This window comes from Colias philodice, chromosome 19, assembly GCF_061535455.1.
Source record: "Colias philodice isolate Cphi_HAF_F1 chromosome 19, ilColPhil1 Martin Lab GWU primary, whole genome shotgun sequence".
Classification (NCBI taxonomy): Eukaryota; Metazoa; Arthropoda; class Insecta; order Lepidoptera; family Pieridae; genus Colias; species Colias philodice.
The window spans coordinates 1,229,655-1,290,602 of NC_143104.1; the positions used below are offsets into that span (position 1 = coordinate 1,229,655).

General features: G+C 33.6%; 2 protein-coding genes across 2 annotated transcripts; both read right to left on the bottom strand.

Annotated features, from left to right (window-relative positions):
* Window positions 1-15,209: 15,209 nt before the first annotated feature.
* On the bottom strand, window positions 15,210-38,583 carry rb (adaptor related protein complex 3 subunit ruby). The gene is made up of 22 exons (XM_089707505.1): window positions 38,355-38,583; window positions 37,571-37,678; window positions 36,814-36,952; window positions 36,070-36,230; window positions 35,522-35,665; window positions 34,884-34,989; window positions 27,780-27,978; window positions 27,220-27,329; window positions 26,423-26,690; window positions 25,277-25,385; window positions 24,669-24,780; window positions 24,162-24,408; window positions 23,849-23,997; window positions 22,430-22,524; window positions 21,928-21,993; window positions 21,652-21,772; window positions 20,926-21,088; window positions 19,955-20,157; window positions 19,139-19,277; window positions 18,280-18,389; window positions 16,099-16,202; window positions 15,210-15,600 (listed from the first exon to the last, which is right to left on the bottom strand). Exons 1-22 carry the CDS (start codon window positions 38,459-38,461, stop codon window positions 15,453-15,455), a joined length of 3,108 nt encoding a protein of 1,035 aa, XP_089563631.1. The 5' UTR covers window positions 38,462-38,583; the 3' UTR covers window positions 15,210-15,452.
* Window positions 38,584-40,007: 1,424 nt separating this feature from the next.
* LOC149479729 (lewis-type alpha-(1,3)-fucosyltransferase-like) lies at window positions 40,008-52,794 on the bottom strand. Its single transcript, XM_089707472.1, has 3 exons — window positions 51,718-52,794; window positions 41,214-41,306; window positions 40,008-40,540 (listed from the first exon to the last, which is right to left on the bottom strand). The coding sequence occupies exons 1-3, from the start codon at window positions 52,638-52,640 to the stop codon at window positions 40,366-40,368; spliced, it is 1,191 nt and encodes a 396-aa protein (XP_089563598.1). The 5' UTR covers window positions 52,641-52,794; the 3' UTR covers window positions 40,008-40,365.
* Between the last annotated feature and the right edge of the window lie 8,154 nt (window positions 52,795-60,948).

The following is a 60,948-nucleotide window of genomic DNA, read 5'->3' on the forward strand; positions in this document are numbered from 1 at the left end:
TTGTATAGTTTCATAGAATTAAGGATAAAGAGTACTCGAAGAGAGTCATAGCTATCAGGTATAATTTTAAGGATAAGACCCTTAAATATGTCTATAATTAGTGGTAACAATTGTCGGCTATCATTAGTAAAATAAATAAATAAATATAGGTACATATTTAAAATTACAACTACAGCAGCTCTATACTATACATAGCTCTACCGAGTTTTCAGTTAGATCCTTCAGATTGTCAAGAAGTTTCTTCAATACTATTCAATTACTTATTAATAGAAAGTCATACCCACATCCATAATCTCAACTATAGGTTAACTACTTACTATTAAGTATTTTATGCTATAGGTAAGTACAGGAATTAGAGATATAAATAAATCGAACGGTGGATCAAGAGAATAAACTAGTGAAATCTTATTGTCAAGCGGTTGTAAATTATTTCGTTGTTAATTTCGTATGTAAGGTAATAATAAAAGACCTACATACTGCTTCTAAACGTAGTGAATTTAATCACAATGCTTATAATAAATAATGCTAATACTTACATCATTGCGTTACTCCATGTATAATCTCAGTAGACCCTTCTACAGTTCCATATAAAAACTGTATCTTATCAATAGATACTGCACTTCAAGAGGATAAATGCACGAAAAAAACAATTCATTCTTTCACTATTTTATAGATAGTATAAATAATTTGGTCCCATTAAAAATTAACATTTGGAGACATTACATTCAAAAGCATTCAATAGATAGTTTACTAAAAATAAATCACAAAAGAAAATGTAACAAGGTAAAGTGATTAAAATGTATGAAATATTAATATTTTCTTTTATAAAGAATAATTTTTATCCTATTATGTGAAATATGACTCGTGGGTGGCCTATAATTCCTTTTACATATTCTTAATTAAATTAGAAAAAAACGGCATATTACACTGCGCCATCTATTATCTAAATAAATAAAAAAAAATGTGTGCGTGTACTAGTGTACACACGTAAGAAGTGAAACTTCTTTATGACCTTATTTAAAAAAAATTACTATATGCAACTTTACATAATTACGTCGAATCACGCGTGGTGGGGATAAGAAAAAGATGGCGCGCAACGGAAAAATGTCACGCGTAACGAAAAAATGTTAAACTAAATTTTTTTCCAACCCCGATAAAGAAGTTTCACTTTTATGGGGAAAGCTACGCATTACATCATATTTTATACCTAGGAAGAATATTAATGTGTTTTAAATACCTACTTACTGAAATATGGTAAGTACACGATATAATAGTTAGTTATTTGAATTTGTCTCCGTTTGTATAATAAAAATAACTATTAACTAACTAGGTACTTAACTACCTAACTATTGAAATTTTGAAAACTTACAATAATAATTACGTCAACCCGGGTGGAACCGGGGCGTAAAATAACATTTTCAAAACACCGATTGCCTAAATAAGTTTTTCTTTGTTTCCATGAAGAGGTTTCCGACAGCCCATCACCAAAAAAAATGTACCTTTAAAAATTTTACCGCGCTCAAAAAATAGAACCGTGATAATGTGCTACAGAGTACAGATATACCTACCTATACCTTAGGTGCTCTTTCAATTATAATGAAAGTACTAACACGTATGTTGAATGTAGTATTTGAATGGATAGGTATAATACGAATACGATATAGGTATGTCATAATATTTTATTGTGAAAACGTTAATGTAGGTATTTAAGGGATGGTAACGTTGTTTGCATGGTAACTGCCATCGCGTGATAAGGTTCATTGCAAAAACAAAGGTGTGGATGGAAAATAAATACCTACACAATATAGGCACAGTAAACAACGAACACGAACAGTAGCGCAACAATACGCTGGAAACGGCTCACTCACAAAAATATACGCATCGACTAAACTTCTTTATAGTTAGGTACTACTTATACGCGGATAAAAGCTCAGTAGATAGATTTGTCTATTGTGATAGGTACAAGTCGATGCATATTATAACCTAACCCACAAATTGATCAATAAATGATTTTTATTTTATTATTATTTTATTATTTTATTATGTTTGTGTGAGTGACCAGTTTCGAACGTTTTGTAGGAAGTTTCGCTACTGTTCGTATTTGTTTACTGTGATAATGTGCACTAAATTTAGCATAATATTCCCTTTTTGTAATCTAAGAATATTCCTATCTCAAGCACCGAAATCTTTTCAGATTCTAACGGATCCACCTGTCTATCAGTGTAGAATGTAGATTTAGATAACAGATAAGTAAGATGCAATTGATTTGTTTCAGCCTTGCAATTTTTTGGCATTTTTTGCTTATCTTGAATTTAGATCTGACAGGAACCTGATAATGAAAATAATATGTTCATATTGTAGGTATGACTAGTAATCTTACCTTAGGTTCCGTACACAGAACAGTAAGGTTCCGTACGTTCCGTAGTATAAATTATTATACTCTTTGGTGTCATATTTCCAATCAAACAAAATTTGCAACTAATTTAGATGTAAGTGCATTTAAATATTGGTTTAATCAGCATAATCAGTTGAAATAGTTGTATTTTAATAGGTATAATAATATTATGAGGAGTTCATTTTTAAATTGAAAAATAATTATGTGCATATTTGACAAGTAGCAACATTTTTTGTTAAGTCATTTTTTGTTATGTCAACAATATGACATAAGTGACGTCATCCAAACGCTCTGCAAAACCAAGCTGCGCTTGCTTTAATAAAAATTGGAGGTAAATTGTAAAATTATTTACATAAAACTGCAACAATAATGGCTGAAAAGCCACCAGAAGAAGGGTATATATCTGTAGTTGATGAGGATCCGGAATTTTTCGCATTATTGAAGTGGGATTCGAATCAATCACATAAACAACATGAGGTTCGGAGTTTGGAAAGAGCAAAAAGTCCTGAGAAAACTATGCCAAAAGCGAGAGATGAAGAAGATCCGTTTGATTTGAATGATCCCGCTTTTCTTGAGGCATATCGCGTTCCGAAAGATATAGCGCGAAGTCTTTGTGAGGAATTAAAGCCAGTAATGCCCGATTCTATTAAATCTATTGAGTTTTCCGTGGAGAGCAAGGTATATAAAATTCTTGTTTGGATACAATTTTATATTATACCTACTTCATACTTATTGCACATACAATCTTTTCAAATTTTTATTGTTATTTTCAAAGATTATATATGATTTGGTTTGTACAAGTTTCCAGTTAAACTTTATTTACATTCTTATTTTAATGCTTTTAAAATTGGGAAAGGTTCAATTAAAATAATCTTGTAAAGTTAGAAATAAACAAACTACCATTAAAAAATGAATAATTATTACTTAGTTCACCAACAAAATAAAAAATAAATCAATATTACCCAAGTCAATATAAAATGCTTTTAAAAATTGATTCTTATATCATTTAATCATCCTTTATAGGTGCTAGCAACCCTTTCCTTCTACGCTACAGGAAAATATCAAAAGTCCATTGCGGGTAAAACAGACCCAACCGTGACACAGTATTTTGTAGCCAGCGCAGTAACACAAGTTACCGAGGCTATGAACCATCCAACTATTGTGAAGAAATACATACATTTTCCACATCTACGGAATGAAAGAGAAGTTATTAAGAGCAGGTAGAATATGTTACTATTTTTAATTTAAAATGTTCTGTTTATTTTTATGCATATCAAACCTACCTACTATTATACTCTGTCCATTATATTATTTGCTTTTTGACAGCTTCATGCCTATGAAGGATTGTATTGTCTATGTTAAAATGTCATACAAATAATTATTGTACTTCATGGACATGCCCCGCCCACTTAGTGATGTCTACGCAGAATTATTCAATGATGGGTCGGTAGATTATAATAATCGATAGAAATACTCTGTAAAATATATCCGATGCAGAAAAACTCTTCTATTATGTTATATAATTTAAACGTAAAGACAACCAAATTGTAAGATAGAAACCAATAAATAATAAAATATTAGTTTAGTTTAGTTTTAACATACAATGCATAGATATGTGGTCTTATTATTACATATCTTATTAGTATGTTTACGTTGTAATTATTATTTACGTACCTGATTCGATTTATGATAATATTTTTAATTTATAATTGAAATGGTATCACAATCGATAATCTTTTGAACATCACTTCTGGTATCACCCGTCGAGCTGTCAAAAAGCAATTCTTATAGTGGACAGACTATAATAAATTAATAATTTTTTATAATGTAATTATAGGTATTCAATATTCATTTAAAATGAAATAAAGCCAAAAAAATTAAGTGTTAGCAATATTTGAACTCACATTTTCTGCCTTACATTATGCATACGCAACTGTTTTGACCACATTTATGCAACAAAGTCTTGATAGATGCTTCACAATTCACATAATAAATTTATACTTTCAAGCTGACTTATTTTAACTAGATAATGTATTATTCCAGGTTCTATATGAAGTACAGGATACCAAATGTAGTGGGGTGTGTGGACTGCATGCATGTGCCCATCGCTCGCCCTGAGGAGGACCACAAACGGCACTTCAATAAGTCTTATCATTCTAAAAAAGTACAAATTGTGAGTGGACAAAGTAGTATTCTATACATTATTATATGTAGTATTCTATACATTATTATATGTGTAGTATGATAATTTTTTAAGAATAATAATAGTTTAAAAAAAAACTAAAAAACACGCTTTTAGTTCGGTTTTCTATAAAAAGCGTGTTTTTTATTTTTTTTAAACTATTATTTATTTTATCAAATTAGTGTATTGTCATCGGTCCTCAATAAATCTACAAAGTTTGAACGAAATCTGGCCGTTTAAAGTGGGTCAAAATCGCGCCCAAAGAAGTCGGTTACAAACATACAGGTGAAGCTAATATAAAGCGTGTAAAAAAAAGACGTGTGGCACTAGGGGACTGCCGCGGTAAAGCTATTGCATGCTATGCCTTCAAGCCACACCTCCGTGCCCGTCAGAGTGGGGTGCGTGAGGTTTTTTCGTTACGGAATTTCTGGATTCGGTCCCCGCGCTCAAGGCCCGCGATAGAAGCTATGCAATAGCTTAAAAAATAAACAAAAGTCGAGATTCGCGTATTTTTTTATGCCACAGTATGCCATAAATTTAACATTTATGGTGATATGGTAAATTTTTGTTAAGTGTATAATGTTATATTTCAATTGTTTCTCAGTGTTTCAATTTCAATTTTTTATCCACTCGTGGATCTTATAAACCAGTATGAAAATGTTTCAGTAGTTTGAGAACACACTTTTAGCACTGTACACTAAAAGTGATTATAGAAAGATAAGAAAATTATCTTATTCCTTACAGATATGCGACAGTGACCAGAATATAATAAGTGTAGATGCATCACCGGGTGGCTCATTGTCACACGACGCCATTTTGAATAAACACGCAGTTAGGAATGATCTGGAGAGCCTTAATCTTTCAAGGGCTGTGTGCTGGCTTATTGGTGAGATATTTAATATCTGACTGTATGTATTCATATAAAAAATGTCATTTGAGTTTGAAGAACTAGCTGTGCTATGCAATAAAAAAATTTTTTCTAGAGTATCTGGAACTTAAGCTACATCATTGCCAAATATCATCAAAATTTGTTCATCAAAAGTTGATTGGACATGAAAGTGTAGCATACATACAGACTAACAAATTTTTCTTCTACATAATATTACTAGTACCTTCACTGAAATTCAGTAAAATTTAGAGAATTCACTGAAATTCAGAGAGCCTATTACAGTATTAAGGAATATATGGAAGATGAAAACCCTATGAGGGTTGTCGCGTAAAAACCACAGGATAGTTCTTTGGCATTTATAATGCTAATATAAGCTGTTACATATTTTGTAAAATTTAATTGTAATACTGACATGATTTAAAAGAGCAACTATGGAGTTTCTAGCCTGGTAAATGTTAAAAATAATAATATGTAATGACGATTCAAAAGTGCTTCTAAGTCTAATTGAATAAATAAATGTTTCAGTTTGAGTTTTGAGTTCGGAATATATTTATTTCTCATCACTTTCTATTTATCACAGGTGGTCCACATTACACTGTAAAACGGTACCTAATGACGCCGCTACCGAAAATAACAAAAAAGACGCCAATATCACCAGAAAAGTACTACACGAACTTACACACGCAAACACACACAGTCGTCACAGATACAATCAAACAGTTGAAGTCACGCTGGAAATGTTTACAAGCTACTTGCAACAAGCAGTTTGATCCAGAAACAGTATCTATGATCGTCGTAGCGTGTTGCATCTTGCACAACATTTGCAACAAGAGAGGTTTAGCTGCACCACAAATGGGGCAAGCTGAAGAGAGATTAGAAGTCATGAAACAGAAGGTCGCAAATACACCGATATCGAAGAAAAGAGTAGAGGATCCAAACGGAATAGGAGCTAGGAACTTGTTAATAGAGAGACTATGGAATGAACGAACCGTAGCTGATTGTGCTCCTCCGAAAAAGAGAATGGCCAGGAAAGAGAGGGAAACTCAGCCGGTACAGATGCCGCAGCAAATTCAAGAGGATCCGAGTAAAAGGGCCAGGATTATGATGAATAATCCGTACGGTTTGGGGGTGGGGATGGCGCCCGGGTGGGGACATTATCCACAACACTGAGTTGTGATAATATACTGATTGTATAAAAGTGCAGATGTAGTAGAAGAGAGGAAGTAGGTATCGCGGGTTCGAATCTATACTAATACAGGGTGGCTCTGAAATACGTTGACAACTTATTTTACGATTTATTTTATTTTTCTTTTACACAGTATAACGGTGACTACTAAATAATAGAAATACAGTATTATTTTAATGTAAATATCTATTTATTTTCATAATGCGGGTGAAACCGCGGGGAACAGCTAGTCGGCTATAATATGACATTGCTGTGACTCTGCTCAGCAGAGCATCAATCAATAGTACAGTTGGCCGACTGGCAACTTCAATAATTTTGCCTACTTAATTGTGATTTACTATTTGAAAAACAAGAAACAACAAATTGCCCACTGAAAATAAAAGGCAACTGGCCTGGTTACATTGTCAGTCTTCTTCATTGAATCTTTGTGATTTTTTTTCTTGTGTAAATAAATGGTACAACTAGAATGCTTATTTTAGTGACATAATTGGTTTTATGGTGTAAGATTAATTCTTGTAAAGAATTAACAAAAGTATAAGTGATTTACGATTTTCTACAATTTTTGTTTCCATTATGTAAATCCCATGACAATAATTTAGATGTATTTCTTTGAGATAAAAGAGTGTATTTCTCAAGAAAATCGCCATAATTTGATCCTATCTATTATTGGATTATTACGACTTACGAGGGGTATGCCAAAAAAAACTAGATACTCGAAAACCATAATATTTATTATTTGTTACTAATATCTATCTTTTCAAAGTGTTCACCCCGAGCACGTATACACTTTTCCATGTGTTTAAACCACTTGGAAAACACCTCTGACCACTCTTTTCCAGATACCTCGGAAATTTCGAAATTATAGGCAGCCAGTGCATCTTCCTTGCTCTCAAATCTATTTCCTTTCAAATTTTCTTTAATTTTGGGAAACAAGTAAAAATCACAAGGTGCCAAGTCAGGAGAGTATGGGGGGTGAGGCAGGATAGACACATTTTTTGAATTAAAAAAATCAAGTGTTCTGGCGGACGTGTGCGCCGAGGCGTTGTCATGGTGCCAAAGAAGGTGCCGGATTCCTGACTTCGGTCGCTTGTCACACCAAGCTGACAATACTGAGGGGGCACAAATTGACACATACCACTCAGAATTAACTGTTTTTTGATCCTCTAGCACTACAGTAGCGATATGACCGGTCTTACAAAAAAACGAGGCAATCATTTGTTTCTGCGTGCTGCGTGCACGACGACATTTCGTTGGTGTTGGTTCATTATCGAAGCACCTTTTTTTTTTTTTTTTTGTGTGGTGTCTCTCAATGTTAGCCAGAAGGCAACTTTTGGCATATTTAGTATCTCTGTGTACATTTAACAGTATTATAAGTGGTGCGGAAGTTAGCTTAAGTAGTAAGTCTCTTACTTACTACCTAACAAAATGTGCATGTGAGTTTCTTGTACCAGTAGTTGTGTATGTTGTCAGTGCCAGGGGCTTTCCAGTTGTGAGTGCGATTGATAACTTGAAGGAAAGTGTCTATGGGAAGGTTATCAAACTCCATTGATGTGATGTGAGTTGTATCTGCAGTTTTTGTTAACCATGTGGCGTTAGTGTTATGTTCTACCGGATTCTCAAAATTTACAGCTTTCAGAACAATCTTTTCAGTACAATTTTAGCATTCTTGATTTTAACGCCAGTCCTGCTGATCTTTTCGTGGTCTCCAATCTTTCTTTTTTCACCTCTTTTCCGGAGACTCCACAGCGTCAGACAACAACTTCACGATATCTATTTATATTCACATTAACGCGAGTTCTGCCGATATTTTTCTTGTCTCCTTTCTTTCTTTTTTCAACTCTTTTTTTCGGAGACTCCACAGCATCAGTGCATCAGCATAAGCTATTCCAATATGCTACGGACAAGGCTGTTAAATAAAGATATTTTTGATGTAGCGTTTTGTAGACCTTTCATGTTGCGAATCAAAAAGCCCAACATTTTGGCCGCACGTGTAACGATATGGTGTATATGTGGTACGAAAGTTAATTTTCTATCGAAAATGATACCTAAGTCTCTTATTTGCTCCTGCTCTTGAACTATCTCAGATTTTATAAGATAATTGTGGCGTATCAGATTTATCTTGCGTGCAAATCTTACTAAGGTCGTCTGTCCATCTTGTGGGAGGTCGTCCCACGCTTCGTCGTCCCGTTCGTGGCCTCCATTCCAGAACCTTTTTGCCCCAACGGCCATCGGATCAACGGGCCCCGCCCATTGCCAATTCAACGTGCTAATCCGGCGAGCTATGTCGGTGACTCCGGTTCTCCTACGGATCTCCTCATTTCTGATTCGATCTCGTAGGGAAACTTACTTTTAAAAAGTTGATGCATTTGCTTGACATCCAATCTCTCATTTAAGTAACATACTTGTTTCGAACCATAATGAGTTATTTTTACTGGAAAACTTTTTATATGATCTTCTATTTGTTTACAAATTTCCCCTGAAATTGCATGCTTACATGGATGTTTTCCTCTTTGATCCCTAGGCAACTTTTTCTGCTTTAATAGATTACACAATCTTCTTATTCTTTCCGAAGTAACTCCATACAAACTCAAAAATGCTTCTTTACATATTTCTACTTTTCCGTGTTTAGCTGTACTTACAAAATATTTGAAAGTTGTAGTTCGAGGTTTCTTCTTTGAAACTGACAAATTACCATTTTTCTGCCTTCTTGTGACATTGAGCTGAAGAATATTCTGCTGTAAAAATATATCTTGTTCGTTTTTCGTAGATAATTCGTGAAACTGAGTAAATATGTCAATACTTTCAAATTCTTGTAAATTTTAATAGCACTTTCGTTTGCACCTGTAACAAGCAAATGTGATCTTACGCCTTCCAACAAAAATAATGTAATGATATAATTATTGTACTAAGCATATAATATAACGTACCTGCAACCAGATCCATGTGGATCCCTTGGAACTTGTCTGCCATTATGAGCAACGTATGCCTCACCAGATATTCGGGCCTTTTTAATAATATTGCGTTTATATGAATCTTCATTTTTATTTCGCTTTTTGGGTGCTGCCTGCCTGTTACTTGTGTGGTTTTAACAATCACCCATTCAAATGGTACAACTAGAATGCTTATTTTAGTGACATAATTGGTTTTATTGTGTTAAGAAAAGCATAAGTGATTTACAATTTTCTACAATTTTTGTTTCCATTATGTCTCATGACAATTTAGATGTATTTCTTTGAGATAAAAGAGTGTATTTCTCAAGAAAATAGCCATGATTTGATCCTATCTATTGTTTGATTGTTACGACTTATTTAGTATCTCTGTGTACATTTTAACAGTATTATAAGTGGTGCGGAAATTAGCTTAAGTAGTAAGTCTCTTACTTACTACCTAACAAAATGTGCATGTGAGTTTCTTGTACCAGTAGTTGTGTATGTTGTCAGTGCCAGGGGCTTTCCAGTTGTGAGTGCGATTGATAACTTGAAGGAAAGTGTCTATGGGAAGGTTATCAAACTCCATTGATGTGATGTGAGTTGTATCTGCAGTTTTTGTTAACCATGTGGCGTTAGCGTTATGTTCTACCGGATTCTCAAAATTTACAGCTTTCAGAACAACCTTTTCAATACAATTTTAGCATTCTTGATTTTAACGCCAGTCCTGATCTTTTCGTGGTCTCCAATCTTTCTTTTTTCACCTCTTTTTTCCGGAGACTCCACAGCGTCAGACAACAACTTCACGATATCTATTTATATCATTATTCACATTAACGCCAGTTCTGCCGATATTTTTCTTGTCTCCTTTCTTTCTTTTTTCAACTCTTTTTTTCGGAGATTCCACAGCATCAGTCATAACAACTTCACGATATTAATTTATATCATTATTCACATTAACGCCAGTTCTGCCGATATTTTTCTTGTCTCCTTTCTTTCTTTTTTCAACTCTTTTTTTCGGAGACTCCACAGCATCAGACATAACAACTTTACGATATCTATAGGGTGTCCCAACAAGAACGCAAGATTTAAATTTGACATAAAACGCAGATATTAAAAAAAAAATTATGAAAACTATTTTTTTTAATATCTGTATAATTTTAATATCGTAAAGTAGACAAGATGAGGTTATGTTTGGAACAACACATCAGGGAGATGGCCGCCACGGCTTTGCTGGCACAGACGCAATCTTTTAATGAAATTTTCAATGACCGTTTTACATAAATGCTGTGGTATTTCATTAATACAGCGTCCAATTTCGTCTTTTAAGGCTTGAGGCGTCGTCGGCTTAATCGCATAAACCATCAATTAAAAAAAAACCCCTAAATTGCATGATCTAAGTGGCCAATTATGGTCCCCAAAGCGTGAAATAACACGACCGAGAAATGACTGATGCAGCAATTGTATTGTTTCTCTGGCTGTATGACATGTGGCGCCGTCTTGATGAAACCACATCCCCTCCAGCATGCAAGACGCAAATCTTTCGTCAAAATTCGCTGCATAGTGGATTCGGAAACACCAATTTTTGGAGCTCGGTGTTGAATTGAGATGGATGGAGTTTGAGCGATATCATCACGTAGCTACGATATTTTCGGTTGATCGACATGGTCGAAGGCGCGTTGTTGTGTTTACATCACTAACAGACTCAGTTTCAGCAAATTTTTCCATTAATCTCTTTACTGATCGCAATTTCTTTGATCGCAATTTGCGTATTGTAGCAGCAAAACTTTCACTATTTTGGTAAAACAAATTTTACAATGAGAATGCGATGATCCTTCGTTTAGCGTTCCATTTTTACTAACCTTATACCTTCTACTAAAAATAATAACACTTGTTCATATGTCAAACAATGACACTTCGAATGGCGCCAAATTTAAATCTTGCGTTCTTGTTGGGACACCCTATATTTATAACATTATTCACATTAACGCCAGTTCTGCCGATCTTTTCCTTGTCTTCAATCTTTCTTTTCTCAACTCTTTTTCCGGTGACTCCACAGCATCAGTGCATCAGCATAAGCTATTCCAATATGCTACGGACAAGGCTGTTAAATAAATATATTTTTGATGTAGCGTTTTGTAGACCTTTCATGTTGCGAATCAAAAAGCCCAACATTTTGGCCGCACGTGTAACGATATGGTGTATATGTGGTACGAAAGTTAATTTACTATCGAAAATGATACCTAAGTGACATATCACACTAGCGGATTGCGAGCGGTTTCAAAGCGGAGCGGGTGCGCAACGAATACGTTGCGGTTGCGCAGCGAATTCGTTGCGGACGCGTGGCAGATGCGCAACGTTTACGTCGCAGTCATGTACACTCATTAACAAAATGGAATCCGTGCTGGTTGTTACTTATAACTTGTGATAGTATAATAATTATGAGATCATTATTTTTTACGAGTTTCATAACATGTTAATGTTTAGGGTATTGTTTTATCTATTAAATCTTGGTCGAAATGCAATCAGATAACTTAATTGCTCATTAAGAAAGTTCATTAGTGAAATAAATGTTAAAGCTCCTTAACTAAAACAGGGCTATCTTATTATTAGATAAATAGCAGTGAATAGAAAATTTTATCAAGCAACCAGCAACTCACTATCACTTTGCTCATAATTAGGTTCACAAAATCTCTTTATAACATACGTTGCTATGGGAGAGATTATACTGGTCAGTCGTTACATACTTTTGGAATGTATGGTACATTCTAAAAGTCCTAGTAATTCAATTTTATAGCACCTTTTTTTAACAACTCCAGTTGTTATTACATCTTTAGTTAACTGTTAAGTAAGTGCATTTCCACAGTACGGTTAAAAAATTGAGTGCTACAGAAACGATGGAAATATTGAATGGAAGTTAGGCAAGGCGGAAGGGCTGGCTTTTGTGCGAGAGTATACAAAATGACGCGTCCGCAACGAATTCGCTGCGCAACCGCGGCGTGTTCGTTGCGCGCCCGCAACGTATTCGTTGCGCACCCGCTCCGCTTTGAAACCGCTCGCAATCCGCTAGTGTGATATGGCACTAAGTCTCTTATTTGCTCCTGCTCTTGAACAATCTCAGATTTTATAAGATAATTGTGGCGTATCAGATTTATCTTGCGTGCAAATCTCAATAAGAAGCATTTTTTAGGATGAAGGTCCATTTTATTACGTACATGAATCTCAAAATTATGAGAAATATATATATTATTTAAGATACTATTATGATATAGGTACTATATTATGGAATTATGAAAATGTGAATATTATAATAAAATTATTTGATGTAACTAAGAATATTTGTTTTATTTTAAAATAACTTTTGCAATGAAGAATAACGAGACGATTTTATAAATCTACTAATAAACCAAAACCAGTATAGTATAAATTTCAAATTACATTCCTTTGGCGATCTAACAAAATTATAAACCGACTTTATAACTTTTTGCAGAATCATGACTCATTTTGATCCGGAAACTGCTATTCCGAAATTTATATAATTCTGTATCAATTTTACACTAATAATAATAGAATAATAAAATAAAAATATCAAGAGGTAAGATTTATATTTTTACTAGCAGCCCGCCCCGGCTTCGCCCGTGGTACATATGAAAAATAGATGTTGGCCGATTCTCAGACTTAGGTACCCGATATGCACAGAAAATTTCATGAGAATCGGTCCACCCGTTTCGGAGGAGTATGCAGACTAACATTGTGACACGAGAATTTTATATATAAGATGTAATGTTGCGAATGAACTCAAAAACATCCATTGATACCTTTAATATAATTCTTATCCAAATAAAACATTTCCTATTTTATTCGCACAAATGGTGTATTTCACAATATTAATTAATTTAATAAATTGATGTTAATATAATTATAAAATTGGTTCCCGCACTAAGCGAAGCCTGTCCTGCGGAACCAAAAAAAGATTAACAATATAATGTTATTTATAACAGAGCGGCATTAGTATATTCAAAAATTGTGAAAAAATACGTGCTTGTTGTAGGTGGGTGGAACGGGACTGTTGTCTGTATCTTATGAAGTTATGAACCGTGGAAGCACAATGTGATAGTCACAAAATTTTCGGAGATAATTAATTTTGAGAGAAAGAAGAAAGAAAATACATTTAATCACAAATACAACATTTTAGCTTACAACTAATACATTTTAAGAACAATAATAAATAAATATTACATCGGATATATTCTACTATTTGGTCAGTATTTGTGATGTGGACTACTCAGCAAAATAAATAATTTCAATAATATATTTTTTTATTGAATCAATCGTCGTGTAGGTATTATTCTTATGCGAAAATGTAAACTGGATAATTATGACTAACTAGTAATGCCCTGCGGTTTCACCCGCATAGATAGCGATATCGTGACAGTGAAAAGTCTACTATAGGTTTAATTTTTAATCACATGAAAATCACCTTTACACCGTCCCGCACTACGTCTGCTCATTGTAATATCTTTTGAATGGAATATCCAATTTTGTATATTTAAAAAGTATTTTGCTGGTATTGAAACAATCTATAATAAAACATCATTTAATTGGATAAGGATTAACATATATGTATGGATAACATGGTTTGATTACTGTCGGCATTTCTATTTACATTGAAAACGTAAAAAAGTTGTTGTAGTAACATAACTACTGAAGATGGACATATGGTATCGCGGACTTTCTTGTAGATATTGATCCATTCTATAATTAAATTAACATTTTCTTGTTCTATCTTCAATAGATTCCGCAGCGCACGCGATGACAGATGTTTTATTGAGGAATTTTTTAACACCTTGGGTTACATTATTGCATTTTTGGTAAGGATCTCTAATTTTGTTGAAAATGCAATATAGCCTATGTTGCTCAGTAAAGATGCAGCTTTTTAATGGTGAAAGAATTTTTGAAATCGGTCCAGTAGTTTATGCGTGAAAACCATACATACATACATACTAACATACATACATAATTACAAACCTTTCCTCTTTATAATATTAGTATAGATAGAGTGTTTTTGCCTTTTGTTAGTCCAACTTTAACTTATCCGAATAAGATTGAATTTATTTCTTGATTGCCGGCTAACTTAGGGCGCAAAAATTATATTGCTGTTGGCGCGTTTTTTAAATACACTAAAATAATGATGTAAAACTTTATTTTGCTGTTACGTTCGTTCTTTCCATACGATTTTTACAAACATTTTTAAGGATAGATTGTAGTTTAAGTTCGAAGGCTATAACCGCAGTTTTAATTGTCAAACTATTATCGACATAAGACATTGTCCTTAACTAACGTTCAAAAAAGCGCAGCGCGCTACCTTTCGCGTATGACGCTTCGATGCTCCCCAAAATAAATTGTTATTTGATTTTTAATTTTATTTTAATGAAAAAAATGTCGAAAATAGTTTGACAATGAAAAATGCGCTGCGCTGCGATACGCCATATCTGCGTCGGGCCTAACGAGGCAGTTACTTACAAAACAGTTAAGTAACTTTTATTTAGTTTAGTTTTAGATATAGAGTTTCGTTAGTTTTTTATATGCAAACATAAATTAACCATTCAGAAGAAAAATAAAACACAAAATTCGATCAATGTAAAGTCTTTATTCGATAGATAAATGGAATATACTTATAACATATGGGCCGATTTTTCAATGCTTGGATAAAACTTATCCGTCCAATAAATTATTACACGATAATATTAAAATGTCACGTAAACTGTCAAATACGGGCAATTATAGAATACGTTTTTAAAATGGTAGTTTTATACATTATTCGACGAATAAGTTTTATCCAAGGATTGAAAAATCAGCCCATAATTGAATATTTATTTACAAAAAGAATTAGCGATTGCGTTAGCGAGCATAGACGCTATCGCCATGTTTTGGCAATTCACAGTGACCATGTTATGGTCATTTTGGATTTTAACTGATATGAGCACTAAGTCTTGAGAAGATAGCAGACGGCCGGCAAATCTGAAAAAAAAAATAATTTTTAAAGTGAAACTTTTATTACATCGTCTCTTCACTTTTTGGTCTGTGTAGCGCATGTCGCGTGTATCGCGGCTGCCGAGTAGGTATACCTACTCGGCAGCCGACCGTCACGCGACATGCGCTACACAAAGCTGTGTTCGGAACCGTTCGAACAGTTTCACTTTTACCGTGGTTTCATAAAACCACACAACATTTTTTTGAATTTAAAAATAAGTATAAGTTTTAGCAGTTTTACTACTTTAAACTAAAATTATTTAAGTGAATACTTATAGTTATAAAATATTGTTTTAATGGAATTTACCTAGTTAACTCAATCGAATAAATGTGAAATTATTTTTTAGTTAAATTTTAATTTGCATGGATGTTACGACAATTCTTATCGTGTAAAGAAGTTATTCTTTAGAATCACAAGATACTTTTTTTTTAATGGGGATATCAATAATTTTACATAAAGATCACAATAAAAATAGTTGTAATTACTTGGGGAAATTAGCCGGAGAATCGACGGATCCGACATTCGCTGTTTCGAACACTCGCTGACACACGAGCAGGTCGTCCGGCATTTTTGGCGCCTTTTTGTCACACTACAATTAAAATTTTATCAATAAAACAAACGTTATATTTCATTGAGGTATTATTACTACGCATAGAGAGGACACCACGAACAAAATTTGTGCGCGGCGCGGGGCGGCTAGTGAGTCATACACTTTGTAGATATTCTGCCTCTTATTACTGTTGGAATATGTGTACATTTATATTGGCAACACTGAATTGTATTAGAGTAGGCAAGATGGCAGCAGATGCCGGTGGTTAGCAATGTTAATTATGTAAAAGTGTAAACTGTTATTTTCTCTAATAAAGCTAAGTGAAGCTAAAACATGGTGTTTGAATTAATTATTTAACAATTACTTATAAATTCAAACCAATCAATGTAACAAATAAATATTGTTTATCTTATTAAAAAAATATGAATAAACTTATCAATTAAAACCAATCAATGCAACAAAAAAAAATTGGTTTGAGACGATCGACTCGTAACTCGTGTTACAAATAGTGTAGTAGCGATGTCCTCTCTAAGACGTAGTACATAGTAACTCAATGTTACATTTTTCATTCGTTTTTGGTTGATAGATACTAAAGTGGTTCATAAGTATATAAAGATATTCTGTTTGTGAGTGTGTTCTCGTAATAAGTGTAGTGTATGTATGCGCGTTGTAAGTTATGAACTTAGTACTTGTGTGTATCTTGACATGACGTGTGTGTGCGTGCATTTCATTAATTTGTCTCTGCCTTTTGTATTCAATTGATAAAATATCACCGAAATATTTATTTTAATTTTTAATAAAAAAAGAATTATCGAAATCGTTCGTAATCAGAGGCGGCTCGTGACAAAATTTTATGGGTGTTCACTTGAAATAAAACACTGAAAATACATGGTGTAAAGCAGTACAATTTATCAAAAAAATTACTTATAAAGAAAATGCATACGTGATACGTCTTTCTTTTTGGTGTGCAAAAATATCTATAACTTAAAGCGACAAGACCGATAGACGCCAATTGCAGTTCATTCAACAAATGGTACCGAGATTGTGAATGTTTTTTCATCTTGATTGAAAGATGAGCTAAGTCGTCAACGCCCGTTTCAGTCCAAGCACTCTCACCTCCGCCGGCCGCGCCCGCTTTAAATAAAAGACACGGAAAACAAAATAGTTTGTTGCTTTCATCACAACCACACAACCACGGTGTTTTCACATATTGTTCAGATTTAAACACACGCGTATATGTTTTCGTTTTTGTCGTACATTTTTGCGTAAGATCAAGTTCAGGCCGTGGCGGTCCCTTAGCTTTACATTCAAGCCGAATTTGTAACGTTTTATCACACTTTTTAATGAACGCCACATTATAATTATTGGTCATTTTAACACTCACAAGTAATACTGATAACTACAGGCTATTTCAACACGTATTTTATAATTTTAATTAGAAAATTGCATGAATCGCGCGCGTGCATTGAAGTTGACTCGAGTGTTTGTTTATATTATAGAAGTGGTAACTGGCAACCTCGCGCGCAATCGCTGTCCTGCCTGGCGGTAAAAACGAACCGGCAACGTTTGCGGGTGCGGCGCTCCGAATTTTGCTACTTTTCCATAGAAAATCTTTTGTTTCACGCGCAGGGCTCTGGCAAAACCCTCTCTTTCACTCCTATTGGATTTCGTATTAGGAAATGTACTAAATCTTTTTTCATTGGAGCGCAATCGTGAGCGCTCCGCTTCGCGCGTTACATAATACAGTAGGTATTATACAGGTGTATGGGATGATGGAATGATGGATATATTCATTGGTATTTAACAGTAGTTTTAAAGATTACGATTGATTTTAAATAGTAATAATTAATGGTAATAATTAAATTAAGGACTATGATTTTATTATGATTATTTATGGGAGTTCACTGCACCAGCGCTCCTTAGGGCGAGCCGCCTCTGTTCGTAATGTACTGCTTCACTTAACCGATTATAATAAAATTCGCACACCATGTGCAGTTCGATCCAACTTGAGAGATAGGATAGTTTAAACATGTAGGTACCACGGGCGAAGCCGGGGCGGACAACTAGTAATATATAGATTTGATGTGTGTGTGTGTGTGTGTGTGTGTGTATATACCTCAGTCATGCCACGTAATTTCCTTTGCTCGCTGATCCATCGCGTGTCCGACATTGTGACGGCTCGAACTAATTCCCCCACGGGAGGCGTTAGCACTACGGACACTTCACCTGAAAAGCGAAAATTATTTTTTAGCGCATTTTATTTATTTTGTATGTTATAAGATTACCTACGATGATATTTTTATAATCCTCTTGCCAAAATATTATTTTTTCTATGTTAACACAATAGATTCAGTTGTATGCATATCAATAGTTTCTTTTTAATCTTTCAATATTGCCACACACAAAATGTAATGCGAAAGAACGTAAAATTAATTAACCATCTCTAACAAATTCGAGCTACATCCTCTGTTGTTTTAACATAAACTATGTCACCAACGAATCAACAAAGTTTTTTGAAGTGAAACTTCTTTATCGGGGTTGGAAAAAAATTTAGTGTAACATTTTTCGTTACGCGTGACATTTTTCCGTTACGCGCCATCTTTTTCTTATCCCTACCACGCGTGATTCGACGTATTTCTGTAAAGTTGCATATAGTAAATTATTTTTTGAAAAATAAGGTCATAAAGAAGTTTCACTTCTTACGTGTGTACACTAGTACACGCACACATATATTATATATACTAATTATATTTTCTGACTACTTATATCTGCCTAAAACTTAATATACATATTTGTACTTCCTACCTACATCCTTTTTCATAATATTACTCCACACAGTAGGTTGCCTGGAAGAGATCACTCTTAAGTGATAAGGCCGCCTTCTGTGCTGGACTAGTTTTAAGTTTTAATTTTAAGAATTTATTTGTATGCCAGCACAATAAAGTGTTAATAAATAAATAAATAAATATACATACCCAAAGAGCTAACAATAGTGAATTCGACGGGTTGTATCGAATCCGCGAAGTCTACGCCCAATAGCACAGTGGTTGTGGCCCCCGGACCGAGGCACGGGATCGATGGGAACGGGTGTATGCTTCGAGCGCCAGAGAGGGACTGGAATATTGGAATAAAGTTACGAAGATATAATATGAAGATTATGGAATTGCATGTAAAATGTAATTATTTATTTCATTGTATCACAAAAATAAACAAATGAAGTAATTTTTGTGTTAAAATATGCTTTATAGGTCGCGCTCAAAGATAGAAAACGCTCAAAATGCGTTGTGGACATGGTAAAAAGCCATAAGGCGATATTTGTGTTATGGCACCTCACAAAAAAGCGTACATCACATTGCGACAATTAACAAATGCTACGTCTGTATAGGTCCATTAGAAAACTCTGCCTAATGGTCACATAGGTAGAGTTTTCATTCGGATAATTTTAGAGTGTGAAAAATGTCATGTAAATTCCTTAAAAAAAAAAAATAAAGCTTTATTTGTTCCATAAGAATATACAATTTTAGTTACAATTACAGTTTGAGTACATTGTAGAACAATTTAGATACTAATCTAGTTTATATAATTTAGTAAAGTTAAGTACTCGTTAGGTTTCTATATGAACTCCGTACGGGTAAAAGCCTCCCCAAAAATTCCTTATACTAGAAAAAAAAAGTATTATTCTGTGTAGCAGTTTTGTTGTATTATTTAACATCTACACAGGCTATACAACCCACACATCCCCTCCTCCATATTGAAAACAACATTTTATTTTTTCATCTTTAGTTACTCACCATCCTCCCAACCTTCAGATCCAGTACATCATCAGCGGTGTGGTTGACCAGTTCCAACCGGACCCCGCACAGCTTGGCTCCCGCGAGGTGCGGGGTTCGAGTCCAGTGGCTGCTCACGGCTAAACCACCGGACATCACGCGGGACACCACTTCGGTTCCCCGCGTGGGGATTATGCTAGCCCCTATGGGGGTTATTGTGTCCTCTGTGGGTAATACAATATTTAATTAGGAATTATTATATAGGAAACTAGCTGTGCCGCGCGGTTCCACCCGTATTATTCCGCTCCTGTTGGTCTTAGCATGATGATATATAGCCTATATTACTCGTGGATAATGCTTTCGAATGGTGAAAGAATTTTTAAAATCGGTCCAGTAGTTTATGAGCCTATTCATTACAATCAAACAAACAAAGTTTTCCTCTTTATAATATTAGTGTAGATAAGTGATTGATGCTGTTGACAGAGATGTGTACAAACAGTCATGTTCTTACCTTGTTTTGTAATACTATAAATGAGCACAGACATTTACAAATTTAAATTTAATCACGTGTGTTAATTAACAACAATACCTAGCATTCATTCATTAGATAACAAAAACACATAAATAATATTATGTCGCAGGATAATTGTATAATATTCTCGTTTATTACGGTGTCGACCATACGTCCATACAATTTCGAAACAATAAAAAAACATCCTTCCCCAAAAGAACCTAAAAAAAACACAAAAAATAATAAAAAATTGGTTGTCTGTAAAGTCGGTTTACTGACGATTGAACGTGACAACGTCCGATTGTGCTTCTTTGTCGCTCGTTCCGCGCTCTCGCTTGCACTTCAAGCCTTACATGGAACGCCTCAGAGCGAGGTAACGCCGCATGAGTCATGTTTTTTCGTGCGTGCAGCCGGCTCTATCGAATTATAAGACGTTGTCATGTCAAAAAAAGCACAAAAAATAATAAAAAATCACACTCACCATCACTAAAACCACCATGTTTATTAGTGGGTGGTGACAAAAAGCCACCACACGTGGGGGTCATGGTCGGTAAAGTGCTCGCTACTTCGTCGAGCTCGAGCAGGAGTTCCAGGTTCGATTTCTCGTTTTTCTTTTGTGCCTCTTGTTTTGGTAAGTCTTGTGCCTGAAAAAATGTATATAAAACTAGCTGCACTCCCGCGGTTTCACCCGCGTAAATGAGTTTTTGCTTTTAATCCTAATGATCCGATGAGAATATCAGTATAAAACGCATAAGTTACTCCTTATAATATCAGCTATCTGTCAGTGAAAAGCCCGTCAAAATCGGTCCAGCCGTTCCTGAGATTAGCCGGAAATAGCAGACAGACAACAATTTTGGTATATGTCCGCGTTTAGATCCATACGCATTTAGTAAAAAGCGGTTATTTAATATTACAAACAGACATTCAAACTTTATTATTGGTTTGGAATATAAAGCAGGATAATATTTGTTTTTAATTTTAGGGCCGATTTTTCAATGCTTGGATAAAACTTATCCGTCCAATAAAGTATTACACGATAATATTAAAATGTCGTGTAAACTGTCAAATATGGGCAATTAGAATACGTTTTTAAAATGGTAGTTTTATACATTATTCGACGAATAACTTTTAACCAAGGATTGAAAAATCAGACCTTAATTAAATAATAAAAAATATAAAATTCTAGTATCAAAACGTGTTTCCTTACCTTCCGTTCCTGTTTAGTCTGTTTGTCCGTACCCTCCGCACTGCTGTCACTCTCCGAGCCACTCGCTTCAGAACTGGACGACTCGCTGTCTGACTCACTGTCCGATGTCTCAGAATTCGACCTGATTTGTGGAAAACGGTCGGAATTAGATATTTTATAGTTTTTACGCCAAGTGGACACAAATCCCAAACTTTATCACATTATCTTTTCACAATATTTTAGGACAAATAGTTCCATACAATTATTAAAAAAAAAAAAAACAATACAAAAACTTACTTGTAGTTATTAGTTTCCTTCGATTTCTCTTGTTCGTTTTCATTTTCATTTTCATTATCTCCCTCTCTAAAAAAGTTAATTAATCAGTTTATTTATAAATATTTTTTTATACATTAATTTTATGTGATAGATTATCTTTAGATATTATTAAATGACAGAAAATTTAGACTACAAAGTATCTGCTTAAACAAAATTATTTATATTTGATTTATTATAAACAAACATTTATTTATTCAACTAGACTTCGTTTGAAAGCACTTTTGAATCGTTTAAAAAAATTGGTTGTTTGTAAAGTAGGTTTACGATCGAGATCTTTACGTGATAACGTATTGGTGGCAGCGCTCGAAATGAGACGGGAGATCGTTCCGTCTCTCTCTCGTTATACCTGCGATCGCGCTCGTGAGGTTTTGGTGTGACTCAAGTTTCTGAACATGTCACCCGACTAAAACGATTTTAAAAACGTTATCACGTTAAAAATTTATATTAAAATTAGGAAGCTTACTCGTCAGACGACTCTTCAGAACCACTAGATGATGACGAGCCTGATGACGAAGACCCTGAATGGCTTTCCGGCTCCGAGTAGAACGTTTTGTTTTTCTGGAAAGTTCGATAAAAATTTACATCGACGAAAATTTGAAAGAATCATAGACACAAATAAAAATTCTAATTATACGCACAAAACTGTAAACGAGTGCGTGCATTAATATTTTAGCAGATGAAAAACTGTCAACATGATATAGATGTTACTTTTCGTAAAGTGTAAAGCCTATAATTTTGTCCATATAATACGCATGACCGTACGACGAACACAATCATGTAGTAAGTTTGTCTGACGCGACGTTGCCGCTCTGCATGACGAGCGGTTGAGGCGACGTTGCCGCTCCGTGTTCGTGTTTTGATTGATTCTACGCAAGATGAAAGCATTTGTCTTGCAATCATTAATTGACGAAAGCGTATATGCGTGACGTGAGCATTACGTGGACAATAGGCCTAAGACTCGTCGATCTACCGAAAAATAAATGAATGTACGAATGAAATAATAAATGAATGACTTTATGAATTAGTGAATTAATTTGTAGAAAGAAGAACTCATTAAATGAATAAAATAATTGATCGAACGAGGATAAATTATTTATTTAACAATTAAATATACCACTCGAAGTGACCACAAATTTTTACAAGTACCTATACAATACATCGATGAAGACAGTATACAAGGCGGCATTATCGACTGTCGGTGATCTCTTCTAATGTAAGGGAATGAACGAGTTACAAAACAAAAGTCACTGTATGTAAAACAGTTTTCTATACACACAATTATTACACATTACAAATTCAAACTCAAACATTTATTTATTCAATTAGACTTCTTATAAAAGCACTTTTGAATCGTCATTGCATATTTTTAACATTTACCACCGATTCGGAAAGCAGTATCTACGGAGAAGAACCGGCAAGAAACTCCATAGTTGCTCTTTTAAAATCATGTCAATAATCAATATTCAATTTAATTTACACATATACAGGGTGTCCCACTATTGGTATACTAAGCGCGAAGGGACTTGTAGTTTTACATACACTGATCACGTAAAAAATACTAAAACAAAATTACATCAAAAAAATTTTTTCTGAAAATCCATGTTTTTTCCTCTAGCTTCGCGCAGCCGGCATATACCGCTTGGCTAATGTGAGCATTTTGTCTATTAAAACATAATCTTAAACGATAGGTCACGTGCTGGTATCAAAGCTGGGCGGGTTGCTTGTTATGGGTGTACACATAGTTTTAAGAATTCATCTATTTGAAAAAAAAAATGCGTCTGGAATTTTATAAGTATTTTTTACGTACTCAGCGTATGGAAAACTATAACCTCCTTTGAGCTTAGTATATCAACAGTGGGACACCCTGTATATCTAAACATACCGGTGTGTCCACAGGCTGCGGCACTTGCGCGGGCGGCTCGCGCAGGTCGGCGTGCTGTGCGCGCGGGGGGGCGGCGGGTAGGGCGCGGTACGAGTTCGCCGCTACCCCTATGTATTGGGATAGCGAGCCCAGTGTGTACTGTTCACGGTCTGTGAAAGAGAGTAACAGATTTACTTAAAGGCATTGGGCAATTTTTGTTGAGTTACAAATTTTAGAAAGAAAGAAATACGAGGTGAGGTGAGGTACGTAGCCGGATATCGTAGCGCATAAACGATAAATACTTAAAAAAATTCTTAATTTATACAAAACTCACCCTTAAAACTGGCTAATACGGTTGGTTTTGGCTTGTCTGGGCAGAAAATATGCGCGACATACTGCGCCAGTAACGAATTATCACCGGGTTCAATGAACTTTCGTAGCATTCTCGCGCGATCTCTGACGTCGTAGCTCGCGTCGTAGCGCGCGAGGTTTAGCACGTAGCGGCACATTGGTAGTGTGTCTGATTGCGTTATTGACAGTTTTACAGCTAGAGAAAGTAGTTGTAGTTTTACTAGCTCGTCCTGGAAGTGAAAAAAACTTATAAAAACACAAAAAACATTAATTTTGCATATAATATAATATAGTATTGTACATTATTTTAATATTTGTATTATTTATAGTTGTCCAATGTATATTTTATCATGAATGAATACATCGTTAAAAGTGAGAATCGTTTCATAAACTGAGTTATTGTTTGACACTAAAATTATTTATTTATATCACACTTAAGGAGTGAATGAGTGAGTTAAGTGAGTGTCCCCACCCACCGCACAGCCCGTACCTGTTCGGCGAAGCTAGCGAGCATGTGCGCGAGTATGGCGGCGGCCCGCGGGTGCTTCGCCCCGTGCTCCGCCACCAGCCACACGGCCGCCGCTCGGGCGTTGCCCGCCAGACTTGACACGAAAACATGTACATATCTTAATATATATAAATCTCGTGTCACAATGTTTGCTAAACCACTTAACCGATTATAATTAAATTCGAACACCATGTGCAGTTCGATCCAACTTGAGAAATAGGATAGTTTAAACATGTAGGTACCACGGGCGAAGTCGGGGCGGACCGCTAGTTATATTGTATGTTTGTTTGTACAGGATGGAAATTTTCAATGGCCACAGTAGGGAAAGTACTTGAAATACTGGAGATATCAAAAATATGTAACAAGAAAATATTCCTTTATTTTCCAAAAGAAAAAGAATGGCATTCAAAGATGTTCTAAAATTCACGTGCTTCAACCAAGAATCGAACTAAACAAAATTGTTATTTCATTCTTAAAACAGACCTAAACAATGTCAAAAATAATAAATTATTAATTTATTGTAAAAACAATTTGCTCTTACAAACAGAAATATCATTTTCATTTTTACTACAATATGATAAAAATCTCACCGATCCGAGCGCAGCAGTTTGGCAGCTCTAGATACAGCAGCACGCGCCGAACTAGCACCACCACCCACCACTCTTTTAACTACCACCACCGCTTCGCATACCACCCATTCTGTCGAAATATAATGTTATTTTATTATAAAATTATTTAAGTTGATCTGTCAAGCAAAATTATCAATTCTATTGTTGAGCCAATTTAATAGGCAACATTTGACGTCTATCAATTTTACCTTCATAGGGTGGTAACCTGCTTAAAAACATCGATTAAAGTGAATTAATCGATACGGACTTGAAACATTTGTCAATCGAACTTGAAACACATGTCAATAATTTATGATGATTTTTATTCCCAAGTAATCAATGCATTCGATTCTAGATGTCAGTTTTCGATTTTTAGAGTAACGTCTCTGGTATTTAAAAAGAAAAAACGTTTATTGACACAAAATTGTAGCGACGTCTGATCTTTAAATCAGAAATTGTTTATTATGTTTAGAATGGTTTATCAGTAAAATCAAATCCTAAAATTACTTGTATCGGTCATTATTGTTATAAATATGTAATCGTAATTGAAAAAAAGTTAAGCAAATGTGCAGTTCTAACAAAACGAAATATCATGTTATTCAATGTCGTCGTTACTAGGTTACGTTGTTGAATTTTGTTGAACTGTCAAATGTCGCCTATTAAAATGGCTCTACCATAGTCAGTTTTTATTTTATTTTACAATTAAAGTAACGGTAGGACAGCACATAAAGCCTTGAATTTCAAACACTTGTAAAAAAACGAAATTCAATCGTATCGTTTAAAACAACAAAGTAAGTTATTGTACTTACTTTAACTCTCGAAAAAAAAATTAGTAAATTTACTCATTTTAACGGAATAGTTCAACTACAAAATATATTTTTTTGCATTATCTATACTAATATTATAAAGCTTAAGAGTTTGTTTGTTTGAATCGCGCTAATCTCAGGAATTACTGGTCTGATTTGAAAAATTCTTTCGATGTTAGATAGTCCATGTATCGAGGAAGGCTATAGGCTATATATCATGTATCGAGGAAGGCTATACGCTAAGACCAACAGGAACAGAACACGTGGGTGAAACCGCGGAGCGCAGCTAGTTTTTACAAAAAAATCCATCAAATACACTCACCATCCTTACTCGACAGCAAATGTAGTAACCCATTCAAGCACGTCTCCGTCTCAGTACTTATAGCGACCGCCAATCTCCCTATCGCTTGTATAGTGGCCGCTACAAAAGCTCTATCATTCGACGTCACATATGTCTGATATTCCCGTAATACCGTTGAAGCAGTACCCTCTGTTGCTAAGTTGGTTAAAATCTCCAGTTTTAGCAGTTTAATATGAGTGGGGTCGGAGTTACGCACGAAAAACGATTTGAGGAACGGTTCGAAAAGCGCCTGTAAGGGAAATGGTAGGTTTAAAAAATGATTTTTTCAAAAAAATGGTGGTTCAATCGAAATTTTCTTATGAAAGGGGTGAGGAAATGAAAAAAAAAGACGTGTGGCACTCGGGGACTGCCGCGGTAAAGCTAATGCATGCTATGTCTTCAAGCCACACCTCCGCGCCCGTCGGAGTGGGGAGCGTGAGGTTTTTTTTGTTACGGAATTTCTCGATTCGGTCCCCGCGCTCAAGGCCCGCTATAGAAGCTATGCAATAGCTTAAAAAAACTTTACTTTTGAATTTAAAAGCAATGATATAAACAATTTATAGTAGTATTTAGTACTTTAGTAGTAGTATTTCTGCAATAATAACTGACAGAATATTTTTATATTTCCTGTGCTGTGTACTTTGTACCGTGATTTTTTATCCTTTAAGAACTTTGATATTATTAATTAAGGAAAAAACCTAAATTCGATTCGATAAAAAAAAAATTGAAATTTTGTTTTCTCAATATTTATTAAAATTATATACTTAAATATAACTCACCCGTTTAGACACAGTAAGTGCAGCGATCGAATTCAATACAACACTCTGCACTTCGACATGAGCTCGAAGTAAACGCACCATCGCTTTCGCTACTGGCGGTAGTTCTTGTACTGAAACAAAGTTTTGTTGTATTATTTTTTACTAAGGTAATTTTTCGTTATGATGTTTGTTGACAAAATCAGGAAATGCATGTATCTCTTTCTGATCTAAACATTATGAAGATAAAGTCAGAGAATAATACAGTATTATTATTAAAGTATTTTATACAGATATTTCCAAAATTGGCGAAATATTCTCAATTAGTAGTTTTTTCAGACCTACCACCACAGAATTACAAAGCTTAAGCCACTTATACTCAAATAATCTTATTCTACACTAGCGTTCCTGCTATGTAGCAGTCACATAGCTTCTCGATTCAACAGTTAGAAATAAGATACCTTATTGCCACAGAGTACAAAAACTCACCACGGCTCTATAGCATTTGCTTTACAACTCTAAGTAAGTATTCGAGAATAGATACAAAGTCACCAATAAAACTGCCCCAGTATACAAAAACTCACCAGGTCCACAATGGTAGAACAGTTGAGCTACTGCCATAACCACACCAGCATTTCTACTCTGTAGCAGTGGTTTTGCAGCTCGAAGCAATAACCGTAGATCAGGATCTACAGTAGGTGAGGATGATGTTCTTTTAGGATTACTTGCATCTGAGTCTGAATCGTAGAACGGTTTGTCTTCTTCGCTCTCACTTGAATAGTTCTGAAAGAGTTGATACACATTATTAATAGAAAATATTTTTTCGTTTGCCAAACAAAATTGTATAATCATAAAAAAAATTGAACAAATCGTAAGCTATTAGTAAACATTTATTAGTCCTAAAATCTATAAATACAGTGTTTACGGGTTTTGACGTAGTTACTAGATACAATCGCCAATTTTGCTCGTTGTTCAACAACTCTGAAGTTAGCAGCGTACCTACGTCGTTCAGCGGTGTGGCGGCAACACCGGTGGGACTCTGGCCTAACTTCACGTTAATGAAAAACGAATGTGCTTAATCATGGAACCTCGCGTCATTCTCTTTTCTTGTAACCTTGTAACTAACAGCACACAATGTAATCGTTATAATTAAAATCATATTTTTTTTATTCTCGTTTTCATTTTAATAACCTTTAAAGTAAAGTAAAATAAAGGAAGAATCATCTCAATATCAAACATGGTCCATTCGGAGCCGAATCATTAATTGAAGAATTGAAGCATCATCATCATCACCACATGCACATGGCGAGGAGTCGCAAGAGGATTATGCTGGATTGCCGTCGAGTCGCATCCGGTCAGGTTACGATACCCATCCTTCTTCTCTCCATCTCCTGTGCGTTTTAATTTGCGTTAAAATCGTTATTTTCACGTTTCAGTTATCCGTGCACGTGTTGAGCAGCGCGGCGCTGTGCTGATGCTTAACGGGAATTTGTAAGTACTCTTGTTTTCTATAATCTGCCAAAATGAGTGACTGTGAAGATACAATCGGTGGTAATTCTAAATCTCCTCGTTTAGGTATTTGTAAAAGTATAAATATGCAGCTCGCTGACTTAAAGAGACAGCGTGGCACGTTAAAAGGCAGGCTAACATTGTTTGAAAGATATATTTCTAAACTAGACAAATCAGAATTAAATTTCAATAGCAAAACTGAATTAGAATTACGAATAGAGTCCGCATGTACACTTTTTCAAAGTTACAATGAAATTCAGAGTAAAATTGAACAATTAGTTGAAGATTCGGATATAGCAGCTCAATTAGAATACCGAGAATTATTTGAACAGCAGTATTTTTCTATTATGGCTAACGCGAAGTGCTTGGTAAATCCTAACAGTAGTGAAAAAACACAATCTATTTGTCATCAGGTTTGTAATAATTCTATGTCTATTAAATTGCCAGTTATAAAGCTACCTGTCTTTGAGGGTGCTTATGATCAGTGGTTGGAGTATAGGAATTCATATCTCACTATGATACACAGTCGTGATGATCTTAATGATATACAGAAATTTCATTATTTAAAATCTTCCCTCAGTGGTTCTGCTTCTCATGTTATTAGTGCATTAGAGTTCACGGCTGAAAACTACTCACACGCATGGGATTTATTAGAAAATAGGTTTCATAATAATCGATTATTAGTACAAAATCATGTCAAGGCACTCTTTAATGTTCAGGCACTACAAAGCGAATCGTTTGTTCACATTAGAAGGTTAATAGATTCAACATTACGTAATTTACGTGCATTAAAATCATTAAACGAACCCACCGATTCTTGGGACACTTTGGTTGTCTATTTAATTGTGTCCAAGCTCGATCAGTCCACAGAGCGTGAGTGGGAGACGCATAAAGGTACTTTATTGTCAAAAAATGAATCAAGAAACATTAAATTAGGCGATCTATTAGAGTTTCTTGGAAACCGAGCTGATATGTTAGAAATGATAAAAACGAATAATGTGCGCGGTGTTTCTTCTAATAAACATAACAATAATAATTATATTAACACGAATAACAATCATAAATATTTTAGTAAGCCTAAAAATTTGTCGCAACCTCTCACACATACACACGTAGTTAATTCATCTCGTAACAAACCTAAATTCGATATCAATGTAAAAGAACGTGTTTGTGTTGACTGCGGCGGTGAACATTATTTGTATTCATGTCCGAAATTCTTAAACAGGCCTGTGCAGGAGAGACATGTTCTTGTAAAAAATAAAAACCTTTGTCGTAATTGTATTCGCACTGATAGCCATTTAGCAAACGATTGTTCATATGGTCCATGCAAATTATGCAAAAAGAACCATAATACACTACTTCATACTACTTATCTTAGTTCTAGTGAAGAATTAAGTATTCCCGCGTCTATACCTAGTTCGCATAAATCAGCTGATACGGGAGTGCATTCCGAGCGTATAAATGTACTCACGTGCAATGCCGCTGCCGCTATACAACCCGTGTTGCTTTCGACAGCGCTCATTGACGTTTCTGACTCGAGTGATAATTATCACACAGTTAAGGCGCTCCTTGACAACGGAAGTCAGAATTGTTTTATTACAGAATCGTTGTGTAATCGTTTACAAATACCAATAATACAGTCCACTATACACATTTCAGGTGTTGGGCAGAGCGTATCAAAATGTTCTCACACCTGTAAAGTAAATATTCGTTCTAAAGTTAATCATTTTAATATAAATATTCAATGCTTGGTTCTTCCTCGTATTACATCAAAGTTACCTTCGTTATCAATTAAATCTCAAAGGTTTCAAATACCTAAACACATTTCACTCGCGGACCCTACGTTTAGTGTGCCGTCGGATATCGATATCCTTATAGGAGCGGATGTATTTTGGGATTTATTAAATAGTGATAAGATTAAACTTATTAATGGTCCTTATCTATATGATTCAAAATTAGGATGGATAATTTCTGGGCCTATTTATAATAGTCATTCGTTTATGACTGAAAGAGTTCAGTGTAACTTAGTTCAGATAAATACTCAACTGAAAAAATTTTGGGAGTTAGAAGAATTGACTGACTTATCTTCTCCCATGTCTAAAGATGATCGTTATTGTGAAACGTTATTTAAAGAGACTACAAAACGTGACAAACACGGTAGATTCTCTGTTCGCATTCCTCTAAAGGAGTCACCTGAGTTATTAGGTGATTCGTACACTATGGCTAAAAATCGTTTTTTATCTCTCGAAAGAAAGTTGGATCGTTTACCTAATTATAAAACACTTTATAGCGATTTTATTAAAGAATATGAAACACTTGGTCATATGACTCTAATTGAAACAAAGAATATTCCAGATTTATTAAGTAAACCACATTATATATTACCTCATCACGGTGTCTATCGTGAGGATAGTTTAACTACAAAATTACGTGTTGTGTTCGACGCGAGTGCGAATACATCAAACAACAAATCGTTAAATAATATACAGTATACAGGACCTCCATTACAAAATGATATATTCTCAATTTTACTTAGATTTCGTCAATATAAATACGTTGCCTGCGCAGATATTCAAAAAATGTACAGACAGATTTTAATTCAATCGGATCAACGTAATTTACAGCTGATATTGTGGAGGAATAATCGAAACCTACCTTTACAGTTATATATATTAAATACAGTGACGTATGGAACGGCGTCAGCACCGTTTCTCAGTATGCGTTGTTTAAAACAATTGGCTTTAGACTGTAATGATGAATTAGTTGCAAGAACAATTAACGAGGATTTTTTCGTTGACGATTTAATAACGGGGAGTAATGACCTTAAATCTTTAATGGAATTGTGTAATAAAATATCCAAGTTGTTGAAACAGGGTTGTTTTCCGCTGCATAAATGGACATTTAATTGCGACGTATCTCCTGAAATGTATAAAGACCTAAACATTGATGTAAATCATTCATCCAAAACGTTAGGTTTAGGCTGGTGTACACAAAAGGATGAATTTTATTTTACAACTAAATTTACAAATCATGACTCGATAGTTACGAAGCGTGTTATATTATCCACCATTGCACAAATATATGATCCATTAGGTTTATTAACGCCCGTAGTAATTAAAGCTAAGTCATTGTTACAAAAATTGTGGCTACAAAAATTGGATTGGGACGACGAAGTTCCCGAAACCATTGCAATTGCATGGCATAAGTTTCTGTGTGATTTGCAACATTTACATACTATTAGACTACCTCGTTGTGTTATTGATGATAATAGTTACAAGGAGCTTCATATATTTACTGACGCTTCTCAAGATGCCTACGGTGCGTGCGCGTACGTTAGGTTGTGTAATAATAACGGTGATTTACCAGTTTCAGTGCATTTATTATGTGCAAAAAGTAAATTAGCACCGATAAAGATAGTAAGTGTTCCGAGACTCGAACTGTGCGGGGCTTTGGTAGGTGCTAGATTATATATTAAAATAAAACAATCTCTCCGTTTAAATTTCGATAAAATATATTTTTGGACTGACTCAACTATTGTGCAAGGCTGGTTGAGTATGTCGCCGCATTTACTTAAAACCTTCGTTCAAAATCGCGTTGCACAAATAAATGAATTAACATGTGATACAATTTGGCGACATGTTAAGGGAACCGAAAACCCTGCGGATATTATAACTCGCGGCACGACGTTAGACACGCTGAAGTATGATAGTAATCATAATTGGTGGTGTGGCCCTGCCTTCTTACGCGATATAAGTAGTAAGTGGCCAGACAATAGTAACATCTTTATTTCGCCATATAGTGAGTTGCCTGAAATTAAACATAACACTGTTCATTTACATTCTACTCAATTATTTTCAATATTTGATTTTGAACGTTATTCGTCATTTATTCGTTTGCAAAGGATTTGTGCATATTTATTGCGATTCATTGATAATGTCCGAGTACCTATTGTCAATGGCAAGGTCAACGGCATTCGTGTGCGACAAACCGGTTCCTTATCTGTAGATGAGTTACAGCGATCACTTGATACATTAACACGGTTTGCTCAACAAGAATCATTTAGTGAACAATATTATAGATTAAAAAATAAGTTATCATTAAATAATAGTAAAAATATTAAAAATAAATTGATATATAACAAAATAGCCGGTTTAAATATTTTTCTAGATGAATCAAATATTATTCGTGTCGGTGGTAGGTTATCTAACGCGAATGAATTTGATTATAATAAAAAACATCCCGTATTGCTTAGTGGGAAGCATCGCTTTTCAAGATTATTATGTGAATATGAACATAAACGATTGCTTCATGCTGGTCCTCAGCTTCTAGTATATTCCATGCGTGAAAGGTGGTGGATTTTGAGGGCTCGCGATTTAGCTAAACAAGTTGTTCATAATTGTATCGTATGCAAACGCATGAAAGGCAGGACATTGACCCCTCTCATGGGCAACTTACCTTCGGAAAGATTAGAACAAAATTTTCCTTTTATGAATTGTGGAGTTGATTATGCCGGGCCCCTGCTCATTTTGGACCGAAAGGGCAGGGGTGCAAACTTAATAAAATCATACATTTGTTTATTCGTTTGTTTTAGTACAAGGGCTATACATTTAGAACTGGTAGGTAGCTTGAGTACACATGATTATATTTTAGCATTAAATCGGTTCATAGCACGGCGTGGAAGGCCTTATCAAATCTTTTCAGACAATGGAAAAAATTTCGTTGGTACTGAAAAGGAATTATCAGTAATTTTTAATAATGGTAGTGATATTTCTGATTTTCTTAGTCATAATCAAATTCGTTTAACATTTATACCACCGTACAGTCCTCATTTTGGCGGGTTGTGGGAAGCAGGAGTCAAGTCCTGTAAGCATCATTTGCGGCGGGTGCTGGGCAATGCTAGGTTAACACGTGAAGAGTTTGAAACGGTATTAACGCAAATTGAAGCCGTCCTGAACTCTCGCCCTCTGTCTCCTCTGTCCTCAGATCCTCATGACTTTCTCCCACTTTCTCCAGCCCATTTCCTGATCGGTCGACCACTAACTGCACCTATATGTGAAAAGCTGACGATGATTAAGCCTACGCGATTGGGACGCTATGACCATGTGGAGCAACTTCGACAACATTTTTGGCAGCGTTGGTCGAAAGAATACATTTCAGAGCTCTAACAGCGAATTAAATGGAAAACCAACAATGAGGACCTCAAAGAGAATAGCTTAGTTCTGATCAAGGAGGATAATGTTCCTCCTTTGAAATGGAAACTGGGTCGAGTGATGCACGTCTTCCCGGGGACTGATGGGATTTCCCGAGTGGCTGAAATACGGACAGCGCACGGCATCATACGCCGATCGTTTGCAAAGATTTGCCCGTTATAACCTTCATGATCCAGCTTCACTGACGAGTGCTTCATGTTGGAAGCCTTTCCTGAGTTCTTCCAAGGCGGGCGGTATGTTCAACAACTCTGAAGTTAGCAGCGTACCTACGTCGTTCAGCGGTGTGGCGGCAACACCGGTGGGACTCTGGCCTAACTTCACGTTAATGAAAAACGAATGTGCTTAATCATGGAACCTCGCGTCATTCTCTTTTCTTGTAACCTTGTAACTAACAGCACACAATGTAATCGTTATAATTAAAATCATATTTTTTTTATTCTCGTTTTCATTTTAATAACCTTTAAAGTAAAGTAAAATAAAGGAAGAATCATCTCAATATCAAACACTCGTCAAATAATAACCAACCAACGTTGTATAAAATATTCATACAACTGCACTTTGAACATTTCTGCAACAATTACAATAATGTTCAAAATCTCTCATTAGAAAACTCTACCTAAAAGACACATAGGCAGAGTTTTGCTAGGGACAGTTTTTGAGCTTGCTTGTGAGTCTAGTTGTTTATTATAAGATACTATACTATCATTTATGTAATATAATGATACGTCTTTAAATAAAGAAAGTTAACTAAGGGCCGATTTTTCAATCCCTGGTTAAAACTTATCCGTCCAATAAAGTATTACACGATAATATTATAATGTCACCTGTAAACTGTCAATTGCGGGCAATAAGAATACATTTTGAAATGGTAGTTTAATACGTTATTCGACGAATAAGTTTTAACCGAGGATTGAAAAATTAGCCCTAAATGACAAGACTAAAACAGAAATTATAAAATAAAATACTTACATCATTATTAGGATCGGGAAAGCAAGTTTTGGCGTATACTGTGAGTACATTGAGCAACGCTAGTTGTCCCCACTCGTCCACGTCAGCTAGCAATGCACAAAGTTTCCTGTATAAAGGAAATAAAATGTATATCAATACTTTGATATTTAGTTTTTATGAAAATAAATATAAATCCGAAATCTATACGTATATATAAATGAAACCCGTTTTCTTTGGTCACGGCATCACGTATATGGGTGATGGGTGGACCGATTTCGATAATTCTTTTTTTATAATATTCCTTGAAGTACGAGGATGGTTCTTATGGAGAGAAAACGTAAATATGTACCACGGGCGAAGCCGGGGCGGACCGCTAGTTTTAGAATAAATTCTATTGCTCTGGCTGGATCATGGATTAAGTCAATAACATTATAAAATAAATGTGTTGATTTCCTGATTACGGTTCAAATTTTGAGAGAAAATCAACCAGAAAAATCACAAGGCATTTCTACCTTAACTTAGAATCATGAAGTTTGGCATGAAATATACAAAGACGTTAACCTATAATTATAAAAGAGACATTATTATATACATTAATTAAATAAGTCTTAAAAATAGTAATTGATATGAAAATTTGTATAGATAGTTGCGGTAATTACCTGTAACTCCTATGTATAAGACTCATTCTATCTCCGCACACTTCAGAGAATGCCATGGCTGCAGATCCCACTACTAAAGGTGCTTTATCCGATAGTAACTTATCTATGATGGCCACTAATTCCTCTTTTTGCTCTGGATCTAGGCTGTTGAAGAGAATATTTATGTGTAATTTTATCGATTACAAAAAACAATAATAACATTAAAAAATAAAAATACCAAAACAACCACAACAATATATGAATTTTGGTATTATAAGTTTCTAATCAGAAATAGTTAATAATCCATTAATATGGGATATATTTTTAGTGTAAACCACTTTTTATTTTTTTTTTCGCTGTAGGTCTAATCTATCCAATTTGAAGGAAATATATTTTTTTATTTTAATGTAAGTTTTCAAAAGTTTTCAAAAGGAACCATATGCATAATATTATTCAAAGGCAAACACATCTTACAAGAAGAAGTTTTTTGTACATTTTATTGTACAGATGGGATAAACTACATAAAATTCAAATCCACACAACCAAAACTATATCCATCTCTCTCTCACCTGTACAACTTAGGTATAGCATGCGCGGCTGTCTTCCTCACATACGGGCTCATATCACTCGCCGAGTCTCTGATCGCTAACATCACAATCGGCACGATCATTGGTACTCGAATAGAAGATAGAACACGTAACGCACTAGCTCTAATTAGTTGGTTCGGATCCTAGAATACAATTTTTTATGATTTATTTGTTTATTGCACTTTATTGTTTAATACACATAACAATATAAAAAAAATAGGTTGTCTGTAAAGTCGGTTTACTGACGATAGTTGAACGTGACAACGTCCGATTGTGCTTCTTTGTCGCTCGTTCCGCGCTCTCGCTTGCACTTCAAGCCTTACATGGAACGCCTCAGAGCGAGGTAACGCCGCATGAGTCATGTTTTTTCGTGCGTGCAGCCGGCTCTATCGAATTATAAGACGTTGTCACGTCAAAAGAGCGCTTCTGCTGAGAACACGTGTCAGAAGTGACTTCTTTGGCAAGATTCAAATATACCAAAATTGACACCTTACTCTATGACGTGATGGTATTACCATGACGTGACCTAGAAAATTTACTCGCAACGCGAAGTTTCACTTCAAAAACTCTACTAACACGTAGGCAACACTATGAATTAACAATATGTATTTTAAAGCTACTTAACAACGAACAACTAAATCTTGCCAAAGAAGTTTCACTTCTGACACATGTCCTTGGCACACACTCTTTTTATTATTTTCAATAATGGTTAACAAACAAGCTTACCTTTAGAGCTCTTTGGAAAGTACTAATAGAGAGTAGAGCCAGATCCTGTTGTTCTTCAGCATACCTGACGAGATACACATACACTAACTTCTTCACTTCTATGTTTTTTGACACCACATTCTTTACTACTGCTGGAAATCTGAAATTGTGGCATAATTACCAAAATTTTTTAAATACACACAAAATGTAGATTGAAATATATATATAGTTGTTATATATATATATAGTTGTTGAGAAAATATATAATTTTAAATGTTTATCAAACTAAGTAGTTTGGTTTCCAATTCTTTAATGCTTATGTTGCATCCCTACTAGTCTGTTACGCTTTCCCGCTTAAACCTCTTTTGATGTTTTGACGCTCAACCGATTTTGATGAAATTTGGCACAGACAATCTTTAGACCCTGAGAAAGAACATAGGCTACCTTTAATTGCGAAAAAACACCACGCGAGCGAAGCCGCGGGCAGAAGCTAGTTATGGATATAACCGAAATGAATAAGTCACTGCAAAGCTAATTAATTAATATGTATTTTCAAGTGGTATTATACCACCAAAAATATAGGAATAAATAAGATGATTTATTTTTGTTCTCTGATTTACTTTGAGCAGTGGAATAGATATCAAACATGGATTAAATTTTAAAATATGTTTAAGCCTGTATTAAACACTAATTGAAGTCACTAAGTTATCAGATTAAGCTTTAGCCAATGTCAAGTTTTAAGTTTTGAATAAATATAATTAGTAATAAGTAAACTTACAAATCTGAAGCATCCCTTCCTTTAGCAATCATTCCGATGATCCTCTTCATAGCTTCCAATTTGAGAGAATCTTTTGATCCATCCAGCATCAATTTCAGATCTTCATTTCTAAAAATGGTGAAATTTCTATTGCTGTTCAAAATTAATCTCTAGTATAGGTCAACAATAATCATTCAAGCCAAACACTATATAGTATAAAAGTTGCTTTCTGCCATCTGTGTTTCTGTATGCTTAGATTATCTGTTTTAATAGATAGAGCAATTCTCAGGGGAGGTTTTAGTATATAATTTATTAGGTTTTAGACAAAGTGGTTGAAGCCGCTGACGGTAAGCTGGTGTATTGATATATCAGGAAGACGCTTCATAACACTAGACATAGTGTATTTGAAGCCAGTAGTTTATTCATCTTTCATGTAATTATAGATATTATGTCAAAATTTAAGCTGTATAAAATTAACATTGTAATAGGGCATAGGAACACAGCAGAAGTGTATTCCATTTAGTAACAGTGATAAATTAATAAACATAAATGGTGAATATTTATAGCAGAGTTAATTTTAAGCACAATACAGTGGCTTGATATATTCCTGAATAATTACTTTTAGATAGAAGCTTTCATAATCCTGTTGGATTACTACATACAACTGCTAACATTACTAGAAGTGTCACATTTCAAAGGCAATCCCCGATATATTAGGCATCTATTTATAATTTAATTATGAATTGCAAGTTTGAGTTTTCGTATCAAATACATTAAAAATAGAAAGTATGTGTATCGATCTTACTTTTTATAATCCGGTTGAAAGAAAGCTCCAGAGGCTGGGTCGCCCGCAGGATACTCCACTTCACCGGTAACAACTTTATCATTGTTATACGACGGTGTTGTAGCCATTGTCACACTTTGTTTATTAACAACAAAATATTTATTAAAGCTTTTCTCTTAGAACATCCGAAAAATTTGAGTTTCGAGTTTTGACTTTTGACGTGTTCCGTGCTGACATTTGACAATCTTTTTTGTTTTGACAGCTGACCCTGACAGTTACGTTTAGAAATAAATATTAACGTTTCGTCACAGAACACTAATATTAATAGTAGCTGTTTCGTTATTATTCGTTCTATGTTTGAAATTGAAAATATTATCGCTGATATGTGTATGAGAGATAATAGAAAAAGAAGCTTGGGTTGCATAAAATATTGTTTCAATTCTAAATAGTAAATTTATAAAAGTAGGTACATTACAGCGGGTCCACACAACATGAACAGTTTGCACTAATATAATATTATGTTTGCGCAAACCGCACGTATTGCCTGTTTAAGATGCATTGAAGTTGGCACGTAAGTTTCTGTTAATTTGTATTAAATTAAGTAACTTATTACTTAACAATGTTAAAAGTTTACCAATATATTATATATTTTCTAGCATTTTATTACATTTGCAATTTAGGTTCCATACTTTAGGCCTTTGGTATTATAAGTTTGTGGCATGTAGACCCGTTAATAATTATTTAGAATTGCAGTTTTTAAAAACCTAACCACATAAATATTTTTTTCTGAAACACTTTCTATACCTAAGCTAGCTACTAGTTATTATTCTGTGACCTAAGTTAAGATGTGAATATGAAGATCTTCAGTGTTTACTAAGCTACCATCAAAGACTACTATTGTATACGGGGCTACCATAACTAAATTAAGCAGGTAAAATTTTAATAAGTAAGTGTGGCGGTAAGTAAATAGCATTTAAAACTAAAAAAATACGAGTGGCAATCGAGGACTTCCTCGGTAAAGCTATTATATTGGATAGCATCGCATCGCTGTGCCGCATAGGTTGGAGTGGGGGGTGTTAGGTTTTTTCGTTACGGATTTTTTACATTCGGTCGCTGCGCTCAAAGTCTGAGATAAAAGCCATGCAATAGCTTAAAAATAAAAATTGAAGAGATTTAAAGGTTTTACTGCTCGACGTGTGATCAACTCACATCAAATGAAACGTATGCCTACCTACGGTGAAAAATAAAAATTCCACATACATACAGCAATTTTTCAATTAAAATCCCTATTAATCCGTTCTTTGAAGCCTCTTTGCATCACACGTCAAAGGATGGTTTTTTTTTGTTCTACGATGAACGATGTTACAAAACTGTATTTTTCCGGGAAAGATTTTTCTTCATAGAAAAGGAAGGTAGGTTAGGTTTATAACTAAATGTATATATACCTATGCGTTCGCCGTTCTCTAATCTTATATTTTGTGAGTGCATTTTGTTCCTTTCTTACCTACTTTTTGGAAAATTCTTTTAATAAATAGCTATAGGGTAGCGACCTATTATATAAAAATTTATCGATATTCTTAGGAATGTGTGATTCATGTTTATGTTTATCTGTGTAATAGGCAGGTAGTTACTTACATTAATTCATTTACTATAAAATAAAACGACATAAATATATGTTGTTATTTCTCTATTTATTAATAATTTAAACATAAATATACAGTTTATTACAGTTCTAATAAGGTAAGTTATAAGCCAATTTAATTAAGATGCTCTAATCATGTTTTACATGATAAAATAGGTATATCGGTAAAATTATTTTGGAAGCTATTTACAAGTGCCACTTTTTTTATTTAACATTGGTTTGCTCGATTATTTTTTGTTTTTTTTTTGGCCTACTAACGTTTATTTCTGTGAAAAAAATCCTGCAAGCTGGTTGCTACCTAATTTAAAAAAAAGAAACAATAATTCGGAATTCAATCCTCAGTCATTCGTGGATTTCCCGCGGATTTTGTGTGAATTTTAGGTTATGTTATTAAAAACAGTTTTCCTTATATCTAGCTCCATTCCACCAGGTTCGGAAGTCCTGCCACACAGTCTTTTCATTTACTTTTTGTTCATTATTCAGCATGTCACAAAGATGGCAAACATCTACTTCATCTGTTCCTTTGTAAACATAGTAATTACGCCATCGAAAGAAGTCATAATATCTGAAACAAATAATAATAATATAGTCTAGACACTATTTATATATAAGAATATTTTTATTTTTGAATTTTTGAACTACTATATCAATAGGTAATTACTGAACTCTATTCATAAATTCTTTCGATTTCATAAATTCTTTGTTGGCAACAATGTAAAATAGGTTATTTTTTGGAGCCAAATTATTACTTAGTAAGTAGGTATTTCCATGGACCAATATGTATTTCTCTCTACAAAATCTAAGTTAATAACAGAATAGTAGTGGTTGTGAGTAAATAAGCTAACTCAAACACAAACCAGTAAGGCAATAAGGGTTATTTTGGTTTTCTGTGTATCCTAAAACAACTAAAGGAAAATTCTTAAAATAAGAGACCAATCGGTCTCCGCGCGTAGCGAAGGGAAAATTATTGAACCTAAGAAAACAATTATTAAGCCATCTTAATTCTTATAGTTTGTTGAATATTTTGGTAAACGGTTCGAGATTTTTTTCTGGAAAAACCAATCCAAAGTTAGTTTGATTAACTGTGTTCATCCATGTTCCAATGAATAAAGTTTAAAATTACACTACCTCGCTCCATCCGTGTGTCAAGCAGTCTATTTAATTAAAATTTCGACTCGTTTTGTGGGATTTTCATTATTATTTAGTTATGAATTTCGACTGTCATGTAGCTATTTCACCTGTTTTTATTTGCGATAATGTCACTAATGGCTTTCGCAAGTTTCCTTGGCCCCAGTTCCCTTGCATTGAGGTAACTGCCTTCTGGTAGAAATCTGAAAAATAAATAAACTAGCTTTAATCCGCGGTTTTACTCTACTGGTATTCGGATAGAAAGTAGCCTATGCCGCTTTCTAGTCGATAATAATTTATCTCTTTGTCAAAATTTATTCAGATCAGTGATCAGATAAGACATTTTTGCGTGAAAGATGAACAAAATATATATCTATCCTTATCCAACTTATAAATTTTGTCCTTATTTACTATTATCTATATATTATTTTTTATTCTTTGATTTTTTCAGAAGGACAGTCCATTTCTTATCAAGCAATAATATCTAGGTGTAGTAAAAATATTACAAGTAATTTAATACATTTAGCAATTACACTCTATCTACGACAACATAGGAACGGAGCATCGAACATAAATGAAAAGGAAATGGGAAACCATAATATTACCTTTCTATAAAGAATAGATGAAGTTGCGTGATTCAGCTTGTATTTTACAAGTACCTAGAGTGAGTGGATTACATAGACTAACGTTTACAGCGCGAAAACAATATTTGAAAATAAGAAAATAGGTCAGAAATACATTTTAATAAAACCTACACACGCGAGCAGGCACGCTCATTCATAAATTGCTTATAGTTTTGATAGATCCTTAATTAAAAGAAAATAGGTCTATCCTAAGGGTCTATCTATTCCCTTCTATCTACAAAAATATATTATACTAGCGGTCCGCCCCGGCTTTGCCCGTGGTACATATGAAAAATAGATGTTGGCCGATTCTCAGACTTACCCGATATGCACAGAAAATTTCATGAGAATCGGTCCACCCGTTTCGGAGGAGTATGCAGACTAACATTGTGACACGAGAATTTTATATATAAGATACTATGTAGTCTGTATGACTACTTACATATTTCAAAAAGAAAGTTTTGTTTTTGTATACGTTTTGAAATTGATTTATTACTCGTCAAAAGTTACTGATTAGTAATTTTTGAAAAAAATTGCTAAGCTAAAGTTAAGTAAAATGTACTACATTGTTTCATATTATTCACTCAATACTTCATCACTTTTGTATAGGCTTACAATTCCTTCGTTATAAAACGAGGTTAATAAAGGCAAAATTGCAGCCTCGGACAAAGAGATAGGTCAGGGAAAATTCCTGTATCAAGCTACATTGGGTCTTTTCGTAACTTGGACAGGAAGTTAATTGCTTTAGCCAATTGTGTCTGAAATTTTCAAAGCTTGGACATACATAGTTACCTACACAATAGACAACTGCTTAATATACCAAGTATTAATAGTAGTAATAACAATTTGTTTTTTATTAATAACTTACTAAGTACAAATGTATCTTAAACAAGTCATTTTGAACAGTAAATCTATACTAATATTATAAAGAGGAAAAGTTTGTATTTATTACCGATACCTCTTAACCGATTTTGATGAAATTTGGCACAGACAATCTTTAGACCCTGAAAAAGAACATAGGCTAGGTACCTTTTATTGTGAAATATGTACCACGGGCGAAGCCGGGGCGGACCGCTAGTATTATATATTTTTCAACGGTTTTGTATAGGTACAAAGGTATAAAATAGGCCTTATACCTTCCTTTTCCCAAAAATCGTATCAAGAATCAACAATAAATAGCGCTAAGATTTAAGTATATCTATGCATATTTTAATTTACATAAAATATATTACTTAAGTAGGATTTAGTTGCGTTTCTAAGATAGTACAGGTCTACGGATATTCTTCGAAAGTGGTTAAGTTTTGATGGGTGTCAAAAGTTTTCGCGTAATTTAGTACAAGGGCAAACCTTTATTATGATAAAATATATCAGAAGAACTATTTTATGTATGAATTTTTAAAATAATGCTTAATCACTTTTCTCAATAACAGATTAGTAAATCTCTTAGAAAATCGGCTAAGTGCGAGAGACTCGCGGAACTAAGGGTTCCGAAAAAATAAACTATAAAAGAGCAACTGCAAAAAAATGTTAATATGGTTAATATCCAACTCATGATCGTTGCTTAACCTCGATTTCCTATTATTTAACAGAAATACTTTAAACCTAATTAACAGTCTATCTGTGCTGTTTACTTATCACGGTCCATGAGATAAAGCGGTGAAAAACGGACGGACAGCACCCTTTGGATACGGAACCCTACAAATTGCTAATCATTGATAAAAAACAGATATATCTCTCTATACGTATTATATACAATATACATATACGTGTATAGTGTGAAATTTGAAAACCTTTGTGTTTCTATGTTTGGTATTTTTTACGTAGGTGAGGTATCGTGTTTCAAGGAAATAGAATGAGATTTGTTTTTAAACGGCATTCTTTGTCAGCGTTGTTTTGAAAAACGAAGCGCAAATAAATGGAAGAAGAGATTTTATGGTTTATTCTTTGGCTAAGTTCTTTGGTGTGGTAAATATTGTCAATAAATTATTAATCTGTGATATAATTTTTATTTAAATTTAATTTTAACTGTAGTTATTTAAAATTCAAACTGTCTGTACTTTATTATTTATCAATTTCTATATCATTTAACTGTGCTAATGATAAAAAGGTATACTAATTGACTAAAATGTATTAATTATATTTCCCAGATAACAATAAGATTTCAAACAATGTGCTCTAAGTACTTCAAATAAGTGATATTAATAACAAAGCTAACTTGACGTTTTAACCAAAGGTATTGAGTATTGTTGAACTAGTTGTTGTATAAAACAAGAGTTTCAAGATTCTTAGAGAGTATGTAGACTAGAGGGTTCTAGTGTTGTACTAGAGTCGAGGATTCTACCACATAAAGCGGGCTACTCACCTACCTGCCGAAGGGACAATACCGGTTGCACGGCAGTCGGAGCAATTAAAGCCAAAGAGTCCAAATTAAAAATTGCCGCTGCTTATCTATAAACATTACAATTAAGGAGCCAATTAAGGGTGCAATAATTCTAAAGCCGGCTTCTCACGTGCCTGCCGCAGGGGCAATATTGGAACAATCGCGGTTGCACGGCGATCGGAGAAATTTCAGTTGTTCTCTAAATTGCCCTTGCTTGCACACATCACAATTAAGGATGCAATTCCTATATTGCCCTGCGGTACGTATGTGAGTAGGCGGCTTTAACTAAGAATGGGAACGTCAATGACCGAGTAAATGTCATTTGAAAAACGTAAATCACTTAGCCATTTTGGATGCATTTTTCAGATTGTTATTTGTCAGGCAATTATCGCTAAATAAGATTAGGTATTAATTCGCTGGAATTAATATCTTGACGTCACAATATGGCGCTGAAAAAATCCTATTCTTAGTTAAATCGCATAATACCTACCTACAACAAAATATATTTCTATGCTAAAATCCCCACAAAAAAGAAATAAAAAGAAACGTCTTATTCAAAATAGGCATTTTTTATATACCTACCTACATATTTACGTAATTTTCTTACATCGACATATCCATTCCCTAATCACGTACTTTTTATCTTTGTACTAAGATATTCAAATGTTCTTTCTACAAAATATTACGCCATGAGGGTATAAAGTTTATGGTAAGAACTTAAGAATTATTATGTTCCTTGTTATAAGGCACGACGAGAGATTCGGGGTTGACGACACTCAAAATAAGGGATCAAAGACTAGAAAAATCAAGAGGAATTATAATTTATAAGTATCAGAATATGGTTCAAACGGTAAGGATCAAGGGTATGTAGAAATGACTGTAGATTGTAGACATATAAATAAATAAAATAAATAAAAATAAAATAGCCTTTATTGCTGTTACTCTTCTTAAAATTATTACATGCCGACTTCAAAAAAAAGAGGAGGTTATTGTTGTTTGATATTGTAAACGGATTAGGATAAAAATGTGATTCGAAATAACCGAATATGAAAGTTAATCTGTAAAAAGTAAATTTAGAGTGAGTATTATATCGCATGTTTTGCTGAAAAGTAGACTCTTGTTTGTATGCATTGTTTACATTAAAAACAAAATTATATGCAATGATATTATAATTCTCTTTTAAATTATAAAGCTGAAGAGTTTATTTGTTTGTTTGTTTGAACGCGCTCAAAAACTACTGGTCTGATTTAAAAAAGTCTTTCGGTGTTATACAATTCAAATTCAAATTCAAATCATTTATTGCATACCAATACTTATACAGATATTGCAATACAATAGGTCATACTATATTAAAGTTAAGTTTTCTGGCCTTTTTAAATTCAATACTAATACAGAATATAAAGATTTGCAGTTTGCACCTACGCGCACTTAATAATTAGACAATATAAAAAGAACGAAATTAAAATCTTAAGACATGCGCATACCTACTATAAGACGACAAAACAATATTATATATATTTATTCTATTATTTTTAAAAACTCTAGGAATGATGCTTCACTACATAGTATAAAACAAAGTCGCCTTCTATGTACCTATGTATGCTTAATTCTTTAGAGCCACGCAACGGACTTCGATGCGATTTCTTAATAGATAGAGTGATTGATTCAGTAGGTTTAGATAGTTAGGTAAGTATAATTTATTTTTGTTAGTTTCAGTTAAATATAATAATTTGAGACAGGAAGAACTTAACAACACGAAAATTCAAGTTTGGCGTAGTTTAGCTTCGAAATATTCATTTATTGAATAAAAGCATTTTTGGATTAAAAGGAGCTTTAGTTGTTTGTTAAAAGAATAAATAGTTTTTTGGTTTTTAATTTGGTCAGGAAGTTTGTTATAAATTTTTATAGCCATGTGATAGGGGCTTTGATTTAACATTTTGATTCTTGAGAATGGTAGGTGTAATCTATTTTTAAAGCGCGTATTTACTTCGTGGTGTTCCTCGACTCGTGAAAATCTATACATATAATAAATCTGTAGAAGGGTCAATTCTGTACATTGAAAATATTGAAAAAATAAATAGCAGGGGGTGTTACTGGATCGATACCAAACCCAAATATGTGATTAAAAAAATTTTTGTCTTTCTGTCTGTCTGTCTGTCTGTCTGTATGTGAAGACATCACGTGAAAACTACCGGTTCGATTTCGATGAAACTTGGTATAATTATACCTTATTATCCTGGGCGTAAAATAGGATACTTTTTATCCTGGAAAAATACGTAGAAAAAAATTAATCTTAATTTTTCAGTTTTATCCATAGACGTTGTTCTGTAGAACCGCGAACACACGTTGCGTATAGGCCTAGCCGTATTTGGGTCCAATAGATATTTATAAGATGTCATTGTCAGAGTTACTCAAAATGGAGAATAAATAAAATAATACGGGCATTTCTCCGCAACTCGACGCCTATTTTCAAAATGGAGAAATAAACCATCCACACAAAGACCGACATACGCGCGGACGGAGTCGCGGGCGGAAGCTAGTGTATTAATATTTTTATAGACAAATGTGCAAATTTCATGTATATATGTATATCGATGGTAATGTTAATATGTTATATTTTCTAAAATGTGGTTTACAACTTTCTGTGTTTTTTATTTGAGCTAAGATTCTCACGCACTTCTTCTGCATTTTAAATACATCATTAGCATATTATACCTAACCCACTTATCGAGGAAAGCTATAGGCTATGTATCGTCCCACTAAGACCTAAAGGAACGGAGCTATGAGAATAAAACCGCGGGGCACAACTAGTTTCCAAGAAAATACCCTTGTATTGTATAAGCATGTTCGATTGTTATAGCTTTATCATCACTACATAGTATAAAACAAAGTCGCTTTCCCTGTCCCTATGTCCCTATGTCCCTTTGTACGCTTAAATCTTTGAAACTACGCAACGGGTTTTGACGCGGTTTTTTTTAATAGATAGAGTGATTCAAGAGGAAGGTTTATATGTATAATAACATCCATTAAATAGTGGAGAAGTACTGTTATTTTTGAGGTTTCTAATGTGATGTCGTAAAAAAATTACATTTTTTCCGCTTACATTGCAAACGCAGGCTGAACCCTACGAGTTTTATCAAAATAATGTACTAAGTATTATACACATTGAAAAGGTCTACAGAAAAGTCCGCGATGGTATATGTCTATCTCTTATGGATAACCCACAATAACTTTTTTTTGTCATTTACTTTTTACGACAAATAATGGCTAATTTTCGATGCGATTTTAACCAATACAGCATTAATCCTTAACCAATTAAATACCTTGAATACATTGTTCATTTAATATAGATCTATATGGCTCTTTACACCGTATGATTTAAGTGAATATTTTCGAAGATATTACAGATTTAAAAATTGCGGGACGTAGCGTTTGCGGCGGTACCGGCCGGCCGCCCGGCTATCTATTTTATACCCGTGCGAAGCCGGAGCGGGCCGCTGTTTTTATATACAACGTTCACAGTTTTTCTGTAGTGTATTTAGTATCAGCATTGCACCCGTGCGAAGCCGGGGCGGGTCGCTAGTGAGTTATAAAATATTTACGACGTAACTAAAACCGTGACTTTAAAAGTGAAGGTATTAATTATAATTAGTTCCATATCGTAATGTTAATCAATCTGTCAAGTGGTTAAGCTTTCATGGCCAAACTGCTAAACCTATTGTGATAAAATTTAGAGCATGTAGCAATTGTTCTCGAATGATGTTATCTCTGTATATTTTATTTAGATTGTGTAATAAGTGGACGAGTTTAGATTTAGGTTAGCCAAAAAAACAAAAAAACTATTTAATTAATAAAATCCTTAAAGAATATAATTCAAATGTCAGAACATTTCATTTTGAAACAGCAATAAATTTAATCCGAAAAATTGTAGAGATTATTTCTTAAATTTCTAAACAATGGCCTACATTAATTATAAAAAAAAAAATCCTTTATAGTTTATACCTTGGATAGCTTCACACAAAAATTCTCGGAAGTACCCACGATAACAATTAAATATCAACAAGAAACAGATTTTTTCAGGGAATAACCTAATTTGCTTTTTGATAGTATAACGAGTTTTTAACAAAGGATAAAACTTGTTTCAGTTTCTATTTTATTTGAAGGAAATTATTGACGGCACTTTTTATTTCTAACCTAATTTTAAATACAAATTGAATAATTATTTTTTTTTATAATAGTTATTATCTACTATAATTATTTAGAGTAAATAATACTACAAAATATGTTCCTTACATTAAACCAATGAGGAAGTAAAAAATAACGAAATTATTTATTACTTAGATATATGAAAAATTGCTGGCTGATTATAGATACCTAACAGTACAATGATTTCAACCAGGGAACCTCTACCTATTATGTTTCTTATATTATATCTAACACATTATTTCATTTTGGAATTAAAGATTTTAACGGATTTTAGATGCGATTTATTCATTATATTATTATCCACACTTTTTTTATGTCAGATGCAGAGCAAGCAAAGGAGCACGTGGGCCACCTGATGTTAACTTTGCAGCGAGCTTGGTCACTGGGAGCTAAAATCTTATATGTATTTCTAAATGTATAATACTCGTGTAAAATCAAACACAAGAAAATACTACATTATTTAATTTTTGATCCATTATTTTTTTATGTAACTTAATAAACAGAAAAAACAAGAAAAACGGGAACATTTCAAGCAGATTTACATTACGTTCATACCATTCTTACGTTATGAGAGTCAATAATAAAAATGCACATAATATTATGTTACATCCTACTAAAGAACTCTCTCTTTTATATGAGAATGTTAAATTTTTTATTATAATGTGGGCTAAGGAAAGAGGGTTGAAAATGGTTTAGCTTGGTCTTTGTAATAAATTGAAGCGAAATATAGAAGGACTATGAATGGATTTAATCTTAAATGCGCTTGTATGGTAGAAACATCTCGAAAATAGGTAATTAGATATTAAATAACAAATATTATGGAATAATATATATTATTTTTGTGTCTATGTCTTTCATATTATTAATAAGGGCGTGTGTGCCGAGCACATGTTTCAGAAGTGGAACTTCATTGGCAGGATTCAACGTTATTGCCATGACACCACCTTGAAATTTTACTCTCAACGCGCCTAAAGAAGTTTCACTTCTAAAAGATTGGCGCGCGGATGCAATCAAATGCGTGATCAGGATGTTTAAAAAGTTTAATTATCAGGCTATCATTTAAAAATAATTGCATTATTTCATCGGCATTGCAATTTAAAATAAATGATTTCAATATTTTCATATTCAAATGCAATAAATATGTTCCTTCATTAGTCCTCTGTTTGTTATATTTTGCAAGTTTTTTCTTTAGTTATCTGTTTGTTAATTGTTATATTTTGCAAGAGTTTTTGTTTCATTGAATGGCGTTAATGATATTGTTTTAATTGGTGATTAATATAACATTGCTTACTTAACTGTTCTTCGCAGTTAAATGTAGTGTTATTTTTGTATATAATAATAGAAGATTATTATTTTGAAGTGTGAGAAATTCGTATTAAATTCACGACTGTTGAAAGTTTTAATGCTAATAAAGATCTGTGACCTCAACTGACACAGAAAGTACTTAAATAGGTAACACAGAAAATGTCCTGTTTTAAGTTAACGCTTTGTTAAATGTCACCATGACGTCTTATAGCAGTATTATTTCCAGTTTGGGAATGGGATGGCGCTAGACGAACTTTAGCGCTGTCATCTTTCCACGCTGGAATTAAGGGGGCGCATAAAGCAAAATAACCAATCTTCTATTAGATGATACGTGTAATATGCAAGACCAAATCTAAAAAATAAAATATATATCAAACTAGATGATATGTTCAACGATTCTGTTTAATCAAAAACATAAAATATTAAAATTTACTCGATAAAAAAAAATCACCAAGTTAGCTCTAATTTTCACACTTTTACGTTTTCTACTTGACATGGTTATACTTATTATGATTTTTTTTTCATAAACAATTATATTAAAACATTTGCAAGATATTTGTCAGAGCATTTTGTGTAATTACTTTTAGTTTTGGTTTTATCTGCGATAAACCACTTTTATCGTGACAAAATCAAACGTTTATCTCGAGAAAAAAAGAGCGCCAAAAGTGGTTTATCGCAGATAAAACCAAAACTAAAAGTAATAACACAAAATGCTCTGACAAATATCTTGCAAATGTTTTAATATAATTGTTTATGAAAAAAAAATCATAATAAGTATAACCATGTCAAGTAGAAAACGTAAAAGTGTGAAAATTAGAGCTAACTTGGTGATTTTTTTTTATCGAGTAAATTTTAATATTTTATGTTTTTGATTAAACAGAATCGTTGAACATATCATCTAGTTTGATATATATTTTATTTTTTAGATTTGGTCTTGCATATTACACGTATCATCTAATAGAAGATTGGTTATAGTGCTTTATGCGCCCCCTTAAAACTGCTTTAAGTCATCATGGTACGGGGGCTGCTTTAATCACTTAGGAGGTCAATTCATAATATCTGAATGACCATTTAATATTAATTGGTGACCTGATTTGAATCATCATTGTAATAATTGTAGTTGAAGTTTTGTCTTTGGACTACGTTTTTGCTCATAAATACAAAAAAATGTACTGAGATGCTACAAAACTTGCCAATACACAAAAAATGCCAAGTTTCATCAAGATCTTAAATAGTTTTGGCGTGATAGAGCAGGCGTATTTGTATTCATGTAAATTATTATGAAGTCAATAACAAAGAAAAAGTGTAGTTATTTCGGTAAGTACTAAGCTTTAATTATTCGAGAATATCGATTTCCGGCGTCCGCGTCGTAGGAGAGATTAATTTTTCATTTGTTTCACTGATTGATTTCAATTCGTTTCGAAATATCGAAACATATTATGTAATAAGCAAGTAGGTGACCATGTTTTTGTCACGTATCGGAATAAGTTGTTATTTTAAAGATTCTCGGTAGGAAATCAAAGGCAAGTTTTTTAAGTTTTCTAAATGCGATGAACAAATCAAGTTCTGTCGCGCCTTCGTACACGTGGATAAAGAATTACTTTATCTTTACAAAAAACAAGAATTTACTTTATATTTATAAAAAATTACTTAAGAGGTCAAAGGATTATTTTTTCTTACGCTTACGAATATAAAATATTTTACGTCGCTCTCTATAAAGAAAAGAAGGCTTTGGCATCATTATTATTTTTTATGAAAAATTGTATAAAAATGATATGATTTCAAAAGAGTAAGGTCTACCTAATTATGTAGTTTTTTTGTCGGCTCTTTCTATAATAAAATTGCTTTTCGAACAAGTTTACTAAAAATATTAATGAACAGAAAAGAGAAAATTATGTACAACATAATGTAACTAAGATATTTAGGTAAGTAAACAAGAAAAAAATGTTTAAGGTTATAGCTTACCTACTAGTGTTAGCCTAATCTGCCTTCAATTAAATACCTTAAATACATTGTCAATGACCCTTGCAACCCAAGATTTGTCGCTTCCTAATCATCCTTATTATAAGGCGATTTACATAAATTATAATCTATTATTACCTCGTGTAGTTCGCGGCACCAAAAACAATGGGCACTGCGTAATTGTTCAAAGCGGTCAACAATTTCTCAGTCACGTAGTCCTCTGAGAAGGAATTCTCGAACGACAAATAAAAATGGTATTTGTCCTCAATCATCTTGAAGCACGAACGCTCGTCACTGCGGGGACAACTCAATTTCCCACAACTACCATAAACATCTACAGATAATCCATATCTATTCAGCTCATCATCTAATTCAGACACAAAATTCTCTCTACCACTCTTGGTAGAGCAATGGGACACGAACCAAGCCACCGCTTTCGTTTTGCTCGACAATTTGGTCTTCAATTCCTCACTAATCTCTTGCATACGCTCCGGCCACTCCATCCTAATATTCGGCCCAACTATCGTCCCATTCAAATCGAATATAGTTATATAACCCCATTGGAAATCCGAATCCAATTTGTACGTCCACGTCCAATTAAAGAATCCATCTAAGTTTTCGTCGCACGCCGGAAAATTATCCGGGGATTCCATAGCGCCGAATATATTATACTTCTGTTTCGAAGATCTTTGTGCCGGCATTTGGAACGGCCACAGGTGTATCACATCTCTACCGTTGAATACGATAGCGTCGAATTCCCTTTGATCGAGGAAATAGTTTTTATCATCTGTGACATAACAGTTTTTGTGCTTGCATTTGTTTTTGATAAAGGCAGCGTTGCCCTCGCTCAGGTAATCGAAAGGGGCGCTGAACCGGCGCGTCCATTGGAGAATATATTTAAAATCCCTGTGATTTGTGTATGAAAGTATTTCTTTCCGCTTAGCTCTAATGTCATACAGCTTGGTGTTGTAAAGACTTAGAAGCGACCACACGTAGATAAGTATCAAAAAGATGAGTATCCTTGAAAAGCTTCTAATTGGCCAGGTCAATATTTTTAACATCGTTTCAAAGGTAATTCTCACCGAGGGAACGCGTCATATTATTTCATGTTCACATTATTTATGGATGCTTAATCACTTTTAATGTATTTTTAGAAGCACGACACGCGTTTTATTATTAACATTTTAGCGTCAAAGCGTCGGTGCGCGCGCGCATTCAATGGTAAACTGTTATCGCCTACATTACATGTTACGGTTAAAGTGATGCCATGGGTGTTTTGTTTATTCAAGAGGAAGGTAAACAAACGTTTCGATTACGACAAAACGGTAGTATTCTAAACATGTTTGAGTATAACTAGCGACACATTTGTCTTCGATCTTGCTTATTAGAAAAAAGGAATAGGCTTACATTTTAGGAAAAAGAACAATGACTAAATTTTGCGCCTGTTTGAAATGGATAAACCCAAAAGGTATTGAAGCCATTTTAAAGAAATATAAAAAAAGAAGTAAAGCAAATATTTATTTACTTAGATATTTGATAGAAAAATAATTATAATACCTATGTATTTCTTTACTGTTAATTTTAAGTAGAAAAATATGAATAAGGAATTTCCGAAAAAGAGAGCAACAAAGCACTATAAAATCATGACGATATTTACACAATAAACATAATCAGCCACTTTAACCGTAACATACTTTACATTAACAGGAAATTTACAATCACAAGGAAAAAAATATATTGATAAGTCCATAAAAGAACGTTCTAGTAATTATGAAAATTACTAGAACTAGAACGTATAAGTACTTAACATTTAATAACTGACGATTAAAAATAAAGAATAAACATTAAATACGAACACAAGAAAAATGAAAAAACACGCTGTTATAAGATAAAATTATTGTATAATCACCGATCCTTGTACCAAGTTTGAATAAAATGTCCGTTAAAAGTGGGTCAAAATCGAGACAGGAATCTGTTACATACAAACATACAGGTGAAGCTAACATAAGCGTATAAGCGCGTGTTACAACTATGAGTGAGTCACTCATTGATGAGTAATGGAGTGATGAAATTGAGTTAACATAATTGTGTTATTAGCGGCAATTAAAGTAACAGTTGTATAATGTTATGTTTTTTACGCGATAGGTCCTCCTTCCATCGAAAAGAAGAGACCTATGTATTGAAAGTATGATTTAAATAAAATACGCTTCTATGCACTATATTTCTCCTTTTGCACGCCTCATAAGCGAAGCGTTGAGGTGGGTACTACTGTCACTTCGCGCAAAACATCTGATTTTTCAAACTTAAAATGTCTTTATGTATGTATCATACATTGCACTTGTAAGATAATACATACCACATATTAAGAAAAAACACTATTTTTAACGTTCATGATATTTTTGATGTCATTTTTGTTATTTAAACTAGTTAAAAAACAGTTTAAAAAAGTTCTGTCTTGGACGTCCGTGTGTCTGTATGTGCGGATCCTTTTTCTTGTTAACACGATAGCGACCGAAATACTTTACTAATCGAGTCTTTTTTTTTCTCTTACGCTTGAGTATGCTCAGGAATAGAACCCTTTCATTTTTCAGGGTCTGATTCGATGTGGTTTAATTGTTATTAAATAAACAAAAATAATAATTAATAAATATTTATTAAAAAAAAATTATGAGGCGTGCACTTTTGGATTTTCCAAATTATTTTTCTTTACGGTAGCAAAATATACACCCGTGAGCATTTACTGAATTATTTGTATTATTGGCTCTTATTATTTGTATCTACTTATAAGAATATGCTAATTGCTAACAATACATTAATTTTTACTCTGCTTATTTTGTCACGTATACTTCCTTATTAAATTAGGAATGAAAATAGTTGAATACCCAGAATTTAAATAAATGAATTGGAAATCATTCTCTTGGCGGTACTTTTCCATGGAACCACAGGGCACAGCTTTTTCATTGATCTTTGTAGTTTGTTACTCTTGTAGACTCTTGTTTGATTTTATTTACAAATAATAAATGCTTATTTACCGAGGCAGGTATTTGCCTATATATAACATGATGCTACACTAATTAGAGCGGAACAGCAATGAAGAAAATATTCCTTTAAAGTTCAGATGAATTTGGCCAAGAATTAGAGTAGATATTATTATTTATTATTTAGGTTTATTTCAAGCAAATTTTAGAAAATATAAAATAAAGATACAATGAAATATAAAGAGCTGTTCAAAATGGTCAATTAGAGTAAATTAAAAATAATTTGGAAAATCCAAAAGTGCACGCCTCATAATTTTTTTTTAATAAATATTTTTAATTATTATTTTTGTTTATTTAATAACAATTAAACCACATCGAATCAGACCCTGAAAAATGAAAGGGTTCTATTCCTGAGCATACTCAAGCGTAAGAGAAAAAAAAAGACTCGATTAGTAAAGTATTTCGGTCGCTATCGTGTTAACAAGAAAAAGGATCCGCACATACAGACACACGGACGTCCAAGACAGAACTTTTTTAAACTGTTTTTTAACTAGTTTAAATAACAAAAATGACATCAAAAATATCATGAACGTTAAAAATAGTGTTTTTTCTTAATATGTGTGTGTATGTATTATCTTACAAGTGCAATGTATGATACATAAAGACATTTTAAGTTTGAAAAATCAGATGTTTTGCGCGAAGCGACAGTAGTACCCACCTCAACGCTTCGCTTATGAGGCGTGCAAAATCCAAAATATCTTACGATTAGATTTTGGATACGCCGATTTTTTATTTAGTTCTTATAAATTACTTATATTCTATCTACTATGTAATATATTTTCTTAAAACTCTATTCATAACAATTTTTATTATTTTGTATTTCTAAATTAACATGTTTTTTTTTTACTGAACAAGATGTCCAATTAGGCCCTTACCTTGACCAAGGAAATAACAGTTAAAATATTATGTCATGTAAAAAACCTTCAAAGATTAAATCGTCATCGTTAAAATAAACATAGAAGAAAGAAGAGAGAGAATTTAAGAAGATATTATGACGTAAATAATAGGGACTACCACAGGGACTACCATGGGTTTGAAATATGGGTAAAAATAAATGAATATAATTTTACTTATCTATATCTATACTAATATAATAAAGCTGGAGAGTTTGTTTGTTTGAACGCGCTAATCTCAGGAACTACTGATCCGATTTGAAAAATTGTTTCAGTGTTAGATAGCCCATTTATCGAGGAAAGCTATATATCATCACGCTAAGACTAACAGGAGCAGAGTACCTACTGAGGGTAAAACCGCAGGGCACAGCTAGTTAGTTGATAAGATGACAGACAACCTTTAATAGCTTTCTACTGTGCTACCTTTGTGTAAAATTATTTTACAGGCATATAATTATTACGTATTCTATTTATACAATAAAAATGCTAACAGGATTAAGTAGGTTTAAACGGAATGACATAAGATAAAACGCCTAAATGAACGATTTGATTTGATTTCGTGGTGACATGTCAAAAACGGAATTATTCAAATAATGCGACGTCATAATAGATTCCGAGGACACAACGTGACACAATTTTGATTTAGTCTGACGTGACATAAATTAAAATGACATCCAGTCAGGTCAATTTGAAATGATGTCGTTTTTAATTGTCGCGCCTCGGCTTTGGAAATTTCATTAGCTTCACATAGGTTTGTGCTAATAAACAATTTTCCATGAAATAAAAACAATTTTCCTCTTAATTTTAACGTTTAACTACCCACAAGAACCAACAAGAACCTATGAACTAACCTAACAAAAAAACGATAGTAAGAAATAACTAGGTATATTTGGCATTTCTGTATTTTATTTAAAAGGTATTATAAATTTGAAGGAATGACAAATGTTAAAAGACCTACCGAGTTCTGAATGAATAAAACTTGGCCGTAAGTTAGCTCTTTGTATAAAAAAACTAGCAAACCGGGCGAACTCCGTTTCGCCACCAGAAACACCTTTTCTTTGCTATAAACCTCACGGAGCCAGAGACCTTTCCAACGAATGCAAAACCGTAGAAATCGGTTCGTGCGTTCTGGAGTCAGGAAGGAAAAGCCAACTTATTTTTATATAGTAGATAAGTTTTTGTTTTGTTATTTATGACAGGTCTCTCTCTAAAAAACTAAAATAATTCTCCCTTTATGAAAAGATGTTTTTCATTCAAATACGACTTTTAATTTACTTCATATTATGCTTACGTCACTTAATTTTTTTCACATAACTTAAAATGGTGAAAATAAAACATCTTCATATTTAAAAAACATTTATTTCACAATAAAAGTCTTTTATACATTAACGTTTTACAATAATAAGTTCAACATTTATGTAATTTGCTTATAGATAAATACATAATTATAATATACTTATTTAAATCGTATAAGTACACAATAATTCGATATATGTAATAACAATCACTTTCATAAAATAAAACTAATATTTACATATTTATAGCATTTACATCCAAAGGCCCCGAGTGGGGCTGTCCCATGTCCCATAAAATACAGTTAGATCACGTGTAGTCGTTTGTTTGTTTGAACGCGCTTATCTCGGGAACTACTGGTCCGATTTGAAAAATTCTTTCGGTGTAAGATAGCTCATTTATCGAGGAAGGCTATAGGCTATATCATCACGCTACGACCAACAGGAGTGGAGCCACGGGGGTGAAACCGCGTGGAGCAAATATGACAAGATATTTAATACATTTATTTAACAAAAATACATATAATATTAGCATTTATTACATTATATTCATATTTTTTACATTCAAAAATATATAATGATAGATATTCATATCAATAGATAATGATCCCACTATAATCTGAAACCTTAATAATATATAGCACAAACATATTCCAACATTTAAGGGCCTGTATCAAAATAGCAAATATTTCAGGCGCCTTAGGCTTAGATTATTTTAGGAACAACATGAAAATATATGAAGTACAATAATAATTATTTTCTATTTATACTTGTAGAGGACAAGTAGTACGAATATAAATTAACTCATATTTCGAAGACCTTAAAATAACCCACGTTCCTTTTTATATGTAAGAAAAAGACAAAAACATTAATATGGAATTCTTCCCAAAAATTTTCCATCTTACAAAAGTGTTTTATATTTACAATTAATAATATACTTTACAATAATTCTCACATATAGATAGAGAAGATAGAGCTTTAATAAATACATATAACAATTATTCCCTGTCATTTCAAACACCATTTAATTAATAATAATAGTACTTTAAAGGCCGATTATTCCTTCTTTGGTTAAAAGTTAAACTTCCAATAAAGTATTACACAATAACATTAAAATGTCACCAGAAAACTATCAAAACATTCAATTATAAATTGAAATGGTTGTTTGATTCGATATTCGACGAATTAATTTTAACCAAGGATTGAAAAATCGGCCGTAAGTAATCTTATGTTCAAGGAGTACCTACCAGATAATATTATATACATTAATGATTTATTTACATGCTCATGACATACGCTTTCCAAAAAGCAAGTATATAAAATTTTAGACTAGTGATTTAGTACAATACGTTTAAATCATGAAGATAATCTGTAAAGAGGCCTTTGAAACATTAATCTATACTAATATTATAAAGCTGAAGAGTTTGTTTGTTTGTTTGAACGCGCTAATCTCGGTAACTACTGGTCCGATTTGAAAAATTCTTTCGGTGTTAGATAGCCCATTTATCGAGGAAGGCTATATATCATCACGCTACGACCAACATGGGTGGAGCCACGGGGGTGAAACCGCGCGGAGCAGCTAGTGTAGATATAAATTTAGTTAATCCATGTTTGATATATGACTAATTAGTGTTTTAGTTATTATATAACACAAGAAATGTAGTAAATATTTAACATGTAACACACGTACCACGTGTAAGAACTTAGAATACTAATATTAATATTATTCGTAGTAATGTTAAAATAGTTTGCTGGACTACATTTGCGTAGGTTGCGCTGTTGCCTCTTATACATTTAAGATAACTGCAGGACGATACGATGTACCTAAGAGGAATTTAGGTTTAGGCACACCCCGGACACTCCATACAAAATGATCGTTTTGACAGTCACACCGTAGAGACTGCAAATGTGTGTGTTAACGCTTTATGGTTGGCACATTTGTGACTAGCGTAAAAAAAATTTCGCTTTTTTCTGATGAAATACATCCGTAAACAGCACAATATCTAACCATTTTCTACGAAAAACGATAATCACAAATCCAAAATAATAAAATTACTTTAAGTCAATTTGATTAATGTTGTCAATCTTCGTTGCGTATCGTCCTTGCAGAAAAATATAGCCCATTTTATGTCTGATCGCGCGGGGGTGAGGTAAGTTTAATTTTGGCGGGAGGCGGAGAGTGTCCGTTCTGTAGCGTTTAGCTACTATTATGTATTCTGTGGTTTAGGTATGAATATGTTGTTTCTAAATTGTTTTATATTTTAAACTAGGTTTCCGCCCGCGGCTTCGCACGCGCAGTCAAAGAAAAACCCGCATAGTTCCCGTTCCCGGGGGATTTCCGGGATTACATCATTTTCCCGGGATTAAAAGTAGCCTATGTCCTTTCTCGGGTATCAAAATATCTCCAAACGGCATTTCATGAAAATTGGTTCAGTAGTTTAGGCGTGATTGAGTAACAGACAGACAGACAGAGTTACTTTCGCATTTATAATATTAATTAAATATTAAATATATAGTATGGATTGCTCACCCATACGTCAGAAAAAGTAAAGATATAGAACCGCTTAAGGTTGATCTTCGCAATTATTTTCTATCGATTCCAATCGAACAGATTTTTTTCAGTGTATGGAGTTCGCCCACGGTTTTTGATATAATTATTATTATGAATGTTTTATACATATTTTTGTGATGTGCTAAAAAGTGTTCATGTAAAAATTTTACGTAAGCTTCAATAACAAAAGCGCCAAATTGTTTTTCCAATGTTCAAGACTATTTAGGCTTTTTATAGTTTGTAAGCGTCTTGTCGACAAAAAACCCGCCCATTTAATAACACCATTTAATCATTGTCAGAGGCTGTTTTTACAGAAATTATATCATGTTTTAGGGAAAATTGGATTTGACGTGACGTAATTACCGAGCGACTATTATTTTAACTAATGCGACGCTAATAAGTTGGGCGGTCGGAGGTTTTAAGCTAATATTTTCCTTTGTTAAGGTTTTGTCGATCAAAGGCAGTGTTGAACGAAAATTATCACTATACAGTTATCGGAATTTGAGAATATTGTCAAAACCACGTTCATTAATCTACTTAAAAAGGGATTTTTATAATAAACTAGCGGTCCGCGCCGGCTTCGCCCGTGGTACATATTTACGTTTTCTCTACATAAGTACCATTCTCGTACTTCAAGGAATATAATAAAAAAGGAATTATCGAAATCGGTCCACCCATTTACGCGTGACCAAGGAAAACGAGTTTCATTTTTGTGTAATATAAAGATAAATCTGAACAGTTTATTTTCCTAATTGAAAAACATTAACTTGGTTCTGTAAATTAATAATAATATTCCTCATGAGACATTTAGATTTCGTCAAGTTCTAGGAAAACCTTAATTTGGAGTACACCGACATTCCCTTGAGAAATACGTGTAAGTAGGTTTATAATAATTATGGAGAATTGCGTTAAAACGCTATTTTATTTATGTTCATCATACTAGTAAAATATTGTGTCTGTCTGTCTTGTTCTGTCAGTTTCATGATAAATCTACAACATTTAACACCAATGTGTTATTTATTCTATACTAATATTATAAATAGGAAAGGTTTGTATGTATGTATGTATGTACCTATGGTTTTCACGCATAAACTACTGGACCGATTTTGATGAAATTTGGCACAGATAATCTTTAGACCCTGAGAAAGAACATAGGCAACCTTTTATTGCGAAATGTGTACCACGGGCGAAGCCGGGGCGGACCGCTAGTATAATATAAAAAGCTAAAGAGTTTGTTTGTTTGAACGCGCTAATCTCGGGAACTATTGGTCCGATTTGAAAAATTATTTCGGTTTTAGAAAGCCCATTCATCGAAAAAGGCTATATATTATCTCGCTAAGACCAACAGGAGCGGAGCACTGCGGGTAAAGCCGCGGAGCACAGCTAGTTTATTGTATAGTTAGAGACAGGTTTTACGATTTTATAATAAAAATGAACCGTCAACAAATCGATCATAGAGCTAGAGCATTCTTTCGTGATCTTTTAGTGTAAACGAAAACTCGTATTCATTGTTCAGTATTAGAACATTACATATAATATTTTCGAACGCACTAAGAACAACGAAAGAATGCTCTACGCCTATATACACTAAAATA

Excerpts from the sequence above, each read along its gene's own strand:
- rb (XM_089707505.1), bottom strand. The coding sequence starts at position 38,461 with ATGGCTACAACACCGTCGTATAACAATGATAAAGTTGTTACCGGTGAA. Across the intron at positions 35,666-36,069 it reads GCTATACCTAAGTTGTACAG|CCTAGATCCAGAGCAAAAAG; the intron begins GTGAGAGAGAGA and ends TCTCTTCAACAG. Across the intron at positions 26,691-27,219 it reads CACTTACTGTGTCTAAACGG|GCGCTTTTCGAACCGTTCCT; the intron begins GTGAGTTATATT and ends TTTCCCTTACAG.
- LOC149479729 (XM_089707472.1), bottom strand. The coding sequence starts at position 52,640 with ATGTTAAAAATATTGACCTGGCCAATTAGAAGCTTTTCAAGGATACTC. Across the intron at positions 41,307-51,717 it reads GGTGCCGCGAACTACACGAG|ATTTCTACCAGAAGGCAGTT; the intron begins GTAATAATAGAT and ends TTTATTTTTCAG. Across the intron at positions 40,541-41,213 it reads ATTATCGCAAATAAAAACAG|ATATTATGACTTCTTTCGAT; the intron begins GTGAAATAGCTA and ends TATTTGTTTCAG.